The 72,089-nt window shown below is 37.0% G+C and overlaps 1 protein-coding gene and 2 pseudogenes across 3 annotated transcripts; 1 reads left to right on the top strand and 2 right to left on the bottom strand.

Moving 5' to 3' along the window:
• Nucleotides 1-21,702: 21,702 nt before the first annotated feature.
• LOC145105414 (cytochrome b561, DM13 and DOMON domain-containing protein At5g54830 pseudogene) lies at nucleotides 21,703-30,104 on the top strand (annotated as a pseudogene). Its single transcript, XR_013707305.1, has 3 exons — nucleotides 21,703-24,743; nucleotides 24,825-24,874; nucleotides 30,039-30,104. The product of XR_013707305.1 is annotated as a cytochrome b561, DM13 and DOMON domain-containing protein At5g54830 pseudogene (transcript).
• Nucleotides 30,105-30,219: 115 nt separating this feature from the next.
• Nucleotides 30,220-31,692, bottom strand: LOC145149058 (putative CCR4-associated factor 1 homolog 10 pseudogene; annotated as a pseudogene). Its single transcript, XR_013729925.1, has 2 exons — nucleotides 31,403-31,692; nucleotides 30,220-31,233 (listed from the first exon to the last, which is right to left on the bottom strand). The product of XR_013729925.1 is annotated as a putative CCR4-associated factor 1 homolog 10 pseudogene (transcript).
• A 9,900-nt stretch (nucleotides 31,693-41,592) lies between these two features.
• Nucleotides 41,593-57,775, bottom strand: LOC145149042 (uncharacterized). Its single transcript, XM_079075189.1, has 10 exons — nucleotides 56,781-57,775; nucleotides 56,635-56,676; nucleotides 46,580-47,587; nucleotides 45,147-46,046; nucleotides 44,714-44,863; nucleotides 43,908-44,017; nucleotides 42,967-43,327; nucleotides 42,639-42,782; nucleotides 42,430-42,548; nucleotides 41,593-42,173 (listed from the first exon to the last, which is right to left on the bottom strand). The coding sequence occupies exons 1-10, from the start codon at nucleotides 57,711-57,713 to the stop codon at nucleotides 41,765-41,767; spliced, it is 4,176 nt and encodes a 1,391-aa protein (XP_078931315.1). The 5' UTR covers nucleotides 57,714-57,775; the 3' UTR covers nucleotides 41,593-41,764.
• Between the last annotated feature and the right edge of the window lie 14,314 nt (nucleotides 57,776-72,089).

The raw sequence follows: 72,089 nt of genomic DNA, 5'->3' as shown, positions 1-72,089 counted from the left end.
AAAGTTTGAAATTACACCCTTTAGGTTTTATAGTTTAAATTTGAAATTAAAAGTGTTAGTTTTTTGAAATTTAAATAGTTAAACCCTAATGTTTTGAAAGGTTTCAAAATTTGTCCTCAAGTTTTGGAATTTAAAATTTGATTAAAAGTATTTATTTTGAAATATTAAATTCTAAAACCCTAGTGCTTTGAAAAGTTCAAATTATACCCTTATGAATTTTATTAAATTAATTAAGTGTTTAATTATAAGAGAGAATTAATAAATCCATAATTATATGGTTTAAGTTTAATTAAATTAAAAGTCTAATTTATTAAAAGTTTGAACCACCTAGTATTTTAAAAAGTGTAAAATACACCCTTATACTATATAAAATTAAAAGTCTAATATATTATATATGTATAAGTAATGAGTCAGTCTTACCGTTAGTAGGCCTCATTCACGAAGCTGGTCTATAAGGGGTGTTTAAGGAAGCGGCATATAAAATGACCGCCATTGGGTATCCACTCTTACCCACCGCACCCTTGACTAGTGGAGGGTCGTTAGCTGAAGGGGTAGGATAGGACACAACCTTCCATTATAAGTATAATGAAATACAAAGTAACTAAACATTTTTTTTATAAATTCCCAAATCTTAGTTACTTTAGGAAAAATGTGAATTTGGTGCTAATCCATGAAATTGCACATTGCACCTTGTTGGTCGTTAATGGAGCGTGTGTGGTTAACCGGCACACTAATATGGGACCAATGAAGGATGACAATGGGTAGCTCGTAGATTATCATAGATCGATGGAGCGTGTGTGGTTAACCGACACATTGATTAGGTGATAAACGTCTTCGAGAGTACCAAGCTAATTTACATGGTTATTCACACCTTGTTTGTGATCCTCGGTATCTCAGTCACAAACTTGAAGGGCATAATCGAGATTAAACATGCCATTGAAAAGTTCAATGAATCTCAAAAGATCTAGGAATATTTCAATTCATTTAAAACCTAATTTTCTTTTTCGTTTTTCATGGTGGAAATTGGTAAATCGTCATTTACCTACCTTCAAATATTCTGCAACTGGATTACGGCATCCCTCTTCCGAGTTGTAGAATATTATGTTGGGTCCTAGCCTTGATATTTCATTTGGGTGTTATATCAAGGACTCTTATCAACTAACTTGAATTTTCTCCCTTTTGTAGATGTCAAATTCTGACAACTATGGTCTTCCTGAATCCTTTGGAAAAAGCTTTCCACAAGAAGATGATGCTCCACGATTGGATCGTGGAAATGGAAAGCATGGTTCCCTTCCTCCACCTCCTCCAGTAATTCTCCCTGACCCACATGTTCGTCGACTTGAAAATTTCAAGGTCACTCAAGCCCTGTTGGCAAGTAAACATGAAGATGGAAAGTTTGTGTGTATGCACATCTTGGAGATGAAGTCACACATTGACAGACTGGGAATGTTAGGTGTCGATGTCTCAAGGAAGCTGGCTGTTGACTTGGTTCTTCAATCACTTCCTAAGTCATATAGTTGTTGGATTAGTGTCTAAGGCTGTAACTATATTTGGTAAGTACTTGACCCGGTTATGCATGATCCTTTTGGGTTGCCTTCACCATAGCAACTTGACAGGATGATTTGTTAAGAGAGAAGAGATATTATTCATATATTATGAGAATAATATATATTTAAGGAATAATAATATTATTTGATTAATATAAGTCATATATTAATTGAGAATTAATTTGGTGACTTAAAAAGGTTAATTGAATAAAGGGCATAAACTGTCAAATGTGTGATAGTTGTATTTTGGGCTATGTATCCTTATGGATATTGGGGTGGACGAAATTTAGGGTTTGGGAACCTTAAATTCGTCCAAGCCTTGTATCTAGAAGGATCTTGGATTGCTTAGGGCCTAAGTCATTCAATTAGGGTTAAAAGGAGAAACCCTAATAGCTCATAGTATAAATAGAACCCTTGGGGTGGAGAAATCGGCACTCTTGCAAGCCAAGGAACCCTAGGGCCGATTTCTATCCTTCCTCTCTCTCTCTCAAGATCATCTTCTTGCTAGTTGGTGTTTGTAAGCCATTAGAGGAGTGACAATTGTGACTCTAAGCTCCAAGAAGAAGAAGTATCAAGCAAGTAATTCAAGGTATTCTTTCAGATCTGATTTCATATGATTAGATTCAATATATTACATTAGATCTAGTATTGCAAGTCTTGGATTCAATGCATGTTCAATTAGAGAAACCTAGATCCAAGCAATTAGGGTTTGCATGTGCACATAGGAAAGTTCTTATGGCTCAAACCCATCAGTGGTATCAGAGCTTTAATTGATTTCTATTGAATTGATGCATTGGTTGATTGCTTGTTGCTTGAAAAATTCGATTTTGTGATTCTGACTGCTGTACTCGGCGAGTTCCACTGTGGACTCGGCGAGTAGCTCCAACTCGGCGAGTCCATAGAGGTACTCGGCGAGTTCGAGCGTCAGAAGGAGGAAGTTTCGGGATTTCTTGCTGTTTTACTTGAGGATACTTGCCTTAACTGTTTTGGGTCATTAAAATCTGATTTTAATCATATATATGAGTATATTCTTGACCTAACAAAAGATAATTACCAATTAGTTGAATAATAATTTCCTTATATGATAATTGTTGATTATTTGAATTGAATTGGTAAATTGTTTTGCAAGTAACATTAAATAAGATCAAATTGAGATAATCTAATTAGATGATTTATATTATTTGCTATTTGATCCTTATGCTTTGAAAAAGTTCAAAGACTTGTCCTCAAGCCTTGAAATTTTAAATTTTGTGATTAAAAGTTTAACTTGGATAATTTTAAATTTCAATCCCTAGAATTTTACAAGTTTAAAATTCAACCCTATACTATTATATTATTACAAGCTTAATATATATATATGTATGATTTACAATGCTAGTCTTACCGTTAGTAGGCCTCATTCACGAAGCCGGTCTATAAGGTGGGTATAAGGTTGCTGCCTATAAAATGGCGCTTAATGGGTGTACATTCACACCCACCGCTTGCTTGACTGGTGGAGGGTCGTTAGCCGAACGGGTAGGATATGGCAAAACCTCCTCTCATTAATAAGTATAATGAATCTATATAAAGTAACTAAACATGTTTTATAAAATTCCCAATCTTAGTTACTTTAGGAAAAGTGAATTGATGCAATCTCATGAAATTACACTTTGCACCCTTGCTAAGACATTAATGGAGCGCGTGTGGTTAACCGGCACATTAATTGGGCTCAAGGCAAAGGTGGCAAAGGGTGACTCATTGTTTGTTATAGTTCAATGGAGCGTGTGTGGTTAACTAGCACATTGAATAGGTAACTGTAACAGTGGGGGCGCCTTGTACATTTGCATGGTTATTCACACCCACTTTGTGATCCTCGGCATCCCAGTCACAAACGAGAGGGGCATATCGAGATTTAAACATGTCATTGAAAGGTTCAATGAATCTCAATGAAATCTAGGAATTCTCAATACATTTAAAACTTAAAGCTTATGTTTTTCATGGTGAAGAATTAGTGAATCGCCATTCACTTACCTCCAAATTATTTGCATATTGGATTACGGCATCCCTTTTCTAATGTGTAAATAACGTTGTTGGGTCTTAGCCCTAATTTTTCATTTTGGGTGTTAATTAGGGACTTAATCTAATCAAACTTTGTTCTTTCTATTTGTAGATGTCTAACGCAAACAACGCAGCTGCTAGCTCATTTCCTCTAATGAGCCTTTGTCAAAAAGTGACATTCGATGGAACGAACTTTAGCGAATGGATAAGATACATTCGCACAATCGCGCGTTACGAGGACAAAGAGTATGTTCTCGATGAGAAGCTCGAAAAGATCAATCCAGAAACTGCTACTCCTGAAGAAATGGCTGTCTTTGAGAACCATGAGCGTGATGCAACGAAGGTCCATTGCATCATGATAGCCACAATGAACTCAGAATTCCAAAAGTCCTATGAGGACATGTATCCTTATGAGATGCATCTAGACTTGATGGAGAGGTATCACCAAAGCGCGAGGCAAGAGCGCTATGAAATCATAACGAATATGATTACTGCTAAAATGGGAAGTGGAGAGTCTCTTACTGTGCACTTGCAAAAGATGCAAAGGTATGTTGATCGTCTTCGCAAGTTGAATGTCAACTTTGGGGAAGATTTGGCCATCGACATTGTTCTTCACTCCTTGCCCTCATGCTACAACCAATTTAGGATGACCTACCACATGAACAAGGAAGAGGTCACCCTAAGCAAACTCCAAGGGCTCCTGAGGACTGCTGAGAGCAACCTCAAGGACAAGTCTGTTGCACCAACTCCCAATCCACCCGTTGCTCCTGTTTTGGCTATTGGACAGGGAAGGGGCAAGAAGAGGAAGGCTTTTTCAAAGAACCACCACAAAGGAAAGTCCCAAAATGGTTCCTCTTCTAGTGGGACCAAGGTTGATCCTGCTAAGCCCAACCCAAACCCAAAGGAGGCAGAGTGCCACCATTGCCACAAAATAGGGCATTGGAAGAGAAGCTGCCCGGAATATCTGCAAGCCATCAAGGATGGGAAGATCAAGCCATCTTTCGCAGGTATTTACACAATTAAATCTAATGATTCATCTCATGCTATTTCTTGGGTTCTTGATACAGGGTGTGGTTACCACATTTGTTCTGATTTGCAGGGACTAGGAAGAAATAGGGATGTGGAGCTTGGAAGAATAAATCTGATCATGGGAAACAGAAGAACGTCGCCTGTTACCAAGATTGGAGTGTATTCTTTAGAGCTTAGGAATGGTTTGAATTTAGAATTAAATAATTGTTGCTACTCGCCAGATATGGCAAGAAACATCATTTCTTTTCATGGTTTATTTAGACAAGGATTTAGATATTCGTTTAATAATGAGAATGGTTCGATTTATGCTTATCTAAATGGTGTTTTATATTTTGAAGCAATGCCTTGTAATGGAATTTATGAAACTGTTATGGTTGTAGATAACCTAGGAAATGATGTGTTGTGTATGGATTCTTCCAATGGTATGGATAAAGCATCCTTGTGGCATTGTCGTCTTGGACATGTCAACAAGAAGCGCATAGCCCAACTCCAAAAGGATGGAGTGTTGGAGTCGTTCGACCTTAGGGAAGATGACACGTGCGAATCTTGTTTACATGGAAAGATGACCAAGTCACCCTTCACTGGCACTTGTGCGAGGGGTGAGGGTTTATTGGATCTCATACATACAGATGTATGTGGACCCTTTAGATCCACCACAAGGGATGCAAATCGCTTCTATGTGACTTTCACAGATGATTATAGCATATATGGGTATATCTACTTAATCAAGCACAAGTCAGAAACCTTTGAAAAGTTCAAAGAGTTTAAACAAGAAGTGGAGAATCAATTGGGCAGGAAAATCAAGATGCTTCGATCTGATCGAGGTGGAGAGTACCTAAGTCTTGAATTCCACGACTACCTCAAGGAATGTGGAATAGTTTCACAATTGACGCCACCTAGGACACCACAATTGAATGGTGTAGCTGAGAGGCGTAATCGAACCTTGCTAGACATGGTTCGTTCCATGATGAGTCGTGCTTCACTACCTATCTCATTCTGGGGGTATGCCATAGAGACTGCCGCCCATATCCTTAATTTAGTACCCACAAAGAAGGTTGCCAAAACACCTCACGAGATGTGGACAGGGAAAGCTCCCTCTTTGGCACATATCAAGGTTTGGGGCTGTGAAGTTTTCGTAAGACGAGAAACTCACGACAAGCTCGAACCTCGTAGTGAGCGATGTATATTCATCGGCTACCCACAGAAATCCTTTGGATATCTCTTCTATAGACCGAGTGACAATGTTGTCTTCGTTGCGAGGAAAGGGGTTTTCCGAGAGCGAGAACTCATAAGCCAAGGAGACAGTGGGAGGCAAGTCGATCTTGAAGAGATTCAAGAATCTAGCGATGAAGGAACCTCTAACACTGGCGCTCAACCCGAGGAGGAAACTCCAGTTGAACCAATTGACGAGTCCTTACCTCTTAGACTTTCCGAAAGAGTTAGAGTTCAACCCCAGTTTTATGGTTTTCATATCACTACCGAAGGGGACACGTATATTAGTGATGGTACACTAATAAATCTAGATTTACCTAATAGCTATAAGGAATCCATGGCAGGCCTAGAGTCTGTAAAATGGAAAGAGGCGATGGACAGCGAGATTCAGTCCATGTATGACAACCAAGTTTGGAATTTGGTTGACAATGTACCAGGTCATAAGACGGTCGGGTGCAAGTGGATCTTCAAGAAGAAGACCGACGTGGATGGGAACGTGCACACTTATAAGGCGCGATTGGTTGCGAAGGGTTTCACTCAGACTCCTGGAGTTGACTACGACGAAACCTTCTCACCAGTTGCGAAGATAAAGTCTATTAGGGTGATGCTAGCCATTGCTGCATTTCATGACTATGAAATATGGCAAATGGATGTCAAAACCGCTTTCCTTAATGGGAAGTTGGCTGAGGATGTTTACATGGCTCAGCCAGAGGGTTTTGTCAATGCAAAGCATCCCAATAGAGTGTGTAAGCTTGAGAAGTCCATTTATGGGCTTAAGCAAGCGTCTCGCAGATGGAATCTTTGCTTCGATGAGAAAGTCAAAGAGTTTGGATTTGTACGAAGTGAAGATGAATCATGTGTATATGTCAAGGCCAGTGGGAGTATAGTTAGCTTTCTCGTTTTGTATGTCGATGACATACTGCTCATAGGAAACAACGTCCCGACTCTACAGGAGGTTAAGTCCTGGCTCGGGAAGTGTTTCGCTATGAAGGACCTCGGAGAGGCTTCCTATATTTTAGGAATAAGGATGGTGAGAGAACGAAGTAAGAGACTAATAGGACTTAGTCAGAATACTTACTTGGATAAAGTACCAAAACGTTTTAGTATGGAAAACTCGAAAAAGGGAGAACTACCGATACAGAGTAATGCCAAATTGAGTAAGACTCAAAGCCCGAGTACAGAAGCCGAGATAGCTGAGATGAGCCGAATACCCTATGCTTCCGTAGTTGGCTCAATCATGTACGCTATGACTTGTACTCGCCCTGATGTGGCCTTTGCTTTGAGCATGGTCAGTAGATATCAGGGGAACCCAGGTAGAGCTCATTGGATTGCAGTCAAGAATATACTTAAGTACCTTCGGAGGACCAAGGAATGGTTTTTAGTCCTCGGAGGGAGTGATGACTTAAAGGTACGAGGGTATAGTGTCGCCAGCTTTCAGACCGACAGGGACAACTACCGTTCGCAGTCGGGCTGGGTCTTTACCCTTAATGGGGGAGCGGTGACTTGGAAAAGTTCCAAGCAAGAAACAGTAGCTGATTCAACGTGCGAATCAGAGTACATTGCAGCGAGCGAAGCGTCAAAGGAGGCTATGTGGTTGAAGAACTTCATTGGTGATCTTGGAGTTGTGCCTACCATAAAGGAGCCTATGGAAATTTTCCAGTGATAATGAAGGAGCGGTTGCCTTGACCAAAGAACCAAGGGATCATGGTAGATCTCGGCATATCGACAGAAAATATCATTTTATTAGACATCGAGTAGAAGAAGGACACCTCATGGTAAAAAGGGTATCGTCAGAGGATAACCCAGCAGATCCGCTTACGAAGGGACTCAACAGGGTTAAGCATTTGCAGCACGCTAGGAGCATTGGGCTGAAGGACGATATTAGTTTAGATTCGATAGTTTGGAAACGTGTAATAGATAAATGTAATTGACATTTGATGATTAAATAAAGGAGTATTATTTATAAGTAAACCTACTGTCTTATGTTAATTGTTTAACTATTGTTTCATTTTGCATGTTTTGACTTCCTGAGTAATTAATTATTTGATAATAATCGAATTATTCGAATAGTCCACAGTCGTTCATATGTTGGAAGTATGTATGAATGAAGACTGTCATGAATTGGTGTGTAGATTGTCTAAAGTGTATTAGACATTGCAAAGGCTTGCTGCAACGTTCATGAGTGCTTATGAACTTGATTTGAGCATTGGAATAAACCCGCACTTGTTGGAATCACTTCATGGAATTTATCACGAGTGATCACAAGATGGTAATATCATATAGTCTTAAAACCTAGATATATGGTTTATTGTTTGTTAATTGGTTGTGCATTGATAATACGCAAACGCATCAGTAACTTGATGTTATAAAACGTATTGTTGTGTGTAATTTGATTAGTGGATAATAAATGCATATAAGTCGAAGTTTATCTGTTCCTTTTATCCTAAGAGGGTAAAAGCGATATCAGGGCCCCTCGATGATTTGATTTGACTTATGTGCCGGGCCCGGTCAGAACTAAATTGATGTGTTCGATTAAGTTCTATGTCAAATGAATCTGAGATCGAGAAACAAATTGCAGGACAATAAGTATGACCATGTTCCATGTAATTATCCGCACGATATCTAGAACAGAGGATTATACGATCCCTTATCTAAAGGACAGGATACTGATAAGATCAGAGTTGACAGCGTCTTTGAGAGCTACGATTGCTAATCGGATTATGTTTGCATATATAGTTACTAGACTTATCCAAGTGGGAGACTGTTGGATTAGTGTCTAAGGCTGTAACTATATTTGGTAAGTACTTGACCCGGTTATGCATGGTCCTTTTGGGTTGCCTTCACCATAGCAACTTGACAGGATGATTTGTTAAGAGAGAAGAGATATTATTCATATATTATGAGAATAATATATATTTAAGGAATAATAATATTATTTGATTAATATAAGTCATATATTAATTTGGTGACTTAAAAAGGTTAATTGAATAAAGGGCATAAACTGTCAAATGTGTGATAGTTGTATTTTGGGCTATGTATCCTTATGGATATTGGGGTGGACGAAATTTAGGGTTTGGGAACCTTAAATTCGTCCAAGCCTTGTATCTAGAAGGATCTTGGATTGCTTAGGGCCTAAGTCATTCAATTAGGGTTAAAAGGAGAAACCCTAATAGCTCATAGTATAAATAGAACCCTTGGGGTGGAGAAATCGGCACTCTTGCAAGCCAAGGAACCCTAGGGCCGATTTCTATCCTTCCTCTCTCTCTCTCTCAAGATCATCTTCTTGCTAGTTGGTGTTTGTAAGCCATTAGAGGAGTGACAATTGTGACTCTAAGCTCCAAGAAGAAGAAGTATCAAGCAAGTAATTCAAGGTATTCTTTCAGATCTGATTTCATATGATTAGATTCAATATATTACATTAGATCTAGTATTGCAAGTCTTGGATTCAATGCATGTTCAATTAGAGAAACCTAGATCCAAGCAATTAGGGTTTGCATGTGCACATAGGAAAGTTCTTATGGCTCAAACCCATCAATAGTGAGTTCATAAAAGATTACTATATGATGGACCACGACATGACCCTCATTGATCTTACCTATTTGCTTATTGTTGCTGAATCAATAATGATTTGGCGCACTGATAAAGCAAATTTGACTGGTAAATCAACCTCCTGAACTTCCATGGACATTGACAATGGAAACACTGGAAGTCCAGAAAAGTCTTCTCTTCCCAATGGAAAGGGATTGATCATGGTCAAACCGTTTGACCGGATGGTAAAGAGAAAGGTTGAATTTGATATTGTCCCATGTGCTATTCCAAAAGAGTCTACTTGTTTCTATTGTCAAGAGAAGGGGCATTGGTTACGAAGCTGCCCTATTTACCTGATAGATCGCAAGTATGGGAGAGTCAAGATGTATGACTCTGGTTCAGGTAAAATCCACTATCTAACTCTATTAAGTTCATATTTGTAGATTCTTAATACATGATGTGATAATATTGCATTTTGATGTTTTGTAGGATCGAAGAAAATAAAGGAAGCTTAAAAAATAAGAGTGAGTTGAGTCTGATCGCGAAGAAATGGATTTCGATCGCATGGTTCGATGATTGGATTTTTTGAGCTGCTGCTTAGGAGTTATGATAGATTGCTTAGACATATTTGGTAACATAGTTTTCATATGTAATTGCGTTGTAAGGACAAGTTTTTCTGCATTTTATAAATAAAAGAAAAAAAAATTGTCTTATTTATATTTCCTTGCAATGGCATTTGTGAAAATTGATGTTTGTGTATTTCTATTGTTAGCAATATTGAAATGGATGTGATTCTTTATTATGTTATTTGTGATAGTGTCGGAAATTTACCAAATAAGGAAAGATTCTCATCACCCAAGTTTCAATTGGACAGAAACTTGGTATCATGCAGTTTGTATTGTATGATGAATGAGAACCTTCATCTTTGGGAAATTAAGACTAATTCCTTGACAAAGAGTTAAGTGAAGGACTAATCGATCTGGTACACATTGTTGTGCACTGGTCAGATCCACCACAAAGAACAATAATACTATTCGTTATGATTTACTAAAAGTTTAGTAAATATGGTTATGCTTACAAGATTAAGTGTAATTCTGAATCATTGAAAAAGGTTTCAATGAATAGCAGAACGAATAAGAAGAATCAATTAGGCAGAAAGATAAGAGTTTCTCCAATCTGAAAAGATGGGAGAGTACTTAAGTATCATGTTTTATGATCGTCTTAATGATTATGAAACCATATCATAATTGATCCTCTAAAGACACCTTAGTGCACTTGTATGGCTAAGTAGAGGAATCGGGAATTGTTGAAATGGTTAAATCAAAAGGAGAATCATACTTCGTTCCAAAATCGAGTCTTGGAGTTAAACTCCAAGATTGTGACTTGAGTGACACATCTTAAGAAGGTTTATAACACACTCATAAAATTTGGAGTAGAAAATGTCTTCTTATTCCTGCACATTTGAAATTGGTAAGTTGTGATGTCTTGGATAAGACAAATACCAACTAGGACAAATTGTGTGAAGTGTTTATCTTGATAAGAACCCGCACTAACTCTTGAATATTTGGTTGTCAGGAAATGTTTCTTGAAAGAGAATCTTATATGTCAAGAGGTCAGTGGGGTCTTAAAGATCTTGAAAAGTTTCAAGAACTAATCAAGAGTAAACCTATTATTGATCACTAGCACACGACTTGAGGTTTGTAACCTATCGTGTTGGCATATTCTTGTTTATGTGTCATTCTAATTGAGTTGACTATGCATGTGAGTTCTATGAGTTCTCATTTTAATGCATAAGGCATATCACCTTGATCAATGAAAGTACATTGATCTGTATGGGTGAGCTACTGAACAACTTGGAAGACATGGTAGGCCCCTGTGCTGCCAGGTGGCAAGAAATTAAGATTGGACAAGTTCGGTCCATATGAGTTTGGATTTGTCACAAACCTTGTCTTGTGATTATGGTTATGACAAATTCACATGGACAAGAACACATACATCATAAAATCTAAGTGGCAAAGGTTTCTCTCCATTTCATGAAAATGATTGTGAGGAAACGCTTTCACTAAGATGATTTTAAGGGGATAGCGTTGTGATATTTGCAATCTCGAATTCGATTATGATTACGACATCCCTCTTCATAGTTCGAATTGTGAGAAGTGGCAAATAGTTTAAGCAATCAGGACTTATTGTTGTAAGTTCTAAAATTGTTTAGACACACATATGAGGTTTCTAATAAAATGTGTATGAGCTTAGATAAAAACTTATCGAAGCGTCTCGTATAGAAAATATGAACTTTGGTTAAGGAAGTCAATAGGTATTGATTTCTAGAAGTCCAGATGATTTCTGAATACATGTTAAAGCTAGTGGGAGCATAAGTGTTATGCTGGTAAGGATATAATTATCATATTAGTGGGAGCATGATTATTATGTTAAGTGTTGCGAGTTAGCAATATTAATTATAGAAAACAAAAGTTTCAATTCGCAAAGTTGCAGAGGTTGAAAAGTTGTTTTGCTATAATTAAGGGAGAGAAATTTATACTTCATTTCAAATCTAAAAGCTTAGATCGAGAAATTTTAATCAAATTTAGTCAAAGGACATATATAAATGTTATGTTGAAAAGATTCAACATAAGGGAATTCTATATATGGCAATATTATGGCAAGAGACTGGTAAAGTATCACGTTTCCATTGCGTATCGTATCCCATACGCTTCGGGTATAGGATCGATTGCATATGCTGTAATATTCAATCGTTCTGATTTTCCAAATTCCTAGGGCATTAAGAGGGAAAAAGGACCAGAACCGGATATGACTAAAATAATTAAACAACTGTCAAGGATGATCTAAAGTTCGATACAGATTAGTTGCTTGTGGGCAATTGGAAGTATAGTAATGAATGGACCATATCGACATTATTATGAATAGATAGGATTCTATTAAGAATGAGTTGTCATATGGGAAATATGGAAATGTTTCCATAATGAGAGTTGGATATTAAGAATCTTTGTAGATTAGAAACTCTTATGCATGAAGGATGTTCAAATGAATGTAGTTTGAATGTGAGACTTCATATCTATGGAGTTGTATTGAAACAATCTCCAATAGAGCACTTTATAATTTCATTGGTAAAGTTTTGGTGACTTTGGTGCTATGACATTACAAAAGGATCATTGCATAAAATGTTAGAATCTGACATATTCTAATAGTGGCAAGAATTCGGTATTCTTACACTTGTGATAAGGATTAGGAATTGTGAACTGAGCATCATTGGAAATGTTTTCAATTGATCTATTTCACAAAGTAAGGACCATAGGTAAACATAGTGTGCATGCTTGGAGCATGGGACAACTATTGTTATAATTCAAGTATTAAGTTGATTATTCGAAACATTATACGATGAATAATGTGTAATCGATATGGTGATTAAATAATAAGTGTTTTATTTATACTCAAAGTTTGAGACCATATTGGATTCGATTATTCTTGTGTTTCACTTTGCATGTTTTGACTTCCAGAATAACTAGGTTATTCAAACATCCACAGTCGATCATACATTGGAAGTAGGTATTGAGGCAAGACTGTCATGAATTGGCTTGTAGATTGTCTAAAGCGTTTAGACATAGCAAAAGTTTGTTGCAATGTTCATGAGTGCTCGTGAAATAAGATTTGAGTATTAGATTAAACCCACGCTCACGTGAATCACTTCATGGATTTTATCACAAGTGATTGTGAGATGATAATATCCTATATTCTTGAAACGGAGAGATATGAGTTGTTGTTTACGAGTCGGTTGCACATTGATAATGCGTAAACACATCAGTAACTTGATGTTATAAAACGTATTGTTGTGTGTGACTTGATGAGTAAATAGTGCAAGCATATGAGTCGGAGTTTATCCTTTCTTTTTACTCAAAATAGGATAGAAGCGATATATGTGGGCCCCTCGATGATTTAGTGATGACACCCTAAGCGCTTGGCCAAGCCTGGACTGATTTGATCTGTTCAATTTGTCAATCGTCTTAAATCGGAAATCGGGAAACAACACATAAACAGAGAGAATGATTATAATCCATGTCTCAGTTCATACTATATATTGAGAATGGAGGAATATATGATCCCTTATCTAAAGGACGCGTTACTGATAAGATCAGAGTTCGACAGCGGCTTTTGAAAGCTACGATTGCTAATCAGGTTCTGAAGTCGTACTTGCAATAATAGTTATTAGACTTATCCAAGTAGGAAACTGTTGGATTAGGTGTCTAAGCCCATAACTATTATTGGTATGTACTTGACCCGATTATGAGCATGGTCCTTTTGGGTTGCCTTCACTCATGCAACTTGATAGGATGACAAGAGGAGAGAGAGTAGAATTTATTATATGAATAATAAATTAGTACTCAAAATGGTTTTATTAATATATTACAAGATTAATATATTATATGGGTATCATATTATTTAATTAGTATTTATCAGAAATTAATTCGGAATTAATTTGGTGATCAAAAGAGACTGATTAAATAAAGGGGACTGATATTGCAACTATCTGATAGTTGCTAGTTGGGCTATGGATTCCTAATAGAAGGGATTAGACGAAATCTATGGGAAGCCCATAAAGATTTCGTCCAAAGGGGCTTTCTAGAAGGGTTGCATGGATTGCTTAAGGCCTAAGCAAGGAAATTAGGGTTTCCACCTTAAACCCCTAATAGCCTCAACTATAAATAAATCCCTTAGCATGTGGAAATCGGCCCTATGTCTTCTTTGAGTTGCCCTAGCCGATTTCACCTCTCTCCTAAGTCATCTTCTTGCATTGGGTGTTTGTGACTCCATTAGAGGTGCAACACTTGGGGCACTAGGCTTTCAGAAGTCAAGATCAAGAAGGATTAACTTGTTATTGCTACATAACAAGAGACGTAAAGTTTCTAACCCTAATCATATGTTAATTTCGAAATATGTATGCTAGTAATAGGGTTATTGCTTTAGTGTTCATAGTTGTATGTTCAAATTAGAAAAACCTAGATCCAAAGCAATTAGGGTTGCATGTACACCATAGGATGTTGTTATGCTCAAAACCCAATAGTATAACGGTAGGTTGTGTACTTGTTGTCTGTGTGATACTTGTATATGTTTGTTTATGTATGTGAGTGTGGGTGGGGCCCGTATCTAATTATTATTCGAGTGTGGGTGGGGCCTTTATCTCATGATTAGTTGAGTGTGGGCGAGGCCCGTATCTCATAGTCAACGGAGTGTGGGCGGGGCCCGTATCTCCTAGTCAGCGGAGTGCGGGTGGGGCCCGTATCTCCTAGTCAGCGGAGTGTGGGCGGGGCTCGTATCTCCTAGTTAGCGGAGTGTGAGCAGGGCCCGTATCTCCTAGAATGTGGGTGGGGCCCGTATCTCTCAGTAGCACGATTATGCGTATGGTATGTGGTAGTTTGGGGAGACTCACTAAGCTTCGTGCTTAAGGTTTTCAGTTTTGGTTTCAGGTACTTCCGGTAGCAAGGGGAAGAGCTCGGGATGATTTCTGTGCACACACCATTTGTTCGGTCTGGGATGTTTAGACTATGATATTTTGATATACATTGATATGACATTTGAGTTATTATGACATGTGTTTTGGATAACTATGGTTTTATTAATAATTGAAAAACGAAATTTTCAGACTGTATTTTTGGGATGTTACAAGTTGGTATCAGAGCCTTGGTTTGAGGGATTCGGGCACACTCTCAGGTGTGTCTGAACTCAAACTGAGGACTTGGTATGAAAATTTTCGAAAGAAAATCATTTTTATAAAAAGAATTTAGAAAAGATAAAAGAATTTGAAAAGACAAACGAACTTTGAAAAGAGAAAAGGGTGTGGTGCATGCAATCAGCCGAGCTTAAGTAAGTACTCCCAAATTACCCATACAAGTTTATGATAAGATATGTGTATCAACTTTATAAGAACTGCATGCTAGATTAGGACTAAGGATCTAGGAAGGATGCCTTATGTGCCCATTATATGTGTACCAGCTTTATGAGAATTGCATGCTAGTTTAAGACTAAGGATCTAGGGAGGATGCCTTATGTGCCTATTATATGTATCTCAACTTTATGAATCGCATGCTAGTACAGATTAGTCAGTGATGGCCTGATTATGATATGCTTGATTATGTTTACTCAATGCTCGAATGTTGCTTGCTTTGTGATTTTAGGAGTCCTAGTTATCTTTTACTAGCTAGTAAATGAATATGTTAAGTTACATATTACAAGGACTAGATAATTTCAGAAGGTTAGGGTTAGCCTTATTTCACAGCTCTCGTCTGAGTCTAACCGTTGTAAGGAGGAACCTCTCATTCGAAGAATTATCTAGTCTGAGTGATATGTAATGGTATTCGTGAGCTAGTTAGGGGGAGATAACAGGGACTTCTTATGTAGCTGATGGCGGAGAGTGGATTGGTGATTAACCTAGGGCAATCCTAGGATGAGAGTAGCAGAGAGCAGTAGCAGTAGAAGGGACTTGGTGGAGTCAAGGCAGTACTTGAGGAAAGTACGGATAGACGTGGAAGGTAGTATGGGCCCGTACTACTGAAAGCGGAGGATCCGTACTCGAATCAAGGAAGGCTGAGATGAAACCAGGGAACTTGTAGTGTGTGAGATCCCTCGAGTATGATGAGTATTATGATGATCATGATGGTATATTTCCGATGTATAGTGACACTTCATGGTAGACCAGATGGCAGTTCTGGTGCCGGCGAGGGATCAGGCTCGGACTCTGGAGCTGGGCAGCTTGATGATCAGATGAGGGAGTTCATTCCATCTGAGATTATGCGCAATATCATTGACTAGACTCCTGTGATTTTCAGTACGATCAAGGAGGGCATTTTAGAGATTTGTGATGAGAGGCTGAGTGCATTCTGCACTGAGATAGCAGCCATGATAGGGACGCGTACGTTGATGATTTGGGAGTTCAGAGCTTGTGAAGCTCCAGATTATCATGGGGCTAGGGACCCCATTGCTAGTAGCAGGTGATTGGCAGATGTCGCCAATATTTTCATACCAGTCGTAGTCTCTAAAGGGTATAAGGACCGACTTGCATCATGCCTCCTGAACGACAGGGCACGTGATTGATGGGAAGAGGTTGGTAGTGAGTTGAGTGATGATGCGGTCGATGCTATGTCATGGGATGACTTTTCGACCAGGCTCCAGGCAGATTTTTCCCGGGTAATTGAGGCGTAGCAGTTGGCGCGAGAGTTATTAGATCTCCGCCAAACTATTGAGACTATGGCAGAGATCACTGCCAAGTCTCGGGAGAAAGCTTAATTGGTGCCGTAGTATGAAGCAGATGAGGAAATGAAGAATAAGGTATCATGACATACTGCAGAAGGATAACCAGGAGATGCGTCGAAGACCGAAGAAGGTGATGTTTTCGTCATATGAGGATCGAGAACCACCGGAAACGCACAATTAGTTCGTTTGTAACTCATATTTTCTCCCACACTCGTTCTTTTCAGTGGCTGTGACATCGGAAATCATCACAGCTGTCGTCGGTGACCATGGGGCCTCCGTTTACGTCTTTTCTGGCGCCGTCTGCCGCCATGGGTTAAGTCCTTAATGGGTTAAGTGAGAACACTTAACCCTAATCGTCATTTCATGTGAAAACCCTAATTGTGTTGGGTTTTGAGTTAGGCCTTTTCTGTTGGGCCTAGATGTTTGGACTATTGATGGGCTATCCAAGAACAAGTATGGACTAGAATATTGAATTGGGCTTTAGGATAAGGCCCATTGGAAAGGTTTGGGCCTAATTTGGAAAATTGGGCCATAGATGGGCCTTGATGATTATGAGATACTGGACCATTGGATTGCCAAGTGTTTGGACCAGAATAAATGGTTGGGCCTTAGGGTAAGACCGTGTAGAGGATTGGGCCTAATTTGGAAAATCGGGCCATAGTTGGGCCCTGGTTGATTATTTGACTTTTGGGCCTTCAGAGTATGAGTTTGGGCCTTAATCTTGGACCAATCTAGGTTAGGGGTAAAATGGTCATTTTACCCCAAGTGGGAATTTTAGAGTTATCCATAGGAAGCCCAAATGGTTAATTGGGTTTTGTTTTGATGTTGACAACTTGGGGATCTGTCAACCAGCAGCCCGAGATTTATTCGCGGGACTTCAGCAGTGCGAGGTGAGTTTCCTCCTGGATTGAACGGGTCTAAGGCACCAATGCCGGCCCGTGTAGTTTATATGTTCTTGATAGTAACACGAAGTGTGGGAGGGGCCCGTATCTCATTATTATCAAAGTATAGATATCAATCAGATTGTTGGATTGCTATACTTGTTGTCTGTGTGATACTTGTATGTGTTTGTTTATGTATGTAAGTGTGGGCGGGGCCCGTATCTCATTATTATTCGAGTGGGGGCGGGGCCCGTATCTCATCATTAGCTGAGTGTGGGGGGGGGGAGGGGGGGGGAGGGGGGGCGTATCTCAATATTACTTGAGTATGATCATTGGTATAATGGTAGGTTGTGTACTTATTGTCTGTGTGATACTTGTATATGTTTGTTTATGTATGTGAGTGTGGGCGGGGCCCGTATCTCATTATTATTCGAGTCTGGGCGGGGCCCGTATCTCATGATTAGTTGAGTGTGGGCGGGGCCCGTATCTCCTAATCAGCGGAGTGTGGGCGGGGCCCGTATCTCCTAGTCAGTGGAGTGTGGATGGGGCTCGTATCTCCTAGTTAGCGGAGTGTGGGCGGGGCCCGTATCTCTTAGAGTATGGGTGGGGCCCATATCTCTCAGTAGCACGATTATGTGTATGGTATGTGGTAGTTTGGGGAGACTCACTAAGCTTCGTGCTTACAGTTTTCAGTTTTAGTTTCAGGTACTTCCGGTAGCAAGGGGAAGAGCTCGGGATGATTGTGGTGCACACACCATTTGTTGGGCCGCTGATATTTAGACTCTGATATTTTGATATACATTGGTATGACATTTGAGTTATTATGACATGTGTTTTGGATAACTATGGTTTTATTAATAATTGAAAAAACGAAATTTTCAGACCGTATTTTTGGGATGTTACAGCTTTGGAGTAAAACTCAATTTCATTCCCTATTTTCCTTGTACGTCTCCAACTTCTCCCTTCATCCCATCCAATTTTCCGAGATTTATCTTCGTCTTCCCTTCTTCATTTCGGTAATTTCTATCTTCCTCTTCAGTATTTTGTGATATTGTTTCGATTTATCTAGGCTATATATGTGATTCCTTTCCTCTTCTATTCAACTTCAACCTCATCATTGTTTGATTCATGAGGTAATATGTACGATTCCTTTCCTTTTTCCATTGAACTTCGATTTCACTATTGTTAGAACCATAAGATTAAATCTGATTATAACTTCGGCTTTTCATTGCTTGTGCAGATTATGTGAACCATATTTGCATTATATGATATATTGTACTAGGTAAATCATAAATATGTGTTGCATAATTTTTGTATCTTGGAGTGCATCATACATGTTTGATAAAATTTCTCAATGAAATGGATTGTCGTATAATCATATTCGTTTGATGAAATTCTTGTTCTTTGACTTATCTTAATATATGATTTCAATAGCTAAATTGAAAAACATAACTATCAATGTGAATGAAGCCCTTAACTATGTAAAGAAGACCCTTTATTTTGTATTTACCTTTTTGTCAAAACATGATATTTGAACTTTGAATTTCTTTTATCGAAAGTCATGTCTAAGATTTTAGCTTCTCCAATTTTAATGCTTTAATATTTTTTTTCTTGCTTATTGTTACTGCAAGGGGCTTATGAATTACAAGTGCTAGATACTACCATGTCATCCGCAAGTAAGGCTTTTACAGAGAGATGACAAGTTGAGGCGATACAAAAAATTATTGAATTGCTAATATAAGAGATAACAAAAAAGTTCGGAGTGTATTTAAAGAATTACGATCAAAACGAGAAGGAACTGAAGAATCGCAATGAATTGATTTCAAGAAAACTCCCCGATTTGTATGGATGCAACATGCTAGGCAAAAGAAAATTATGTGATTTTCTTGAAATTTCAATTAATCAATTTATATTTTTAGGCCAAGTGTGTATATAATGTGATTTTCCTTGTACAAATAGTTCATGTTTTATTCCCATTTACTTAAGTTTGTATAATTAAGTATATTCAATTGAGTTTCAACATCGAGATTGAGTTTGCAATATGCAAAACAATTCTTATGCAATTTTGTTAAGAATCCATCTGAACACTTTACTTGATCTGTATTCTTGTTTGATATTGTTCAACCATGAACACCAAATGATCATGACAGTAGTCTGGGAGGACTCTCAAGGGTTGTTTGGTTATTCACTAGCACATTCTAACTAAGTAATTTTGTTTACGTATCAGACAATTCGTAAAGGCTGAGTTAATTATAAGAACATTTTCTTTTTCAATAAACGCTATCAACTTTTAAATATATTGATTCTATATACGAGGAGGGTATATGGGAGCAACATAAGGAAGAATACTAAAAGTCTTTATGATAAAGAAAGAATACAAGAAGCAATAGACAAGATTCCTGCCAACGTGACTGTAATGTCCCAAAAATTCGAAGTAAAAATTTTCATTTTAATAACACTAATTCATATAACATTCCATTCCCAAAATCATTCGATGTGAAAAATAGCATTTAAACATCAGATTAAAAATCACGATTAATCAAATGCGAAATAAACTCTGGTGGATGATGTGCATTCATGTCAGACCATTCCCTTTCGAACCGGAAGTACCTGAAACCATAAATATGAAACTGCAAGCATAAAGCTTTGTGAGTTCCCCAAAATACCACATACCATACATATATGTCAGCTTAAGGATGTATCAGGTCTATTTCACCCCCGAGTCTATTTCAACTCAATCGGTATTTTTTAACCGTACGGGTCTATTTCACCCCACATACATATAGCAAACAGGCATACATACATACAACAAGAGTCACAAAGACAACAAGCACATACGACCCTAGTATCCTATAATATAGTGAGCAAAATAACCTTATTCTAGAGATAACCGAACCACACGTGCTACTGCTACTGGGCGCCGAACACATCCAAATTATCCTTAATCAATATTTAACAAAATTTTCCATAATCCAAGGTCCGATTCATAATCTATCATACCAATGGGTAAAAGATTATTTTACCCTTCCTATACTTGGCCCAACAAAGCAAGGCCACGTACGCCCCACGTACACCTTAGTACGCCCAACGTACGTGGTACAAGCCCGCGTCCAGAACACCCCAGTACGCAAAGCGTACGCATATGTATGCCCAGCGTACGCATATGTATGCCCATCGTACAGAGGGACCCCCTTTGCAAAAATAATCTTATCCCAAGGGCTAAAAGGTAACATACCTAAATTCCGAGTGTTACAAGACATCATGCAGATGCTTCAAGAATCTTTAACCTTGAGGGATGTGTATGGCCACCTGCCATGCAGCTAGGAGTACGTTCTCAAGACGCAACAACACCTTCTCAATTCCACCACCACATTCTCCGGCTACTGGAGCGCATTCAACAGCTAGGCAACTCCTTTACAAGACTAAGGGAGCATTTAGCAACAAGGCAACATCTTTACAAGTGCCCACCACATTCTTTAAGTGGCAACACTTTTTCCTTACTTGCATTGCTTTTTCCTTCCTCACGGCACTTTCTCCTTCACTACAACGTTTTCTCCTTCCGAGCAAAGCCTTTATGATTCGTGGCAACACATTAGTCAAATGCTCTAGCGCAATCAAGACTTAGCATCATTTTTTATGGGAGTATTCTCCCACCAAGGGAGCATTCTTCCACCAATAGAGCATTCTCATGATAAAGGGAGAATTCTCTTTCCGGCTTAATGATCAAGTCTTCATACCCTAACATAGACAAGTGTTCTCACCCACTATATTATTAGAGCATGTCTTATACTAATCTTTTCATCTTTCACTACCATGTTAGTGTCATATCATTCTCTCCCTCATCTTTCATTCCAACTTATGGTGTGTTATATAACCAAACCAAAAATGTAAGGGCTTTTCTACCTTTTCTAACATTAAACGGCTAAAAACGGTCAATTTTTTGTTAACTGGTTTTGGTGAAAAATTTACGAATCTCAAATGACTGTTTTATCCAAACCATAAGGTCTTTTATAGCATTGCCCCTATAAAACGCATACGTTTAGCATATGAAGTTCCCTAAGATTGAGCGGGCATATAGTACAGATCATTATCTTAAGGGAACATTTTGGCTAAACTACATAAATAAGGGATGAAAAGCAAACAATGTACCGGAAACAAACAAAACTTAACGGCGAACTCTAATTTCAATTTGCCATTCTCTCTCGACGACCAACGTCCCAGTCACCGATAGCCGGCGATCATTACCGGTAATCTGCCAATGCCACAACAGTTTTTCTATCCCCCTTATTCGTTTGTCTGCAATCTTTAATATCCATTGCATATCTCATAATATTGATCGATTTAATGGGAAATGTACGATCTTTATTAATAATTTCATTGGGGTTTCTCATATACCTGTTCGAATTCTCCGTATCTGATCCGGATTCCAGCCACAATTGTCCCAAAACCAACACGTCTTTACTTCATTTCACAAGCCAGTTCGTTATGTCTCAGCATCAGCTAAGAGGGTATTTTAGTATAATTGATGATTGTTCTTTTAAGGTTAGCAAATTCGATATGCTCTCTGGGGGGTCTGATGTTTATTGGTGGGGTGCTGTTGGTGATAATTATGAGAATTTAACATCTGGGTTTGTTATCTCTGATGAAAAACTCAACACAAGCACTTATAAAAATGATAGCTTTAATGTTACTTTGATGAGTAATGTTACTTGGGATGATATCAGGGTCGTATCTGTTTGGAAGAAATCAATGGCTTCTGATTTCGGGCATTTGGTGTTGAAGGAAATGACTGAATCCCCCTCCCCCTCCCCCTCCCCCTCCCCTGCTCCTGCCCCTGCCCCATCAACCATTAATTTTACTGGGAGTTCTGTTGTTGAGTTTGATGGAGAGCCTACTATGTTTGATAATTGTAAAGTTTTATCAGACACTTATAGGTTAAGGTGGACATTGAGAGAAGATGATAATGTGATTGATATCGGGCTTGAGGGGGCAATTGATATTGGAAACTATATGGCTTTTGGATGGGCAGATCCGTCCAACAAAAAAGATTATATGCTTGGTGCTGACGTGGCAGTGACTGGTTTTACTGAAGAGGGAATGCCTTTTGTGGATGATTATCATATCACTAAGTATAGTGCATGTATGAAAAACAAGAATGGTAGAGCTGAAGGTGTTTGTCCAGACATCATGTATCATAATGATAATAAGGTCAACAACACAATATTGGTTTATGGACATAGGAAAGATGGTGTCTCATTTATTCGATATCAAAGACCAATAAAATCTATTGACAAAAACTACGATTGGGATGTAGATCTAAAAAAGAACATGACATGTATATGGGCTTTAGGTTCAATCAGGCCACCTGATTCCATCCAACCTCTTTACCTTCCTGAAAACCATGGCAAGACTTATGGTCATGTTGATGTCAATATTTCAGAGAGTGTCAACGAATGCTCGGGCCCACTTGATGCCAACAACAAACAAGATCAAGATCTTTTAATCGCCGAAAAAAACGAGCCACTAGTTGTAACTTTAGGTCCAGCTTTACATTACCCAAATCCACCAAACCCTTCTAAGGTTCTTTACATTAACAAGAAAGAATCACCTCTTTTGAGAATCGAAAGGGGTGTTCCTGTAAAGTTCTCAATACAAGCTGGTCATAATGTGGCATTTTACATCACTTCTGATCCAATTGGTGGAAATGCAATGAGTAGAAATGTATCAGAAACGGTTTATGCAGGTGGACAAATGGCACATGGAGTACAATCAAAGCCGGAAGAGTTAGAATGGTCACCCGATCGAAATATTCCTAATGAAATCTACTATCAATCTCTTTACACCCCAAAAATGGGGTGGAAAATAGAAGTTGTAGATGGAGGGCTTAGTGATATGTATAACAATAGTGTTTTATTAGATGATCAACAAGTTACATTCTATTGGACACTTTCAAAGAAGTCGATATCTATTGCAGCTAGAAGTGAGAAGAAAACGGGGTATCTTGCTATTGGGTTTGGAGAAAAAATGAAGAATAGTTTCGCGTATGTGGGATGGGTTGATGGAAATGGAACTGGACGTGTGAATACGTATTGGATTGATGGAAATAACGTGCAAAGTATACATCCCACCAATGAAAACTTGACATATGTAAGATGCAAAAGTGAACAAGGAATCATAACTCTAGAATTCTCCCGACCTTTGAAGCCAGAATGTGATGGAGATAAAAAGGTGGAATGTAAAAACATTGTGGAGCCCACGTCTCTTCTTAAAGTGATATGGGCAATGGGGGCAAAATGGTCTGCAGATAATTTGACTGATAGTAATATGCATTCAAGCACAAGTAGTAAAGCTGTTAGGGTTTCACTTTTACGTGGTTCGGCTGAAGCTGATGAGGATTTAAAACCTGTTTTAGCTGTGCATGGTTTCATGATGTTTCTTGCATGGGGTATGTTTCTGCCAGGTGGCGTATTGGCTGCTCGATATATGAAAAATTTTAATGGAGATTTCTGGTTCAAGATTCATGTTTATTCACAGTGTTCAGGGTTGACAATTACTTTCCTTGGGATTCTTTTTGCTGCAGCTGAAGTTCGGGGTTTACATCTTCACTCATTACATGTCAAATTTGGAATCTTGACCTTAATATTGGGTTTTATACAACCGATTAACGCGTACTTTAGACCTAAAGAAGCTCCTGATGGTGAACAACCGTTGCGCCAAAGGGTAGTTTGGGAATATATGCATGGTTATGCTGGAAAATTGGCTGTTTGTATTGGGGTTATTTCTATTTTTACTGGGTTGAAGCATTTAGGGGATAGGTATAATGCTGAAAATGTTAAGGGGTTGACTTGTGCTTTGGTGATTTGGGTTTTGGTGGGTGTTGTTAGTGTTTTATACTTGGAATATGTTCGGGGAAGGAGTGTAAGAGAGAGAAGTGGAGGGAGAGGTAATTTTGTTTTGGGTGATGGTGAAGATGAGGAAACTGATCTTTTAAGTCCAAGCACGATAGATGAAGGAAATATGGAAAGAATTATGGGTTCTTCAGTAAGAAAGGAAATTCAGCTGGAACCTTTGGGCAGATAGGATTTTTATATAAAAAAAATAGGCGTTTTTAGCAGATTTTTTTTTTCTAATTCATTGATGCAAACTGCCATTGTTTGTTCTTGGAAGGCTTCTAGGGTCAACTTAGAACGATGTTTGATTCTCTGGAGGCAAAATGATACGTAGTGTGGTTTTGGATGCTACTCAGGTACTGTTTTTACCTTAGTTAAGGTCTTACTAATACTGCAAAACTTTGACTTTTTCCATTTGGTTTTTGATATTCTTGCAGATTAGTATGCATTTGTGCTGTTGCAGGTCAATTTTCTTCTAAATCTCCAGGTAACTATTTTGGTCCTTGATAACTCTTTACTTGTAAATATGCTTTTTATGCTGGTTGTATTTCTATGGAATATGTGTTGGAGTTGATTTAAAGAATTAAGAGTATCAAAAGAAAACTTTCGATAATCTCAACGATCTTGTAGGACTCACTTTCCTCGATAAACAATTCGAAGATATACGCCTTCGTTGCACAAACCTTTTTTGGATGGTTTTCTGCATAAAAACTTGAAGAATCACTAAAATTCTATGTGTGTTTTCTTTCTCAAGTATGAAAACTGATTTTCGAGAATATAAATATTATTTTTCATGCCAATTGGATAAACATAGAAATTGGCGGTTAGAAGTATTTAGATGGTAGTTTTGGTGCAATTGACAAATTGACATAAGAGTCGAGCGGTTATATCCGCCAACAAGGTTAGACGAATTCATTGGATCTATTAATACCATTGTTGCCCTATGCTTGATCCCATTGTCAATTTGCTAGAAATCCATGCCATCTTAGGATAAATCCAATTATACGAGGGTATACTCACACCTCCAAACTCGCATTATACTAGATACTAAATCTGTCAGGCCTCAAGTTAATCCCGATCACACCAAATGTTATGACACTAATTCTAATTATGTGAGCGTTTACTCCACTCTTGAAGATAATATATATAGAAGTTTCTACACTACTCCAATGTCGATATCTGACACTATTACAAGCAGTGTGTGGTATTCATTTATGAGGAATCCAAAGCCAAGCCCGAGCTTTTTAAAGCGGCAAAACTTGAGATTATAGGTAATCCTTTTATTCATGCATCTAAACATGTATTTCTTTTTTCAAAAGAACTACTAAGAAAAAAAAATCAATCTCTTATCCACTTGCACTTGATGGTCCGACCCTTCAAACACATATCTTGGGATGATGTAAACACTTGTGTTCCAGTCGCTACATGTAAGGCTTCCACATTGAATTCAACGCCTGATATTTTATTAGAGGAAAATTGAGATTCCCACCCTAAGAGATTTCAAATGGGCTTTAGCCACATCTATATTACCGATTTGTGTATCAAATCCCCTATTTCTAGATAACCGCTTCGTTAAGGGTCTTTCATATTCTTTTGAGTTAGAACAAATCCCATGAAAATCAGGTCGTGTGTCATCAACTTGCACACCAGGCTATTTCTAACGCCTAGTGTCGAGACATGCTATTATACACTTGGTTATAATCCTTATCCAAACTAGGATCACTACCATAATATATAGAAATAAGTGAAATCGGTTTCGAGCGTAGTAAAATATCATGGATTAGGTTTCTTAGCACTCTGTCTCTTTACTACTGACAACAAAGGTTGTAAACTTCGACTTTATTGTCGAATTAGCAATACACATTTTCCTTTTAGAAACCAGTGAAATGGTACCTCTCTGAAGAAAGAACACCCAACCACTCGTAAGAGAAAAAATCTTCTACATTGATAATCCAACTTGCATTTGTAGTCAAAGGAAATCGGACATATGACAAACCACAATCCATAGTTTTATTGAGTTATTTAAGCACCCATCGTATAACTAGCCAATGATGACTACTAGGGTTACTAGTGAACCTACTAAGCACCCATCGTATAACTAATTATTTAAGCACCCATCATACATTAAGCAGCCACTCGCTTTTGAATATACTTGCTTTTGAATATACGAGTTTTGATACCACTTTCTCGTATTTAGTCATAAGCTTCTCACTCTTATCCATACGAGTTCTAACCAAAGAAAAATTTCGACAACTGAATTTCTTTAAGCCCTTTCTCAATATAATGAGATTGTGTAATTGAAATTCCTTTGCTATAACGTATGATCTTAATTCCAAGGATCATATCCGCTTCCTCCTTTCATGGAGAATCTTGATGACAAAAATTCATTAGTTAAATCAACTTTTCTTTGGTTTGTTCTGAAGAACAATTGTCATCAACATATAAACAAATGATTAATTTATTAGTAGACTAAGTAAATTTGCTTTATACACACTTATCCGATCTGTGTGGAACAACACCACTCGACAAGATAACCTCGCCAAACTTTTGATGTCATTTTTAAGTTCATATAGAGATTTAACCAACTTACACTCGTTATGTTCATTATTACCTATGGTGAAACCGGTTACTATACACCTCCTTTTTTATGTCACCATTCATGAATGTTGTTTTGACGTTCATTCAGTGAATCACTCGATTATGAATAGCCTCCAAGTCTAGTTGAAATCTAATAGTGGAGATACGTGCTATCAGAGCTTATATACATAGAAATTGCCAATTCAAAGTTTTTGTCTAAAGATACTCAAGCCTTGTACTTATATAGTTCTCTCTACTTTCATCTTCCTTTAGGGATTTACTTATAATCTAATGGTTTGCAACTGCATGGAAGATCTGATAATACCCAAGTATTATGTCCCGTGATGGCTTTCGTCATTGATTGCATCTTTGCAGAAAGCAACATCTTCAGAGTCTACTGCCTCATTGGATCTTTTTGGAACCTCGTCTATACAAACACAATACGATTATATGGAAGTAACCTCATCTATAGGACCCCTTATAGTTGAACATCAGGAACAAATGATGTTGCTTTCCTTTCATTTGGCTCATATGGTTGTAGATGGACTCATTAGGAGTAAATTTCCAGTCATCTTCCTTGTTAGTTCCACTTTTACTTGAAACCAAGTCTTTTGATCTATGTATAAATGAGAATCCAGTCTCATAAAAAATTGCATCTCCTGATTCTATTACGGTATTAACCGAAATAGATTCATGGACTCTATAACATAACCATTATAAGTCGTGGAATGCTTGACTTATAAAATTAAATACAATATATACCTCTTTCACTAATTTTTTTTGTTTGATTGGTGTTACGACCATCTCAAATCCATAACCTCAAACATAACTCAATTTTTGTTTTTCTGTGAACTACAGAATTAATACAGAGATACACTGTTTCTTTTGTTTGGAACTGTATCTAAAAAAATAGCAAGTCATTAACATGGCTTTGCCCTAAAACCCCTCCTCACTCAAACCCGAATAAGACAATATGGAATTAACCGTTTCAGTGAGAACTCTATTTGTCATCTTTGGCACACCTTTTTTTTTATTGTGTATAAGGAATTAAGGATTCGAAGTATCATGTATTAAGCCTACGATTGAACATACATTGGATCGTAATACTCTCCATTGCTTTCGGTGTGAAGTCTCTTAATTAAGTTACTTTGTTGCAACTCAACTTCATTTTATACAATCTTAAATTTATTTATGGCATTGTCTTTAGCATGTAGTAATATACATAGCAAAACCGGTGTATGGTCTTCAATAAATGCGACAACATAGTTCTTGTTTCCTAAAGACTAGTCGGTATGTAAACCACATAGGTCTCTCGCTCTAACAAAACCTAAGCTTGCCTAGTTATTGTAGATAACATTCATTTTTTGTACTTGCCAATTAGTGTCAAAAGCTAGAATAAAATTACTTTTAGGCATTTCAAACAACTGCTTATAATAAACATGTTATAAACGAGTATGCCAAAGAAAACCACACTTAGATGATATACATATGTATCAGATTAAATCCCTTATTTATAACCACATTTGTTCAACAAACTTCCAAAAGCTAAATCTTTCCTAATCGTTGAAACATGAACGTAGGAAAGATCAAGATCTTTTTTTCAGGGCTAAACTCTAATACCACTAATCCTTCACCAAGAATGAGAGAGATAGAGTATTTCACTTGTTATGACATATATTCATATGCCTTGAACCGTTTTTTTATTTTAGCATACATGACTTGTTCCAGTTTTGTTAATCCACAAAGCCAAATCAACATTATCAATATGATATGTAAGAAATTTGTTGGTAAAGTTGTTTTTCCGAAACCATTCTTGCCTTGGCTAATTGACAATCATAATTGAAGTCAAAGGATTTGCCACATATCCAACACATTGTGTTACTTAGGTTTATCTAAAACCACCTTTCCCTTAATCCCTTCTTCCACTATATTCACCGTAAAGCGACTCTGAAACATCTTTTTTCTTAGGTTTGTCATTTCTTGTGTCGGGAGGGATTCTAATGAATCACGATTTGTACCAAAGGCATCTCTTCCTTTTTGTGTATGAACACATGCTTTCTAATAACATGGCAACTTGACAATCACACTAGATACTAAGATGACTCATTGATCTTCATGTTGACTCATTGTACTCATCATCCTCTCACTAGCTCCCTAGTCATGTTGCCTCAAGAGATTCACCTTCCATGATCTCCAACATGGGGATACTCCAACACATACACAACTTCATTGCAGTAAGGAAGAAGTACATTTTCTTTTGCCATATCTAGAAGCCATTTCCTTCAAGCTCAACCAACTTGTTGAATTCCGCCATGATAGTCACTAAATTTAGATTGTTGGAGTTGATTGAAAGGGTTAATAGTGTCAAAAGAAAACTCGAATAATCTCAATAATCACATAGGAATCATTTTCTTGAAGAAATAATTCAACCCTATACAATTTGGGTTACACAAACTCTTTGTGATAATGAAATAGAGCACTCAAACGCCTAGCACAAAAAAATAACAAAATCACTGAAGTGCATGTGTGTTTTCTTGTTCAAGTGAGACCATAAACATTTATCTGTTAGCATTATAAATTAGTTTGGGCTTATTTTATAATATTGTGCTTTTTGTTTAGCCCTTTAGCTTGGTTAACCATAGATAATTTTCCTATTTATAAACTTATTTCACATTCTGTCTTTTTATAGTTTTCTTTCAATATTGAAACTCTAGCCGTTTTCTCTTTAGATTGTTATTAGTTTACACATTATCGACAAAAGTAGTGTTTTTGCAGTTTGGCATAATTGATGGAACGACGTGGCCGAAAGGAGAAATATGTGTTTCGATCTTTTCTATAGCATGATTATATGTTGTTCTTGCTAATCTTGATAGATATCTTGAACCTGCAATGTGTTGATGTTAGAGTGTTATAGAAATTATCCCCCAAAATTGCATTCTAATCAACAGTTACACCAAGTTGGGTTCTTGTGGTTTTTATATAGATTTAATCCATTGTTAGATTGTTTCTATCTCTCTACACCATTTGATGACTCTAACATCATGATGCTCATTGTGTGGTATATTTTCATGTAGAACATTTCCATTACAAAGGGATGATTCTTGGAGCAGAGATTAAACATCAATGGAGGCTGTTTTGCATCTTGTACACAAAACTTGATTCGTATATGTTATTGTTAACATTATCAATTTTCAGCTTTTTATTGTGTTTTATAGCTGATTATGAATTGAAATTATTTCAAAAAAAAATGCAATATTTTACTTCATATGCCTAATATATTATAACCTGTATATCTTTCTACATCATGATTCAAAACTGTTCATACAAACAATTAAAACAAGAATATACAGTACTCAAACATGATCAAACACATCTAAAGATGCAACATTTTTTAACCGAAAACAAAACATAAATTTAATAATTTTGAACCTCCGTTTCCACACCTAAACCATATAAAACACCAGCATACTTCTCAGTGGATCCATTAAAGTAACTTTCTTTCAATTTCTTGAAAGCATGAGAAGTAAGCAAACTATCGGATCCTGCTTGATGACAAACACCGATTCTTTTAACTTCCAAGATCTCTGCAAGTTTATTCAAACCACCATGAAGATGATTGCAAAACCTCATTAAATGTTTGATATCATAAATGATTGGGAAGTAAATCCTGATCAAATTAAAGAACCCCATTTGAGATTCAGGCAATTCCTTTCGTGTCAATAACTTAAGCAAATACCCGAAATCATACCCACTATGAAAAGTCACCCAACAAACATTACCATTCAAAACAATCCCAGATGACATTAAAAGCTCCCCAAATCGATTTGCATCAATACCCTCTTGTGTATTCTTTTTGAAATCAATCCCACACAGTTTCAACATCTCAATGGAATCATTTGCAAAGATGTCTTCATTAACGTTAAATTCCCTGAAATTGAATTGCCAAATGCAGTGTTTTTCAGTCCCACAAGTGGGAAGATTTCCATCCTCATCGGAAAATGTTAAACCCAATTGAATCAATTTCAACATATCAACATTATCCTTCAACGTATGATAATTATAGTCATTTATATTCTTGAATTGTGCCAAAGGGCGAAGGACAACACCAGGGAATTCAGTATCCATTGCAATATAAGGGTAATCATCAACAATCTCTCGAATCAAAGCAAACTCTTCTTCAAGATTATAATCCCATACCTCCCTGATTTCAACGGAATCGCTTTTGGGCAGTAAAATAGACATATTAAATCGACAATTTTCCAGCTGGATCTGCAATACCCAGAAAAAGAAAAAAAAAAAAAAAACCCTAATTTCAAGCTCAAACCCAGAAATATAAACAGGGAAAAATCTAAAAACTTCGATAATAATAGATCTTGAAGATTGAGAACAGGATTGAAGGGTATACGTATATAATTTCAAGATTGCAAAAAGATGTTACCTTTTGGGGTTTGAGAAGAGATCTTGTAGTTGTGAACACTTAAATCGTTTCTGGCTTTCTAGATTCGAAGTGTTTAATCGACGATTCTTTCTTGATTTAAAGGGTTGAAAGAGATGGAGCCTTCCTAGTTCCTCCAGCTGAGCTAGAGAGACGGGGCGAAGTTTGGGGGTGGGTTGGAAAGCTCCTGCAATCGACTTGGATAGGCTAAGTGGGGAAACGATATAAGGTAAAGTACAGTGTCAAAACTAAAAAAACATCAACGGCGTCCTTTACCTTCAACCAGGAGGAAAGCCCACGCTTTCCCAGTAACATTTTTGTGTGTTGTTTATGTCAAATATAAAAATTTAGACGGAATGACCAAAAGTATTAAAATGTTAAAATGTTTTTTTAATTTAACTACCACCTAACATCCATATATTATCTAATGGCAACCATCGAATTACACACTTCTATGAATTACACACATCTATCGAGATTGAAAAGTAAACTTTGAATGACAATTTAAATAGATAATCATCATTCATTTGTTTCCATATAAATTGTCATTCACGGTTCACTTTTTCACATTCGATGGATGTGTGTTAGCCGATGGTTATTACCATGTGATGTATGAATGTTGTGGTAGTTAGGTTTAACAACATAATAGGAACATCAACATTAAAGGAACACTCAATGAGTACATCTCACCATCATTCCCACAACGATGCTTAGGAGGAACGTAGAAAGTTTAAAGTGACCAACAAGCAATAAAGAAGTGCTTAGTCCACCACTTTATTCCTAGAAATTAGCAACAAATATATTTCCTTTGTTTATAATAAAAATATTTGTTATGTTAATGAATTATTTGTTAATAATAATATCCATTAACTTCATGGTAATTTTTAGAAAAGTTCAAATATTTTGGTTATTGGATAATTTTCAGAAAAGTACCAAAATTTTGATCAAACTAATTAAAAGGGACAGAATACTAACTAAATCTGTGAAACCAGCTGAAAAGGGTTTTTTCGAAGTTTTAGCAGGTATTCTGTGATTTTCTGTAAAACAAAAATTAGTTTGGGACTTTTTCATAAATTTGACTAAAATATTATGACTTTTCTGGAGATTTACCTTGTAATTAAAACAAAAATAAAAATAAAATGGACACCAACATCTCCTCCACCACCCACCTCTCCCTCTATTATTCTTTTTCCACAACTTTACTCTTTCATCATCGGTGATTAAATGTAGGTCTTAGTACGAGTTTAACAAACAAGAAATATTGGCAACATTTAAAGTTGACAACTACTTGAAATCTAACATAAGACGTCATGTCACTACATACTACATACTCTCTTCGGTCACCATTGAGCCAAAAATAGGTTATTTGAAACCACGTTTTAAAACTCTTCTTCCTTTAAGGGGTATTGCCACAAAACTCCTTAAGTTTGATAAATAATAACAGTTTGTGTTTTACCCTAACTCTAAATTTATGTTTATTAATCCCTAATATTAATATCTAACAGACTCCTGTCAAATTTGTCTTTTTTATCAGGTCAAATGGTCAATCAAATATTTGTCGGTTACCTTGCCATCTTGAAAGCTTGTGTGGCAGATGACGTGTAATGTTGACAATGATAGAGGGAAATTACCCTTCCGTTGAACTCTATTGCAATTTTGTATAAGATCTGTAAACTAATTTATATAATATAAAGTGCCTCTAATTACTTAAAAAATCAAGCAGGTTTAGGTAAGAAAAAGGTATAGGTGTGTGGCCGGGATTCAAACCCCATACCTCACAAACACAAAATAATCCCCTAGGACATTCGTCATTCCCACAACCCCATATTGCTTCTTTAATTTCATCGGTAGTGAATGCGCCTCCACACCGTAATGATCACTGTAAGAAAGAACCCAAAATTTATTGCTCCTGAGATGTTGTCTATGATGATGCAACTCTTTAAACTTAAGCTTAAAGAAAGTGTAAATCTCACGTTTGATTTTGACTGGATTGGCGACCCAAACTCGACTAATGTTTAACCCATGGTTGCGGGAACGTTTGAGATTCATATTAACAAGCCCTTGAAAAAAACTTGTATTCTCGTCCCCTTCAAGCCCCCACATGCACCTTGCTTTCTGTCTAATGTCAAGTATCTTAGATTTTTTAAGGTCTTGAATTTTTAATATAGTATCATTTCTTTCCTTGATAAAATCGGCATCTGGCTTTCAGCCAAGACATCCAAAGCGACCACTTTGGTTTTGAGAGTAACAATTTTGTCTATATTGAAGTTTTTGATATAAATATGCCAACTTTTAATGTCATTTTTAAGCACTCTAAGCTTTCGAGAGATTTTTTCAACTCTAGAAAAAACTGTCAAATTGGGACGCGTATTGACCCAAGAATCCCTGACCACGACAGCTAACTCGTCGTATTGGAGCTAAGAGGGAAAAAAAGGAATGACAGAGGACCGAAATTCGGGCTATTCAAGTCAAGTAAAACCGGACAGGGGTCGGAGTATAGTCGCATCAAGGCTAGGGTAGACGAGTTGGGCCAAAAATGATAGAACTTATCTGAGACTAAGAACCTATCCAATTTACTAAATTTTGCAAGTATCTGTAGTCGTCCGAGTATATTTCCTTCATCCAAGATTTAGCTCCACAAGACCCGAAGACGAGATGAATGAGTTGAAAATGTGAGCACCTCGTGCTGAGAAGTATGACCATTTCCGTTCGTCAATGTTTCGAACTTTATTGAAGTGGCCACATAAGATCTAATTTTTTTGGGCAATCGAAATCATAGCAGATAACTGATCCCAAAGTAAAGATTTCCTGCATACCTAATGGGCATAAATATTCACTAAAGCATACGGACATTTGATGGATTTCCAAGTTCTTGTAACCACTAGGAACCATCTATATTTGTGAATTGAATCCATTTCGAGGAAGGAGGGATCCCAGACTACCCCCCCCCCCCCCCCCCGGTGTTACCAAAAGAACCAACAAAAGAAGATTGAAAATGTATATTTCCCCAAAAAGAATGGATACATGAATCATTTATGATTTCCGCTTTGGTTTCATGGATGCACAAATAGTTGATCTCGTAAATACCGATTAAGTCTTAGATCTAGTTCCTTTTTACATCCTTCCCTACCCCATTAATGTTAATTGAGAGACATTTAGAGGGTGTTTGATATTTAGCTTTTAAATGGCAAAAGTCAATAAGTAAATAAGTTAAAAAGTGTTTGGCTTAAAATTGTCTTCTATTTTGTTTTACTTTATATATATATATATATATATATATATATATATATATATATATATATATATATATATATATATATATATATATATATATATCATAATAAGTTATAAGTCAGTTCAAAAAGTCACAATTTGCCACTTTTTGAAAACTCTTTTTCAAATGCTAAACAAAAGGAGTTGTAAAAGTTCTTATTAGGTATCTAAACACTTTTTTTATTTATTGATTTTTCAAGAAATCAATAAGTTAATAAAGAGTTTTTAGATGAACACCCAAACACTATTCATGGATTACTTGTGGCACCTTTCTTAATCAAAACATCTTTGACCATGTCTTCAAAATTCCTTAAATCGATCCCGAAGTTGGCTCCAACTTCAGTGATGAAGATAATTTCTTTGGATATGGTTATATTGTGGTTCCTGTTATTATCAGCAGCGAGATCTGTCTTAGTAGCATGAAGCCCATTTTTTATTTTTCGATTAGCACTACTGATTTTGTTTAGAGTTTGAGAGGGCAGTATCGTCCCTATCCGTGAGGAACGTATTATCTTTAACCCCACCTGATAGGTGCATGTGTCTACATCTAAATCTGTTCTAAATTCGAGACTGGTCCCAAAAAAGATTTGACCGAAAGAGATCGATCTGAAAAAAGACCGGACCAAAAAAGACCGCTCCGAGACCGACCACAAAAAGACTAGACCGTTTCGATACAAACCCAATACCGGCACGGGACCGCAATGTGCAGGTCTACTTGGTGGATTTAAGCTGATTGGGCTATTACCGAAGAATAAGCAAGCAGGCCAATAGAGACTGAACTATGGTAATATGATCTTTTAGGCGAGGTGGGCTTATTTGAGGAATAATTGGGCTTGGAGGGTCCATGATCGTTAAACCCCATGCGTTGAGCTTTTTCTATGGCAGGCGAAAGTCGTCAACATCTCCTTCAGTGTACAATGCTCTATTTTTGTTTCCCACTGAGTTGTTGTCGCTGACCAGGTCGTTGTTCAGCGGATTAGATGACAATGTCGCCGGAGTTTCTACCGGAAAATTCTCTTCCTCCCAATATCCGTCATCGTAATTTTCTCCAAAGAATTCACTTTGGGCAAAAATAGGCGCCCATTCAAAGGAGTCTACCGCTTTCTCCACTACTCTGATCACAAATTTCTCCCCATCCACTAAGACATTGATGGTTTCTTGAATCCAGTTACTGAAAGAAGTTGCGATGCCTAGATTTCCAACCGCTTTGTTGTTGGCTCTTCACAAGCCTGTAGCAATGAAACAGTAACAAAGCAAAAAACAGAGCACAATGCTTAAAGCTGGAAGCTTTTTATTTACTGAATTGTAAAATGGAGGTGATAACCTCAACGTACATACTGCTAAGCTATTTAAACTCAAAAAATGCTAAAAAGACTGCAACTACCCCTAATGGCATATGACCTGGACTCTACAGCCAACATGGCTTTGATTTATTCAAAAGAAACTCAAACACGTGACATAAACTAAAATAATAACAATTTCTGAATTACACTAACATTTTCCTCCTTAATTCAGAAATCATACCTTCACTACTCCAAGGAGACTTCACATTTCCTCAAACTTCAATCTTCCCAGTGACTTGGTCAGAACATCAGCTTTCTGTTCCTTGCTACAGACATGAGTGACTGAAATGTCCCCATTCTCAACACATTCTCCGATGAAGTGGAAGTGAATGTCTATATGCTTGCTTCTGCCATGGAAGACTGGGTTCTTCATCAAATCGAGTGCTGATTTGTTATCAACTTTCAGCTCAACAGGTGGTATCTTTTTCCCGGTTACTTCACTTAGTAGTCTCCTTAGCCAAATCCCTTGACAGGCTGCCATTGTGGAAGCCATGAATTCAGCTTCACAAGTGGAGAGAGCCACACATCTTTGCTTCTGTGATGCCCACGTGATCAGATTTTCATTCACATAGAATGCCATGCCACCAGTGCTCTTCCGATTATTGACGTCATTTGTTAAGTCACTGTCTGTATACCTTTTTAGTGTGACTGGTCCCTCTCCTTTTAAGTACTTCAAGCCAAAATCCAGAGTGCCCTTTATATACCTTAAAATACCATTTACTGCTTGTAAGTGATTCACAGTTGGCTTCTCCATGAATCGACTTACAATTCCCACAACAAAGGTTATATCTGGCCTGGTATGAGTTAAATACCTCAGCCCACCAACTATACTTCGATACTCTGTGGGGTTCACCAATTCAGATTCATCTTCTTTTCGGAGCTTGAGCTTGTGTTCCATAGGGGTCTTTGTGGGATTACAATCTTGCATACCTGTTTTGATAAGCAAGTTTTTGGCATATGACTCCTGTTTCAGGGTAATCCCATCTCCTTTTTGGTTCACTTCAATTCCCAAGTAATGAGTCAAGAGACCCAAATCACTTATTTCAAACTTGGTATTCATGTCCTTTTTGAACATTTGGACACTTTTAGGGCAACTTCTTGTCACAAGCAGGTCACCTACATACACTCCTACAATTAAGGTATTCCCCTCATACCTCTTGGTGTAGACTGAGTACTCATGGGCACACCTTGTGAAGCCAATATTCTTTAGATGTCGATCCAGGAAAGCATTCCAAGCCCTAGGAGCTTGTTTGAGCCCGTAAAGGGCTTTGGATAGCATATACACCTTGTGAGCTTGGCCTTTCTTCTGATAGCCATCAGGTTGACTAACGTAAACCTCATCTTTCAGGCTTCCATTTAAGAATGCTGATTTGACATCCAGATGGTGAACCTTCCACCCATTTGAACCTGATAGGGCTAGGATGAGGCGAATTGTGTCGATTCTGGCCACTGGGGCAAATACCTCATCATAATCGATCCCGTGCCTTTGGACGTACCCCTTCGCTACAATCTTGGCTTTGTGCTTGACAATTTTTCCACTTGGATCCTTTTTCAATTTGAAGACCCACTTCAAGCCAATAGCCTTACGATTCTTTGGAAGATCGACCAGGCTCCACGTGTTGTTTCTTTCGATCGATGCTAATTCTGCATCCATTGCATCTCGCCATTCCTTTTTCCTACTAGCCTCCTGGTACGATGTGGGTTCTTCATCGTTTCGAATCAACATTAGTTCTTCAGGGGGTAAATGAATTTCATCGGTGCTTTCGTACAGGTCTGTTAGTAACCTGAATCGCTTTGGAGCACCACCACCCGTCGAGCTAGAAACGGTGCTCAGAGTCGCTGATTGAGTCGATGGGGCGATCGTAATGGGAGAATTATGTGCGACTGGGGTATTTGAGAGTATCGGACTACCCGGTGGGCTTGATTGTGATTAACCCGATACATTGGACTGCAGACTGTCGGCCCAATTAGATGATGATGACCCAATTTGCTGATCTGGAGTATCAGGGACCCATTCTCCTTCACCGTCCCACTCGCCTTCATCTTCATAGAAGCCATCATCGAGGTCGAAGCCTTCAACTGTAAAGGATACTGCTGGTGTCGCTTTGATCTTTTGACTTTTCTCCCACAGCCAATTTCGATTTTCTTCGAATACGACATCTCGACTCACGTAAACTTTCCCTGAATCTGGGTCCAGAAGCCTGTATGCTTTCGAGCCTTTTTCAGTTCCAAGATGGACCAGGGGCATACTTCTATCTTCTAGTTTCTTCAAATTCCCTTTGACAATTTTCATGTGAGCTACACAACCGAACACCCTGAGATGCGCTATATGTGGCTTTCTCCCAGACCATGCTTCATAGGGAGTCATATCCTTCAAGGCTTTCGTGTGAGCTCTGTTCAAGACATAAACATAGTATGATACAGCTTCTCCCCACAATGCATTGGGCACGGACATTGTCTTTAAGTTGCACCTCACCATCTCCAATACAATCCGATTACGTCTCTCTACTACTCCATTTTGCTGTGGAGAGTAGGGAGACGTGTACTGTCTCTCCAGCCCAGTTTCTTCACAGTACCTCGTGAATTCCTTTGATAAGAACTCTCCTCCACGATCGGTTCTGAACACTTTCACTTTCTCCCCTGCTTCAGTCTCTACGTTGCTTCTAAAGTTCTTAAACACTTGTAGAGCTTCATCTTTAGACTTCAACAAGTACACCCACATCACTCTACTAAAATCATCAACCATCAACATGAAATATCTATTACCAGAGGGTGTTGGAGGAGTAACTGGCCCACATAAATCACCATAGATCAACTCAAGCTTCTTGTTTGCCCTGAATTTCGTCTGAACTGGAAATGGATCTCTTGCTTGTTTTCCCACCAAACAACCTTCACACGGTTGTGAGGGAATCTTTATTTGTGGCACACCTTCGATCATCTTCTTATCAATCATCAGCTTCATTGAATTGAAATTTACATGCCCCATTCGCTTGTGCCAGAGCCAAGTTGGATCATCACACTCTGCAGCAAAGCACACTGCAGTAGCTTCTTTTAGCTCTATTTTGTAAAGTCTATTTGCTGATCTTCTCACATTCATAAGCAGCTTTCCAATTGAGTCATGAACCCATAAGAATGGGTCTTTGATCTTGATCTCATATCCCCCTTCTGCTAATTGACCCAGACTGATGATGTTGCTACATAAATAAGGTATGTAGTATACATCATTCAATTTTCGACGCCCACCATCTTTGCATTTAAAGACTATAGAGCCCTTTCCTTCAATCCTCACTTTCGATTCATTCCCAAACTTCACAAAGCCATGAATTGATTCATTCACACTTCTGAATTTGGTTTTGTCTCCAGTCATATGGTTACTAGCACCTGTATCCAGGTACCATGTGTAAGACGACTTCTTCAAATTTCCATGGGTTCTCAATTGAGGACTGAGATTTTCTTCATTCAGAAATACCAAGCTTTCATCTTTACATGTTGACAGCAACAGGGCAGGCTCATTGTCGTGATGTTCTTGGACCAGGTTATTCTCGTGGGTTCGTTCTTTTCGTGGGTTCTTACATTCAGATGCATAATGCCCATACTCTTGGAAATTATAGCACTGGATGTCACTTTTGTTATGGCTACTCGATGCACCGGAATTGCTCTCCTCTTGGTGATGTGATCCGCCTCTGCCACCACGACCACCACGGCCCCCTCCGTTTCTTCCTCTACCTCTGCCACGACCGCCACGTGAACCACCAAGTCCACCTCGATTTGATCTCTGCTTTGAATCACCCTCTGACTTCTTTTTGTTTCTATCGGACCATTCTTTGTGAGTTAGGAGGAGTTTTCGATCATCACTATCACCGGTACTCTTCATGCGTTTTTCATATGCCTTGAGTCTTCCGATCACCTCTTCAACGGACATTGATTCCAAATCTCCAAATTGCTCGAGTGTCGAGGCAATCTGAAGAAATTTGGACGACATCGCCCTGAGTAACTTCTTCACCACCTGAGATTCTTCTACCTTGTCTCCCAAGGTTCGTAATGTGCTGACTGTGTTGATGACTTTTCCGGTGAAGTCATCAACACTTTCCGTCTCTTTCATGCTCATGGCTTCGAGTTCAGCCTTGAGTGTTTGAATTCTGGCAACCTTCACTCTATCTGCCCCTACAAACATAACTTTGAGGGCTTCCCAGGCTTCTTTGGCAGTCTTCTTCTCTGCCAATGTCATAAGCAGATCCTCAGGTATTCCCTGATAAATGGCAGCCAATGCCATGTTATCCTTCTTTGCTTCAACAAGGGTGTTGGGTGTTCTGGGTTCTATAGCATCCCACACACCTTGGGCCAACATAAACACCCGCATCTTTATTGCCCATGCCCCATAGTTGCTTCTTGTTAACATCGGATAGTGGAGTGTGATTTGCCCGTCTTTGTCACCATTCCCATTGCTGCTGCTGCCTGTCATTTCTTCTTTTCGGGGTTGATACTTGAGCATGTACCAGGTTGGCTCTGATACCAAATGTTGGCTCTTCACAAGCCTGTAGCAATGAAATAGTAACAAAGCAAAAAACAGAGCACAATGCTTAAAGCTGGAAGCTTTTTATTTACTGAATTGTAAAATGGAGGTGATAACCTCAACGTACATACTACTAAGCTATTTAAACTCAAAAAATGCTAAAAAGACTGCAAGTACCCCTAGTGGCATAAGACCCAGACTCTACAGCCTACATGGCTTTGATTTATTCAAAAGAAACTCAAACACGTGACATAAACTAAAATAATAACAATTTCTGAATTACACTAACATTTGTTACTTTTCTCCGGTTGACAATCTTCTTTTTCAAGCACGTCCCCCATATCCTTCCCATTTCTCAGAAAGCGTAAGAAGTCCAAGCTGATTGTGAATTGTTAGGGTGCTGTTTGGTACGCTGTGAGGAATGGAAAGCATTAATCCGTCCCGATCAGAAAATGCTGTCTGTTTCTGTTAAATCGAAAGGAAGGAGTCATTAAGAATTCCATTCTTTCAAAACGTGTATTTTTATTTCCCGAAGTACCTTCTTCTTCTTCTTCTTTTTTTAATTGCTTTCTCCTAAGAATCAATTTACCCATTTTATCAAATGTGTATTACATAAACCCGTTTAAATCTGTTCAAATTGCAGCCAATCATCTATTTAAAATAGATTGATAATCATGTTGAAGAGTATAGGTGGATAGATTTCAATTGTAGAAGCAGTGTCGTTAAGATGTGCATAACAAATCTGAACAGGATACCAACCAACAGGTATGTATTGCTTTCTTTCATCATAGTTGTTGTCCATTGGTTTCCAACAGACCAAAACTCCATTTGAGTTTATTTCTTATTTTTTTCTTGAACAGATTTATTTTTACATGCATATTAAGTGTTTGATGAAACGACCGAATGAAATATATTGAATGATATGCCATATTTATTTGTATGGTGTACTTTGATTCTACTTTTACTTGTAGCGTGGTAATTGTGCAAAGCATCCTCAACTTTACGTTGATCCTACTGTTATTGGATGTATATAGAACATGTAATATACAAATTATACAAAGGAATAATAATAAAAAACAATTAAACAAAGGAATAAATAAGATGGTTTCTGATGAAGTATGAGATGTCATACTCCTAACACAAGTATAAAATCATTGTAAGGCTAAAACAATTGTATAATGTTCACTATGTTTTCCATATCAGCTCACAAGTCACATCATTATCTCATATATCTGCTTACAACGGCCGAAACTCAAGGCTGCTTATAATAAGGCCAGACATAGTACCTTTATAACTTATGAGCTTCAAATTGATAGAAGCACAATCATCTCGAATCTCATTACTTGAGTTGAATTTCCACACATTGATTTCCATCCATCCATCTTCCCTCTCTTTTGGAACCCGATCAGTATCATTGACATTACATGGGCTTGGGGATCTAAAATATAGAATTCCCTTCTCTTTGTTTTTGCGTTGTTGGAGTAAATCACGTACTATCACCGGACAATGCAAGCCATGGCATTTTTCTGAGAGCTTGAACACAAGGTAACATGTGTATTCTGTATCTGGTGACAACCTTTGACTTTCAATCTTGCACTTGATACGAAATACTTGTTGTCTTAGAAGCTCAATTGCATTTTGGAATCTGGATGTATGACATGTGGTTAAAAACTTCTTGGTGATGAAATAAATATATTCCTAGGACCTTTAAAACTATATCGATATCAAGCAATAGTACAATATACAAGAATATGATTTAAAATCATGAAATCTGGTTTATAAAAATGAGCAAACTAAACTTCTTTCACAATTGGGTTAGATATATAGTATAAACAATGAAAATTTCAATGGTTCGAACGAGACAAAGGTAACCAAATTTAGTTAAAAAGAAAATGGTAAACCTGGAATGGGTTGAGGGTAGCACATTGAAAAGCTTCACATCAGTAGATTTGTAAACAGTCTCCTTTGCTGAGATTACATAATGTTTCTTTTTTAAGATCACTTTGTTTAGCGAGAACAACTGTCATAAAGGTTGATATAATTTATTACCAAAATCCCATGACAATATTTATAAATCTACTATACACAAATTATTATAGAAATGACCAACCTTTTCACCCTCATCATAATCTTCAAATCTGTCAATTTCTTTCTCAAAATTAGTTGAAAATTGTTGCACGTGTTCCATGTTCAAGTCTGATTTGATCGAGAGTTGTTGGACTTCCTTCAATTTCTTGATTTCTTCATGTTTGACCTGTATAAATTAAATTGTAAGACACTGTGCTGTAAAAGTGTAACATAGAACATGAAGATGTGGTATGCATAGTCAAATATATATATATATATATATATATATATATATATATATATATATATATATATATATAAAACAAAAAAAAAATCTAGAATGGGAACCAAATAATTATTCTCAAACTTGCATTATCAATGGCCCGAAACTCGATGCCTTGAATATAGATGTCATGGCTTTCACAGTAGCATCGCGAAAAGCTCTCTAGTAGAAACTCAAAGTCATCATCTTTCTCATGATTTAAGAATCGATGCAATTCAATCATCATCCACCCATCTTCTCTCCGTGTTGCAAAATATGTATGTAAGGTTTCCCTCCCCATTTTGTACTTTAGGTTCACGTACATCCTATTTGTTACAGATTTTCTTGATTCGCAAAATTTAAAAACTAGATAAACACCATAGTTGACGCCCGGAGATAAAAATTGAGGTTTTATCTTTACTTGGATATTTAGATTCGATAAATCTAACATTTTTGCTACTTTATCAAACCTGCACACATGTTATAAGATATCAAAGTTTGAATTAGTCACAACATCCTTGCCCCACATACACATTTAATGTATCAATAAACATTTAGATTACTAATAATATTGGTTCTTCTTTTTTTTTTTTTTCTCTTTTTTCTTTTCCTAAATTTTGTTAAATAGTCTCATTGTATTATGTGCCTAGTAGACACTGTAATTATTAACAAAGTTGTCAAATAGCCACATTTAATTATACTTCATCTTTAAGCAGAGTAACTTGCACACTTTTGCTCATAGTGCATGTAATATGCATAATAAATTAATAATTGATCGTATATGTACATTATTCTCTGGTTTGATAACTTGGTATGTGAGTACCGACTAATTGGCAAAGAAATGACACCATAATCTTGATGGGAGCTCAAAATAGGCTATCAACTAATTTGTTAGTTTAATAAACACTTGTCATATATACAGAATAGGAAAAGCAATTTATCTTTCAAAATATAGCAATAGATACATATAGCAATAGATACATATATCAAGGGTGCATGTTCACACATGCACGAATAGATATGCACATATCCATAAAAAGAGAGTGGAACCTTGATTCTGGAACAGATCGCCACTTATGTGAACCTGACCGACGTTTGTATAGAAACTTTCTTGCTGATATCATTCCATTTTGTTCTCCATTATCGCCCAGTGAAAACAACTGTTGTATAAAACAAAACAAATCAAACCAATTTCTATTATGTGTAAATACATGTATAATTTTGTACTATCCTTCTCAATAATAATTATTATATATCTCAAGATACTTTGGTAAGAAAAATATCCATTTAGACGAAAAGAATGATAAATAGCATAATTTGATGAAAACTAATTTTGGTAAGTCATAAGTGCATAGATTATTAGCGAGTCATGGAAAGCAGTGGTGATGGATCACGAACAAGGGTACTTAAGTTCTAAAGTTGGAGGTAATTCAAGATATATATGTTTAATCCCTATTCTAATAAATAAATAATTTTAATCTCCATTTGCCAAGTGTCACTCTAATACAACTACTCATTTCAAAATTTAAATTTACATTTTCTAATTATATGTTAAATTTGAATTTATAATAACTTTAAAAGTTTGATATATCTCCTAATTAATAATTTTTTTAAAATTATTTATTTAAAATAATTGATTAATAATTATAAATTTTTATTATGAAAGTTGAATTAATTTTATAACCGCGGTTCCCACGTGTTATACACTAGTATATTATAGAAAAAGAGTGCAAATTACAAATTAAAACTAACAAAGCGCAAGAAGTCAATTGGCTTTCAAAGTACTGAAGAGAAAAAGATGCAAGGAATTAAGAGAAGTTAGAATATAAAACGACTTGGATATGCCAGCTAATTACCATTTTGCCTTCTTGAAGGAGTATTCCTTTGCAGAGCATGTCGTAGAGGTCCTTTTTCTTTTCAATGGAGTGGATCTCAGGAAAGTTTGACATTTTAAATGTTTGTTCATAACCATTAGGCAATTTGGGCGCCCATAATTCGTAATCCTCCTGTATATTAGTCAAACAATGTAAAAGATTAATCCTCCTGTATATTAGCTAAACAATGTTAAAAGATTGCACCACACTTATCCAAAATGGTTCTCAAAAAATCATACGCCTTATTTATTTAATAAGTAATTTTGTATCGTTATTATTCAAGAAAAACTATTGTGTAATACTTGTTAAAGATCGTATAAAATTTGTGTTTAGTTATGTCTTGATGCCTTTTTAATTGCATATTTGAATAATATTAGTTGAAATGACGAAATTTTTTAAGACTCTGAAAACTTACTTGGAACTCCAATGCTCTTTTGAGTTGTAGTAGGACCTCACTTGTTGTTGGTCGATTTTTACTTTCATCATGTAAGCATTGGTAGGCAATCGCTTGAAATGTGGTCAACGATTTGGGCACAGCTTGTTTCTTTATACCTTCAAAAACCATCTCATCGAGGTTTCCTTCTTCGTAGTGGCGTTTAAACAAATTGGTTAGAATTTGAAGTTTGCCATTGATGATTTCACACACGAGTCTACCACACAAGATCTCAAATAACACCACACCCAACGAGTATATATCAGACCCTCTCGTTAAGAAACCGAATTTCAAGTATAATGGGTCAATATAGCCGATTGTGCCACAAGGATTAGTAATCACATAGTCCATATCCTTATTTATTGAACTTATTAAAGAAAGCCCAAAATCAGCAATTTTTGCTTTCCAATCATGATTTAGTAGAATGTTATAACTTTTGATGTCTCTATGTATCACTACCTCTTGTGTTACCGCACCTCCATGAAGGAAATCCAAGCCGCTTGCAATATCAATGCATATCTCAAGCCGTTTCCTCCATGTAAGACCATTGTTGCACAAGTGTTTGTCAAGACTTCCTCTAGATGCGTACTCATAAACAATGATATTTTCATCCATTTCGTTGCAATAACCTACAAGACCAATGATATTCTGGTGTTTATACTCGAAAAGAATTTCAAGCTCCATCAGAAATTCATGTTCTCCTTGATCTAAACTCTTATCCAACCGCTTTGCGGCAATGGTATTGTGTCCATCAGCATATGCAACTTCTCCTTTGTATACCTTACCAAATCCTCCTTTACCAATCTCGTTCTTACTGCTGAAATTTTCCGTGATTGATATTAAACCTTCTAGTGAAAGTTTGAGGTTGTCCTTGATGTTTTCCTGTGAACCATTAAACACTCAATCAGCTCAATTATTCACAAATAAATTACTGAAATTTTTATTGAAACTTCTGCTATACAGTCAGTCCCGTGTGTCCCGAACAAGTTCATGTCAACCACTTTCTGTATATACTCTAAAATGGTTGTTGTACCGAAGTACATGTTGCAATAATGAGATATTTTGCAATTAAAAAAGCACCAATTATTATATATACTAATTATTTTGTCTAGTTATTTACACAACAGACATTATTTAGGATGTCCCCACATATATACAAGAAAAAATTTGAACTTTTTTCAGAAGCTTTTTACATTTATATTTTTTTTCAACATATGTAAAAGGTTATTATATATACTTTATAAAATATTGAAAAATATTGTAAATCTTTTATTAATGATAGAATATACTGGACAATGTGTGTGCTATCGCCTACTACCAGGCATTGGATTAAAGTTAGTTATGCATGATTTATGAACATACTTACATTGTGCAAGATGAAGGTAAACCCTAATTAAAAAGAGGTTTATACTTACTTGAAAAGATAATGCTTCCTCAAGTTTCTTGATGATGACTTCCGCTGTGGGGCGCCTAGCTTGAGTTTCTGCAACACACTGATATGCAATTTTTGAAAATGCGTCAAGGGAATCCTGATCAGGTCCTTTATTTAGGGTGAAAACACTTTCATGCGTTTCTTCAAGTAATCGAGGATCAACAATTTCCTTTATTGTGCCCTCATTGAAGCGTCTTCGTGCGACAGGTGCAATCCCGTTGCTATCTTCCTTGGTGTAAATTGGATCATTTGCAAACCTTCCAGACAGGACCTCAAATAAAACAACTCCGAATGAGTAAATATCTGTTTCGTTTTTCAACTTACCTGTGTTATCATATTCTGGATCCAAATACACTTTTGTGCCTGCAATATGTTCTGTATAGAGAGTGTTCCTTTGTTGATTCTTTGGGTGGAATTTGGAGAGCCCAAAATCAGCAATCTTTGCCACCCAATTCTCACCTAATAAAATGTTACCACTTTTTATGTCACGGTGTATTATCCTTCGTTCATCCTCTATCTTTGTATGAAGGTAATGCAACCCGCGTGCAATATCAATGCAAATCTTTATACGTTGCATCCAACTAAGATTAGCCAATTTACCACTACCTTCCAAATAATCATCAAGGCTTCCGTTAGCAGCATGCTCATAAACAAGTATCATATGACGACCTTCCTCACAAAAGCCAAAAAGAGAGACTATGTTGGGATGCTTACAACTTGAAAGCATTTCAATTTCAGCAAGGAACCCTTGTTCTCCTTGCTTGTCTTCTCTAACCAATATCCGTTTTATAGCTACAATGCTACGCTTTTTGGGAAGTTCGCTTTTTTGCTTATCTTGTAATGGAAGGAAATATTTGTCATCAAAATGGTCAAGCTCTGCTTTGTATACCTCACCATACGCGCCTGACCCAATTAAGTATGTTTTAGAAAAATTCTTGGTGGCTGACACTATATCACTTAGTGGGATGCGTAAGTGTTCCACATTTTTCCCCTACAAAACTTCATTAAATTAGTCAAAAAGGATGAGACATAGGTTGAAAAATCTATATCGTTGGTACTTTCTTATTGCCTTTAAGAGCATCTACAATGGTGAGTTTAATGGGAGAGTTGAATGAGGTGGCAAGTCCATGTGTCATTCAATTGATGAAACTCAATCATTGTGAGATGCTACCTTGGCATTCAATGGATTTGAAGTTTAATGTCCATTGAACTCTTCAATGGGAAAAAGAAAAGTTTTAATCTTAAATATTTACTATAAATTACATTTTGTAATATTCTATTGAACTTTGTAGAGTTCAATGCATTGTAGAGAAAAATATAATAGAGTTGTATGGATTGTAGAATGATGATGTGGCAATTCATTGAACTCTATGAAGTTCAATGCATTGTGGATGCCCTAAGGCTTGAGGGAGTGGCCTCGGGCCTCGGCAAGGTCCTCAACAAGATGAGGTGGTAACTGCACTCACCACCCCATGGCCTCAACATGTTAGCTCAATAAGATCTCTCAACGAATCCTTGTAGAAGATAGAGAAAGTCAAAATTCAGTATTTTTTCCCATTTTTCTTACCAATAATTCAAAAAAATGAAAATGTCTATGGCAACCCATCTCCTAAATGGCAAAAATATAGCGTGACACCACACTCTCGCCTAATACATAAAGTAAATTTATTCAACATAGAACAAAAAATACCAAGACATTTGAACAAATAAATAAATTATTTTTCTCAAGGTCCCATACCGCACCACTCTCTAGAGTCTAGGTCGCCACCTAAGGTTGCACTTCTTAACCACTTAGTTAGACATATGGCTCTTTGCTGTTTTATAGAAATTAGAATTTGAAAGATTTAAAATCTCAATGAAGTAAAGTTGTCATGTGTTTTGGTTAACCAGAAAGAAATGACATTAAAAAAAACATATGAAATACTCACGTAGTTTATAACGGAGATGCATCTTATTTACACATGTCTACTTGTAGAGATTATCAAAAATGTTTTTGAAGGATGTTGAATGGTCACCTTTGAGAAGCATGTCTATTTAGTTTTTAGTTTTTTTGTTTTTTTGGGAAGTATTAAGTACAAATAATTTTCTCCTTTTCATTTGTAACGCACCATGCATTCAAGTACAAGTTCCTTTAAGATATTAAAGGCAATTTAAGCATTCAACTACATAAAACTCTTTCATATGTTTAGTGCTTGTGATCCATGATTGATCGACTTTCGTGTGACTAAATTTCACATGAAGATCTTGAAGGATCAAGTTTGTGACAAGTGGTAGCAAAGCATATCAAAGTGAAGGAATAAAGCAAGTAGGAAAAAGCTAATGGTGGTATTGGTGTTGTAGTGGATGAGGAGAACCAATGATGAGAAGAGACGCACTAAAAGCAAACAAGAATTAGGGAAAATCTAATGGGTTTGCAGGGAACATTAGACAAAATGGTTCACCAAAGTGGAGACTTTGATGGGCGTTTCGAGTAAAAAATATTCAAGGATCTACATTGGATATTAGCGACAAAATGGTTCACCAAAGTGGAGACTTTGATGGGCGTTTTGCGGAAAAAAAATTCAAGGATCTACATCGAATATTGAGAGGGATAGGGACAAAATCCACAAATGTCTAAGTATACAAGAAGTGTTCTTTCAACAAGCTTGGTAGGATTTTACTTTTGTGAGTTTGGACAAGTAAGTTTGGACTAATGATAAGAAAACATATCCAAAGGTGATGTTCACCTCGAGAATAATCCATCGTATCACAACATAAGAAAACATATCTAGATGCAATACCACTTTATCAGAGGATTGATAAGTGATGGTACCCCGAACTTGAAGAGAAATGATAAGGATGCTACTATCAACTTGAAGAAGATATTTGGTAGAAAGAATCTAGTAGACATGTTTACCAAGGTACTAAGGTACTATCTGGCCTTTTAGATACTTAAAGCAAATACATTGGAGAGAGAGAGAGAGAGAGAGAGAGAGAGAGAGAGAGAGAGAGAGAGAGAGAGGTGGAAGAAAATCGTCGAAGAATAAAGCGTGAAAAATAAAATTGGTTTTCTTAGACTTAGAAGGTTACGGGATTTTGAAGACTTTTTTCATTTCTTCTACAAGAATAGGACATACATACCTTTTTATATCTTGATCTTTTGAAAAACAATCTTTAGCAAAATGGTCTGACAACATGTAAACAATATAGCTCAATAAGTGCTTCTAAAAAACACCACCTAAGCATAAGAACCGCCCTCCTACATGAACCATGGATAGCTCCATAGGAATAAAACTTTCGAGGGTAGTTGGTATATCATTTCGATGTCATGATCCAAAAGTTGTGGTATAGGCTACATTGCACGACCAATTGGTTACGTAATAGGTTTATGGATCAATTCCACAAGCAATTTTATGGCACACAAGCTATTTTTGGTCACAAGTTGTTATTATTAGTCACCTATGTACAAATGTAAGCCTATATAAAAATTGTGTTTGACGGTTATTAATAAAATCTCTCTAGTTCATCGTGGATTAGCCGATCACTCTTGTGTTTGTATTTGACATCACTTTTGTGTTTTTTATTTTCCCCATATTTTTAATTATGTGTTTGTGTGATTTATCGATCATTAATCCTAACATTACTTTGAGAGATACATGGTATGCAAGAGATGTTCCAGGAAACATGAGAAAGTTGTGTGATCAAGTGGATGTCGAGCTCCTTGTCTTGATTCAGTAGCTAAATAATATATAATCAGATTGATAATATGCAAAATGGAGGTGGCTGGTGCACGTGAGGCATCACCAATGCTCAAATCTAAAGTTAAAATCTTAGGCGGCGTTTGGTTTGCAGAATGTTATTGAAGGAATTAGAATCTGTTAAGGAATTGGAATCTGCTAGGAATTGCAATCAAATTCTGTATTCTGTTTGGTTGGCATGAATGAAATTTGAATCCAATTCCATATTATGTTTGGTTGACAGAAAATAGAACTGAAATAATATGAAATGACAAAATTGCCTTTTTTGTTTTTTTGCTTATTTTTACTTTTTTTTATAACTTATATGTAAAAGTATATTATATAAATTATAAAATTAGTAAATGATGGTGATGGTGGCAGTAAAGTTGACGGTGGCAATAGTGGTGATGATGGCGATAGAGGTGATGGTGGGTAGTGGCGGAGGTGATGACGATGGTGGCGGTAGTAATTGTGATGGTGATGGTGGCGGTCATGAGTAGTGGTGGAGGTGGCAATGGTGGTAGTAACGGTGGTGGTGATGAAGGTGGTGGCGATGGTGTTGGTGGTGGTGGCGGTGGTGGTGGCAGTAATTGTATGGTCGTGGTGGCGAGTGGTGGTGGAGGTAGAAGGTAGTGTGGTGGTATAGGTGGTGGTGGTGGGTGGTGGGTGGTGGTAGAGGTGGTGTGTATCGGGTGGTGACGGCAGTGATATGTGGTGGTGGAGGTGGCGGTGGTTGTGACGGAGGTGGTGATAGCGGTGGTAGTGATCGATGATGGTGGAGGTGACGGTGCTAGTGGGTGGAGGGTGGTGGTAGCGGAGTTACCAGTGCTGGTGATGGTGGGTGGCGGTGGAGGTGATGGTGGGTGGCGGTGGTGGTGGTGTGTAGCGGTGGTGATGGGTGGTAGTGGTGGCGACATAAAGGTTTCATATGTAGTGTTAAAAGTAAAATGGGTAATATGGTAACATTCAATATTCTCGCTTGAAAGGAATTTTAATTCCTTAAGTTTTTGGATGTAATTTATTTTCCCTCATTGGAAGGAAAATCTGACTCATTTAGGAATCCAATTCCTTTTGAAAGCTTGAACCAAACAAAGGAAAGTGATGGAATTAGATTCCAATTCCTTCTAATTCCAATGGATTCTAGCGAACCAAACGACACCTTGGAGTCATCAACTTCACGGGCATGCAAGAAGATAGATTAGTTGGTAGATTTTGACATGGTGAAGTGTGTAGTCTTAGGGGGTGTTCAGCACATATGTGGTGTTGCAAGAGAAAACCTACAAAAGCAATATGCATATAACTTTTATGGAAGTACTATTAGCGGGTGTTCGACACATAAGGATATATGAAATCGACGAAGAACTCTGCTAAGTTTTTGGGAAATATCAACCAAAAGAATCTTATGACATAAGGATATATGAAATCGACAAAGAACTCTGCTAAGATTTTTGATAGCTTATTTTATTTCCTTATTTTTATTAGTTTATTTTAGATTTTTAGCTCTTTTTATTAGTATTGCATTGTATATTCTTTATTTTCTTTATCATGGATCGTATCGGGGACTTTTTATTTTGCATGAGGAATTTTGCAGGGTTTTGGAGCTCATTGCGGTTGTGGTTTGACTGGAGTTGGGCTTAATGGGGTTTCCGATGCATTATTGGGCTTGGCGGATCCACCAAAGAAGATTTGGGCTTAAAAAGATAAAGGCTTGGATGAAGTGGGCTTGTGAAAAATGGATCATGGATTGTTAATTTGGGCTTGGAGCATCCATTTTTGAAGCTAAATGATGATTGGTTGGTTTAAATCATATGGATATGGAGGGGACTAAAGGAATCTTTGGTAGTGGAAGGGTGGAGTGGAGGAATGAAGGACCAATAGCATTACAACAACATTTGCGCGGGTGGAATTTTCGTCGCGCGGGTACCCGCGCAACTGCCCAGTTTGGGCATTTTGGTCATTTGGCACACCATAACCTTGGGGGATCAGATCTAGCAGCCATAACTTCGATTTGACACCATTGGAGAGCTGAAGAAGGCGATTTTGAAGCTCAAGACTCATTTCTTTTCATCTTTCCAAGTTATTGGTAGTTTATTTATGCAATTAGACTTTTGTGATTGTTGTTCTATTGCCATGAGTGGCTAAACTCTCTATTTTGGTAGACCTTGGCTAAAACCTCTGAATGTTTGTGGGTTTTTGAAGGATTTATGCTTATTTATCATTTATCTTATGTATATGATTCTAGTTCATATTTCCTATGCTTTTTTAGTGCTTTGATCATGAGCTTGATACTTTAATAAGCAATTGTTGGTTTATTTCTTTGGTTTGACATTGAATCATTGAATTTACTTAGAACAAGGGCTTTATGATGGTAGAAATCATCTCTAGCTTATGAATCATAACTCCTTTATGGATGTGTAAGCATTGACATCCTCTAGGAATTGGGGATTTCTTCATTCTTAAGGCTAATCAACTTCTTGGGTTCAATTGCTTCAATTGGATCTTTGATTTTGATTAAGAAGGTGTGTTGTGGGCTTCCCCAACCTCCATACTACCTATGAGAAATCTTGGCATATCATGTTTCATGATTGTTATAACCAATTTGGATAAGCTTCATGTTAAATCCTAATGATAAACACACAAATGTTCATTGTGTTGAATTGCCTTGGTTTACCAATTCTCTCCAATATCTGAGCATCTCACTTTCTTGCTTAATTGCAAGTTTTTAGTTATTCAAGTCTTTTAGTTTTCAAGCAATCATAACACCCCCCCCCCCTTTTAGTTTAATTGTAGTTAGTTAGTTTATTTTCACTAGTTCTATTGGATTGCATTGGTGACTGAATACAACCATTTCCCCGAGGATCGATACCCCTTTTACCATTATATTACGTTTTATTTGCAAACAAATGGTGTAATTTGCTTGGTGGACTTGACATCCCACCAATTTTGGGAAATATCAACCAAAAGAATCTTATGAAATGTATAAGAAAAATCGATTATATGGAAGGGTAAAACAAGAATATGTAAGATAGTAATAAGAAACGTTGACAATAAGAAGTGGAGTGGGGCAACGTTAATAATAAGAAAAGTTGATAGTAATAGAGGAGTGAGGCAAGGCAATCCGCTTTCATCTTTCTTATTCATTATCACAATGAAAGGACTTCATGTTGTTCTGGAGACAACTGATCTTCAATTTTATGGTGTCTCTCTTCCTAATGATGGCCCGACTTTATTTCACTTGATTTATATCGATGACGTCTTATTCATGGGGGAGTGATCCAAGCTAAATTTTATAAATCTAAAAGGGCTTCTTAGGTGTTTCTTTCTTCTGGATTGAAGGTAGATATTCATAAAAGTGAAGTTTATAGAGTTTGTATGGTAGATTAAGAGTTTGCTCGTCTTGCTAGGAACTTCTTTTTTGGGGGAAGACTTACTCTTGTGAATTCGGTCTTTTAGCCTTCCTTTATATTACTTTTTCTTATTTAGACCCTGTAAAAAGTTATTATTTTTCTTGATAGTATTAGAAGGCATTTTCTTTGGGGTTGAAATAATGAAAAAAAAATTGTGTGTCATGGAGTTTGGTCACTTGCCTTGAAAAGAGATGCAATAGTGGTGTGGGTTGTTTGAACTCTCTTAATTTATCACTGCTTGTGAAGTGGCGGTGGAAGTTAAAAACTAGTAACACCGATATTTGGTGTAAATATGTTAAAGTTATCCACAACCTTCTTATAGTAGATGGAAATCCTATTACTAAAAACACATTTGTGGACTTTGGTTAAACAATCTTAAAAATAAATGAGAAAGTCCAAAATCTTGGAGTTTCTCTTTACAATCTTTCGAGAGGGTAGTGGGTCGTGGTAACGCTACCATATTTTGGAAATATCACGGGTGTGGTGACTTGCCTTTTAAGACAAATTACAAAAATGGTCCTTGTAGTTTACCAAATGTCGCGAATTTAGTCTCTGTTATACCTGAAAAGACCAAATTACCCTCACATTCTAGGCCTTAACGGCGGAAAATAGACGACGTGAGTAAAAAGGACCTTCCATGCAAGTTTTGCAAACCATGCAAATTTTGCAAACCGCAAGGACCATTTATACTTAGTAGAGACCGAATTTATGACTTTTGGTAAACTATATAGACCATTTATCTAACTTTGTCTAATATTCAATAATATCAATAATATTTAATAATATAAATAATAAACATTAATTATTATCTTTTTTTAAAAGCCAACTGCAACCATGGAGCACTAAAACACTAAAATAGTGGCTTTTTAACACAAAAATAAAGTTTTCACTCCAAAGACTAACTATAATTTTACATTAAAAAATTATTTTAATAATATTATATTAAAAAAACAATTTCATTATATGTGATAATCTTAAAGCAATTCTAGTGAATTTAATATTACCACATAATGAAAAAGCAATTTAATTTGGTGTTGGACAATGATCATCGCCAAATATAGCGGCCAAATTTTATGCACAATAATAGCGGCGAGCAAAAATGGGAAAATGATTCGTGAGGTAATTATCTTATCGTTCATGTTTAGACAATTTTTTTTATATATTTGACCATTTAACTTGTTAAATGTGTTAACATATTATCATTGTCACCTGATATCTCAGATGTCAATGGTAATATGTGAACACATTTAACAAGTTAAATAGTCAAATTTGTACAAAAAAAAAGTTGTCTAAATGTAAACAATTTATTTTATAAATTTCTTAAGATTTTTTATTATTTCTTACAACATTTTTATGATATTTTTTTTTCTTATCGGTTTTCTAATACAATGTTTTAAATTTTTCTGATAATTTTACTTTTTTAAATTTTTTTATACTTTCATATAATTTTCATATAAGTTCTTTTAAACCAAATATTTTCCAAAATGATTATAAATTTTCTTACAATTATATATAATTTTTTATAACTTTCATACAATTATTTCTAAACTTTCTTTAAATACTAGATTAGAATGTTGTATTAAAAAATTAAAAAAATTATAAACTTCTAATTCAAAAGTATAAATAAGTTTTAATAATTTTAAAACATTTACATTATATAGATTTTTTATTTTCTTATTTGCTACGCAATATTTTCTTTTTATTTTTTTTTAAAAGACCCACCATATTTTTTAAAAACAAAAGAAAAAAAATAAGAGGCTATATAAAATATTTCACAAAAAAAACATATTTATTAGTTAAAAAGTAAAATTCAGAATTTATCAATATTTAATCAATATTTATGATAATAAGTTTTGCTAAAAATAAATTAGTGGAAAATTGATTTATCAAATCAAAAGACTATAAATGGGAAAAATAATAAGTCATTATAGATACTTTAAAAATAACGTTTGGAAAAATAATACAAACAAATATGAAAATAACTTATCAGGGTAAATAACTTTTTGTTTTGTTCATATTTAGCCAATTTCTGTTTTTTTGTACACATTTAATCATTTAACTTTTAAATTTCTTCACATGTTATCATTGTTACCTGTGATAACCAGTGACAATAATAATATGTGAACACATTTAACAAATTAAATGGTCAAATATGTACAAAAATAAAAAAGTTGCATAAATATAAACAAAACAATAAAGATGATTACCCTCCTAAATCATTTTTCTAGCAAAGACTTTATTAATCTGTTTTAGTGGCCGGTCGGATTTGGTCTAAAAATTGAATAATATCAAATAATTACTACAATATGAACCAAATAAAAGAGCATTAAGCCGTTTAAAAATAATAATAATAATAATAATAATAATAATAATAATAAAAGACCATTAGATAAACGTGCTCCCTTGTATTATTGAGCACTATAAAAGGTCAGTGGTACCTCTCGAGGTGTTTGTCAATTTTTCGCTTTTTATTTTTATATTAAAAAAATATATTAAAATAGTATCCAATTGAAATAATAAATACAGCAAGTAAGCCCTTTCAATTGTCAAGTTGTCCAATTGCCATATTTTCAAATGTCAACATAAAAGTATTTTAAACTGGCAGAATATATATATATATATATATATATATATATATATATATATATATATATATATATATATATATATATATTAATGATTTATGTTAAATATGTTATTTTTAATGGATTGCACGGTCGTTCAAAGCTGTATACTGAATTGAATTGAAACATAGGATATTCAAAGTAAATCACTCTTGAAAAATTGCACCATTAGATCATTAAAGAGTTCGTAAAAAAATTTCTTTTTTTTTAGAACCGATCCATATAAATTAGTTGTAGTTTATCTAACCTGGATCACCACACCTCAAACCAAAAGAAATCATGAATATTTACCTTCAAGGTTTTGGAGGCTATGCCTTCAACCGTCGAGTAAGCCTTTAATGCCAATTGCAACAATGGAAAATAAATTAATAAATACATTGGCTATATATTATGATAGAAAATTGAATGGAAAATGGAAATCAATGGATTGGTCTTACAGGATTTTCATGTTTCTGTTGAGACTCCAATGCTTTCTCAAGTTTCATAACAATCTGATCTATGTTTGGACGCTGTGATCGTTGTTTCTTCAAGCAGTAATATGCTATTTCTGAAAAGATCTTGAATGATTGTGGATCCATCTGTTTCCATAGAACCGGATCGATCATATCATCTAATCTTCCACCTTCATAATGAGATATCGCCAACGGGGCTAGCAACCTATTAACCTCGTTAACCATCACTGCCTTCTTTCCGAACAATACTTCAAATAACAATACACCAAAGTAATACATATCCGACTTGTGGGTCACACTTCCACTCTTGACATACGTTGGGTCACAATACCCACGCATGCCACGAACATCAATAAGGCAAAGTCGGTTTCTCCGAGCTGCTTTCTGACTGATGGAAAGTTCAAAACCAGATAACTTCGCTTCCCAGTGGTCATCTAGTAAGATCTTTGAGCTCCTGATATCACGATGTATGACGCTAAAATCGCGTCGCTTATCATAATGAATGTAACTCAAAGCGTGCGCAACACCAACACATATCTGCAATCTCCGCATCCATGTGAAGGTCGGGTCTCTAAGAAGTTTGTCGAGACTTCCGTTGACCTTATCCTTGTATATGATGATCTTCTCATCTTTCTCTTCACAGAACCCAATAATAGAGACCAGGTTTTCATGCTTGAGACTAGAAAGCATCGAAATCTCCTTCCAGAACTCGACGTCTCCGTATCCATGCTTACGATCTAACCTTTCTGCAACAATATCAATCTGTTGTTCCGACCGAAAGAGGTGTCCTTTGTAAGCCTTTCCAAATGCACTTTCTCTAATGAGATTTGCATCAGAAAAATTGGTGGTGCCGGAGACTATCTCTTCAAGTGGGATTCGTAAGTGAGCAAACTGTTTGTAGGAAGATGAAGACGACATAATGTTTGTGATGATCGAGTAAAGACGAGAGCTAAAAGGAAAGGCCACAAATTAATGTTAAATAAGAGATCGGTCAATATAATGTTGGAGTTGGTAAGGACCGATGATGAGACATCATGATTAAAATATAAAATAGGACCCATACTATTATTGATCTTATAAATTTTAAATTCAGCTCCTTATAATATATAAAAAGTTATAAATAACATCCTTCCAATACTATAAAGTATCACTTTCTCTCTATAATAAACTAAAACTAAATTAAATAGGCCTAGGATGATAAGTATTGATATCATCTTCACGATATATTTACGAGACTTCATCCATAATATAGTTTCTTAGTTATAATACACTTTTTATATACTTCTAATAAATAAAGTTAATACTAACAAATAACAATTATCTAAAAATAAAAGTTCTAAAACCAAAGGTATAAAATTGAACTTCTATACAAATGAAAGGGTTATAAAATATCGTACTAATTATTTGATATAACGTTTTTTTATGATGGCTTTTTATAAATGATGATACCTATCTATCTTTTATCTTTTTAATATGGGCGCTGATATATTCATCCACTTAATATGTTTTATGTTTGTAATTTTTCTTTTATAACCTTTTATATCACCTTCGCAAAAAACGGAGTGATTCCTTAACATGGTTTCTCTCCCTATTTTAATTTTGTAACCTATTTGATTTGTATTTAATTTTGTAACCTATTTTTTATTTGATTTGTATACTTGAAACCCACGTCCTTATTTTTTATCCAACCTTTAATTTTTACCTTATTTTTATTTTTTGTATTATTTTAATTTTGATTATATATATATATATATATATATATATAATCTAAATAAATAACAAAATTATTTAAAATTTTAAATAAAAAATTATATAAAAAAAAACATCTAGACATGAACAAAAATAAATGACCATTACCATCCAAATGAAGAACCATACACAAATAGAAGTCCCTTTTGTTTAAGGTTCTAGTTAGGGATGAGCATATGAATCGGGGAACCGGCCGGAACCGAAACTCGATGGAACCGGCGGGTCGGGACCGGGACGATATTCTTGTGGATTTATGGAATTGGGAACCGGTAGAAACGGTAAAAACCGAAACCTTATGTTGCTATTTCTCGAGGATCGGTTCTAACATTGAAGACACAACAAGAACCGGTAGGAACCAGAATCGGCAGAACTGGTGGTCCGATTCAGTTTCTAGTTTCCACTAACTTCGGTTCCCGTGTCAGTTCCGGTTCGGACCGGTTCCTTTGCTCATCCCTAGTTCTACTGTATCTAAACAAGCATCATGGTCATAAATAAAATAATAGGCATAGATTAGAAAAATGCTATTTAAAATTACAGTTCGTGACTGTTATTTTATGATCGTCTTACCAACTTAAATTACATATATGATTTTTAACCGATTTTGATACGCGTTGGTTTTTCGATGTGGTGTTGGTATCATGTCTACATATTTTTTTCATTTAACTTTTGCCTTCAATGTTTAAATAATTTTGTTATTTATATACTTTATACATACGTACATATATAATGGTCAATTTGGAAAAAGGGACGTCGGTTTCCAAGTATACAAATCAAAATAAAAATAGGCTACAAAATTAAAATAAGAGGAGACACGGATCATAATGGTTTTGGCGACGGTGGCTACAAAAAGGCATAAATGGTAAACTTGGGAGACAGGGATCATAATGGTTTTGAGTTTACATCCATTCGTTTACATTCGTTTATTTATGTTCGTTTAACATCTGAATAAATGAACATGACAAAGCAATTTTTTAAACAAACAGAAATTAACAAGGAAATTATTTTGATATCATGTCTATATGTTTTCTTGTTCATTTTTTTAAAAATTTTAAAAAACTTTATTATTTTTTTAGACCAAACACCACTCATGCATCTTTAAGGTAGACATCCCCGAAGATCATCCAACTAACAGCCATCCATTTGGCACAAGGCCATGCCAGCAACTGAAAGCCAAAACAAAACCCAGAATGCACCAAACGATGCGGGAAAAAGGGACAAGCGATGATGCTAACCTAAGCGCATATATATATATATATATATATATATATATATATATAATTAAAATAACACAAAAAAACAAAAATACGGTAAAAATTAAATATTAAAGGTTGGGTAAAAAAATAGGGACGTGGATTCCAAGTATACAAATCAAATAAAAAATTGGTTACAAAATTAAAATAAGGAGAGAAACCAGGAATTACTCGGTTGTTTTGTGACAGTGGTTTAAAAGGGTATAAAACAAAAATCACAAACATATTAAGTGGAGAGATAAAAAGTGGAAGTGGATTTATCAACGCCCTTTTAATAAACGTTTATCAGATATACAATTATGATTAACAAAACTGGTTGGTTTTTATTTATGTAAAATATTTAGAAAAAAATAGTTGATAGCTTTTTAAAATTTAAAATTATATAAATACTAAAATTTAAAATGAAAATAACTTGTGAGGTAATTACCTTTTCAATAATATAAATTACATCCTTCCAATAATATAAAGTATCACTTTCTCTCTATAATAAACTAAAACTAAATTAAATAGGCCTAGGATGATAAGTATTGATATCATCTTCACGATATATTTACGAGACTTCATCCATAATATAATTTCTTAGTTATAATACACTTTTTATATACTTCTAACAAACAAAATTAATACTAACAAATAACAATTATCTAAAAATAAAAATTTTAAAACCAAAGGTATAAAATTGAACTTCTATATAAATGAAAGGGTTATATATACAAAAATAATCGTACTGATTATTTGATATATCGTTTTTTTATGATGCCTTCTTATAAACTAGCCGAAGCCCCTGCGCCAACGGTGGAGGTTTGAAACAGGGCCATTTGTATAATCACAGTATTATACGGTAATGTCTTTTTTTTTTTTTTTTTTTTTTTTTTTTTTTTAGTTTTTGTCAATTTCAATGGAATCAACATTCAACATTTTCCAAAATACCAAGCACAAACCGTGACCGTTTCAATTTTAGTAGGTCGTATGCTTGTGTCATAATACAATTTTACCCCATCTTCTCATATTTGGCTGACTTATCATATGTGTTCATATAAAAAGAAACAAAATACAAAAAATAAAAAACATTATTGTTAGAATATTTAAATTAAATGAATGAAGGGTGGGACAAAACCCGACCAATTTGATGATTTTGACCCCGGTAAAAAGAGATTAAAAATATTGTATGTTAACTGGTATATGTATAGTAGTTCTCTATTATTCTTTCAAACATACCTAACAAAACACTTAAGAAATGACAATATGTAGTTGAGTGTTAATCTCATACGTATATATGTTTCATTCATATTGTCTCCCCATATTCATATACTACTTGAATGTTGAATCCTACATATATATGAGGTGATCTACATTAAGTAAATAAATATTAAATTAAAGAAACACATGTTCACATTACAGAAAAGGGAGTATGAAAAGAGTCATCAGGCTTCACAAAGTTGTGAATAACCCTTGAATCTTTTAACTGTTGTTTTTAGCATAAATCTATAAATCTATTAACAGGATATTATCAAACATACTTATTGAAGCGTTAATAAATTCTCTATGTTTAGATGATGCGAAAAAAATAGATAAAAATGTGATTGTTTTTACCTAAACAATTTCATTCACACTATTTCACAGCCTTTGCACTTCATACAGACGTGGAATCCTTCATCTTTCATTTTTTTTAAACCGGGTCAGTTTCGTTTTTGGATCAGTTGAAATCAGGCCAAATTCTTGTGCTCTCAAGGTGACCCGAAGATTTTAATGATTTCTTTGCCTGTAAAAAAATCTAACCATCTAAAACATTCAGAAAGTCTATATTAAATATAACCATTGGCAAAATTGTGATTTTCAAATATACCCTCACCTTTTCCGTCATAAAGACTAATGGATATCGGTCGCGATGAATCAAAACAGTCATGCTGATTTAAAAACGGCTATTGTAACATACAAAATGAAGAATGTTTTTATTTTACCATCAAATGGTTTCTTACCCAATACCCACTACATGCATGTGGCAGAGTATCTCTTTAAAGTTTCATCCTCCCACCTTTCCGAAAAGAATCAACCATAGAAATCTGTTGGTATAAAATTAAGTCATTATTTAATATCTCAAAAACAGTAATGCATTGTATGTTAGGAGTTACCTTTTCAGAGTAATGAAGTTGCATATGAGCTTTAAGTGAAAACATAACATACACAAATAAGAGGGGCCACAAGAAGGCCCATCGTCCGAGTTTGACTGCAGCAGGACCGGTGGCAGCACCTGCTCCTACAACTTTACGGATCACTAATGGCTGTCAGGGCAAGGCGGATGCGCCTATGGTGAGGAGCAGGGTTTTTCACCTGACAGCCGAGGAGGCCTGTGCAGTTCCTGACGTGGTAACGGGTATGTATCTTCTCCTTATCCATTTATTTATATTGAATTTCCTGCTTACATTTGTGTGTTTTATTTTAGGATCGTTCCTCATGAACGGTATTTTTGCATTGGTTTTGTTTGATTCGGGGGCTACCAGATCCTTTGTATCGCTCACGCTTAGCAACCGACTTGCTGGAGCTCCAAGGGAGTTAGATTGTTCTTTAGACGTCCAGATTACAGATGATCGATCTGTCTGGGTAACGAGGGTTCATCGGGGTTGTATTCTTCAGATGTTTAGCGACCAGTATCCGATTGATTTAGTCCCCATTCCTTTACGCGGGAATAAGGTTATCATGAGCATGGATTGGTTGAGCCCTAATGGGGCGGTGATCGACTGCGAGCATTAGTTGGTGCGTATCCGAACCCCAAGTGGGGGAGACTTGGTGATTACGGGAGAAGGAGCTCAGCGTGGGTCAATTTTATGTTCAGCTTCCAGGGCCAGACGTTATATTCAACAGGGTTGCTCCGGATTTGTCGCCTATGTAACGTATACCCGGGATAAGGGTAAGGAGACTGTGGATGATGTGCCAATTGAGAGGGAGTATCCGGATGTGTTTCCGGAGGATTTTCCTAGGGTGCATCCTGAGAGGCAAGTTGAGTTCAGGATTGATATGGTTCCAGGTGCGGCTCCGATAGCCAAAGCACCGTATCGGTTGGCTCCTCCATAGATGTAAGAGTTGTATACACAGCTGCATGAGCTGTTAGATAGGGGGTTTATTCTACCGAGCAGTTCATCATGGGGAGCAACGATCTTGTTTGTGAAAAAGAAGGATGGGTCTCATCGGATGTGCATAGACTACCGGGAGCTGAACAAGTTAACGGTGAATAACCATTATCTACTCCCGAGGAATGATGATCTTTTTTACCATCTACAGGGTGCATCTTGGTTTTCCAAGATTGATTTGCGTTCGGGTTATCATCGGATGAGGGTTAAAGAGGAGGATGTGCAGAAAACGGCTTTCCGGAATCGTTATGGTCATTACGAGTTCGTGGTGATGCCGTTTGGGCTCACCAATGCTCCAGCCGCGTTCATGGACCTCATGAACCGCGTATGCAGGCTGATGCTGGATCGGTCGGTGATTGTGTTCATTGATAATATCCTGGTCTACTCTAAAACCCAAGAACAGCATGAGGAGCATCTGAGGGAGGGACTTGAGACTTTGAAGAGGGAGACTTTATGCAAAGTTCTACAAGTGTGAGTTTTGGTTATGCGAGGTGCAATTTATGGGGCACCTTATCAACCAGAACGGTATTCTGGTCGATCCGGCCAAGGTCGAGGCCATGATGAGTTGGGAGGTTCTGAGATCTCCATATGAGATTCGAAGTTTCCTTGGATTAGCAGGTTACTATTGGAGATTCATCCAGGATTTCTCCAAGATAGTGATCCCTTTGAATCGGTTAACGAAGAAGACTATTACTTTTCGCTGGGGGCCTGAGCAGCAGGTAGCTTTTGAGACCTTGAGACAAAGACTATGCGAGGCGCCGATTTTGACCCTGCAGGAGAGTGTTGAGGATTTTGTGGTTTATTGTGATGCATCGATCACGGGTTTGGGTGCAGATCTGATGCAGAGGGGTCACATGATCACTTACGCTTCGAGGCAGCTGAAGCCTCATGAAGCGAACTATCCGACACACGATTTGGAGCTGGGGGCTGTGGTTTTTGCCCTCAAGATTTGGCGACATTACCTCTATGGGGTCCGTTGTACTATCTATACGGATCATAAGAGCCTGAGGTATTTGATGGATCGACTGAATCTGAATATGAGGCAACGTCGGTGGTTGGATGTGGTGAAGGATTATGATTATGAGATCCTTTACCATCCGGATAAGGATAATGTGGTAGACGATGCTCTGAGCCGCAAGGCGGTCGCAACTCCGATTAGGGATATTTGCTTGAGGATGACTGTAATTACTCCACTTTTGGAGTGGATTCGGGAGGTGCAGATTGAGGCTATGAAGGAAGAGCACTGGAAGAGTGAGCATATAGTGGGTCAGGTGGCTTACTTCGATTATGATAGTCGTGGGTTGTTGACTCTTCATCGGAGGGTTTGGGTTCTGTATTGGGGCGGTGTGTGTCAGGTTCGGATGGAGGAGGCGCATAAATCGAGGTTCTCCATTCATCCCAGGGCGACGAATATGTATCGAGATCTTTGTTTTGATTACTAGTGGCCCTACATGAAGCGGGATGTAGCATGGTACGTGGAGCGGTGCATGAGTTGTTGGAAAGTCAAGGTCAAGCATCAGCGACCTCACGACAAGATGCAGTCGTTGGACATTCCTATTTGGAAATAGGAGGAGATTACAATGGACTTCATTACGAAGTTGCCTCGGATTGTGTGCGGAGTGGATTCTATTTGGTTCTTCGTGGATCGATTGATCAAGAGCGCGCATTTTATCCTGATCCGGGAGAGTATCTCTGCAGAGAAGTTGGCGGAGGTATACATCAGGGAGGTTATGGCACGACATGGGGTGTCGGCTTCTATGGTTTCAGACAGGGATGTTAGATTTACTTCCAGATTTTGCAGGCAGTTCTATGATGAGTTGGGTGCTCATCTCCATTTCAGCACGACGTTTCATCCGCAGACTGATGGTTAGAGCGATCGAACCATTTAGACTTTAGAAAATATGTTGCGGGCGTGTGTTTTGGACTTTGGTGGGAGTTGGGATACGTATCTTCCGTTAGCGGAATTTTCGTCTAACAATGCTTTAAGGAAGGAAATACAGGACCCCGATATGTTGCATTGAGGTCGGTTAATGAGTCATGGGGAGTACCGAGGTGGTACTCAAGACTACCGAGTTGATCCAACAGGTTCGGAGTAGACTGCAGATAGCTCAGAGCCGGCAGATGAGGCCGTTCAGACCTAGAGTTCCAGTTGAGGGATATGGTTCTCCTGAAGGTTTCACCTTGGAAAGGTGTCATCCAGTTCAAAAGGTGGGGCAAGTTGGGCCCCAGATACATCGGACCTTTCAGGGTTTTGGCTCGGGTGGGTCGGGTTGCATATCGCTTGGATCTTCCCAAGGAGCTCAGTCAGATGATCCATAGAACGTTTCATGTCTCTCAACTATGGAAGTGTTTAGTTGATGATTCTGTAGTGGTTCCATTGAAGGATATTCAGGTGGACAACCGCCTGAATTATATTCAGAGACCAGTGACGATTCTTAACCGGAAGACAAAAACCTTGAGGAACAAGGTTGTTGAGTTGGTGAAAGTCCAGTAGCAGCATCATAAGGGTTCAAAATTGTGACATCCCCATTTTCACGGCCAGAAAAGACCGATTTTGTTTATGCTTGTTTGAAAATCAGAATACCTTTTAAATAAAATAGTTGCGGAATTTGTCCCAAGACAAAAATATGATAAAGATTTATCAAAAGCATTTCCATAGAAATGTATTTCATTAAAAGACTCGGGATGTCATATTCGATACAGAACATAAGCATAAACAATACAACATAAGCCTTACTACATTATTTTGTATTTACAGGCCTATAATCCCTTATCTCTCATCCAAACATCTATGCTCATACGCCACTACCTGTAATACAAGAAACTGAGTGGGTCAGGCTTAGGAGCCTGGTGAGCACATAGGGTTTTCAACCCACAATAAATAATTTTATTATTTTCATCAACCAAACAAACCCGATTACCCTATCCTGTTATCCTCACATTACGTCCCTAAACACTCATCATAAGGGACCTAGACTAAGGATCAACATTAGGATGGACACTACTGCCAAGGGGGTTCCTTAGCAATAAATGTCCTATAGGCAACCATGTGGGGGATGGAGTACATCTGGTGAGCACACAGTTCAAATAAACACACAGTTCAAAAAAAACACCTACAGGTTGCGAGCCTGCTAGCGTTCCACTAGACTGTCTAGAATAGTCCGTGGTCGTCATCTATACTCCGCTAGATGACTGGATCATCAATAACATCTATAACGAGGCCTCTCATCATTTTATTTTGTCACACAACAACTAATACATCTACCCATGTTTTACCCAACACATTTTGTAGATATAAAATACATATATAGTTTAAATCATTTAAATCATGTATAAAAACCTTTCATCAAACATAGACAGCAAGTATTCAGGCAATATGCACACACAGCACATAAATTGTATAGTAAATACTTCATATCTATGTGTAAGATGAAAGGGACTATGCACTCACCTGATAAGGTGGTGACTCGGTACTCGGACAGCACTTCGTTTACTTTAAACAACTCCTTTGACAGAACCTAGTATCATTACCACTAGATTTTAGTCTAATATTCGTCGAGACTAATTAATAGTCTAACTATTATTACTATTATATAAGCGTTAACACAATTCTTTTCACCCACTATGTACAGACAGGGGCCAGACATGGAACACCGGAGGGCAGGATCATTTTGGCATATAGCACTTTTGAATCCAGCAACCCAAGCGGCCCTCCAAACCAGATTCCCCATACCGCGAGTGGTTAAAAATATATTATAACGATACTTATATAACTCATAATAATAGCCCAAATAATTATTATAAGTTCCTAATAACATTACTATATTTAAATAAAAGCTATATTAAATATAGTATAGGCGTAGCTCACTTACAGCGGATTTTTATTAAAAACCGGGCTTCGCTGGAGCAGCGTTTCCGAGCCGAAAGCTTTTCTTCTCGGAGCCGTCGGGCGCTTCGGGGCTTCCTTCTTGTGCTAGGGAGGTTCCCTAGACTTGGGAGGGGTTAGAGAGAAGTTAGAGAGAGAAAGAAAGGCTTATGGTGTGAAGAAATTATGAAGAGTTCATCTCTTATTTATAGGAATGTTATAGTAAAGTAGCCTCCAAGCTTCGTCCGTATCTTTCGCGTACGAGCTCCGTTTTCTACGTTCTTTAGACCCCGTCGGCTAATTCTCCTTCTATCTCAGATTTACAAAAACTGTATCGTATTTATCGCGCACGAAGAGTAGCGACTAAGCTTCGTCCATATCTTTCGCATACGAGCTCCGTTTCCAACGTTATTTATATCCACGCGTTGGTATTTACGAGTACTACAACTTTCATTTAGACCTCGTTGGCTAATTCTCATTCTATCTCGGATTTACAAAACTGTATCGAATTCGCCGCGCTCGAAAAGTAGAGACTAAGCTTCGTCCATAACTTTCGCATACGAGCTCCGTTTTTGACGTTATTTATATCCACGCGTAGGTAAAAATAAAATCTACAACTTTCCTTTTTACTTCGTCGGCTAATTCTTGGCCGATCTTAAATTTAACAGTAGGAGGTGATTACACTGTTAAATGTCCACGTAAAATTCATAACTTTTACATACAGACTCCGTTTTCGTCTGTCTTTTTGTCGTTGAGTTCCTATTAATGAGATCTTCAACTCTCATTTAGGTCGCGTAAGCCAAAAACCGCTCGAACAAAAATTCGAGTTTCGGGCCGTGCACTGCTATGCCAAATCTTAGAAAAATCAGAACTTCCTCATACGAAGTCAGATTTGGGCGTTCTTTATATCCCCGAAATCCTTGTTTCGACCACCACCACTTTATGTAAAGATATCGGGTTTATCTCACACTTTAATTTTGACGCTTATTTTTATTCTTTATTAATTATACCTTTATAATTAAGTATAAAGCACATAAATTCACATAATTCATCTTTATTACTTCATAAAGAGTTACAATAGTTGACCTACACTATTACATCATCTATTAATGCTTAGCCCCGAAACCCGGGCGTTGCAATTCTCTCCCCCTTAGGAGGATTTCGTCCCGGAATCATGCATCAGCAAACAGATGTGGATAGCGACTCTTCATGTCACTCTCTGTTTCCCAAGTGAGATTCGGCCCATTCGAATGTTTCCATCGGACTAGCACTAAGTTGACCATTTTGCGTCGTAATTTCTTAGTCTTACGGTCAACAATTGGCTCGGGCTCTTCGATCAGCCTCTTATTCTCATCCATTCTTAACTCTGAGATTGGAATTATGTCGGGAACTTCTCCCGTGAATTTCCTCAAATAACACACATGGAAGGTGTTATGAATACCATTGAGTTCTTCGGGCAATTCCAGCTTGTAAGCTTGGTTCCCAATCTTCTGAAGAACTATGAACGGTCCAATAAACCTTAGACTCAGCTTTCCCCGTTTCCCAAATCTTATAAGTCCCTTCCATGGTGAGACTTTAAGCAAAACCGAATCCCCAACTTCGAAGGTCATCGGTCGCATTTTCTTGTCAGCATAGCTCTTCTGACGATCCTGAGCTGCTAAGATCCTTTCCCTAATCACCTTCAACTTCTCAGCCGTCTCATGGACTATCTCGGGGCCCATAAACTGCTTCTCTCCGGCCTCAAGCCAAAAAGACGACGTACAACACTTCTAAACGTACAAAGCTTGATAGGGTACCATCTTGATGCTCGAGTGGAAACTGTTGTTGTAGGAAAATTCTACCAAAGGTAAGTGCTCATCCCAGTTACCTTGGAATTCTAGGGTACATGATCTTAGCATATCTTCGAGTGTTTGTATCGTTCTTTCGCTCTGACCATCAGTCTGCGGATGGTAAGCTGTACTTAAACACAACTTCGTACCCAACTCCTCTTGTAGACTCCTCCACAACCTCGACGTGAAACGACTATCACGATCGGATACAATCGTTAGAGGAACACCGTGAAGTCTTACAATTTCCTTCACGTAAGCATTTGCGAGCTTATCCATAGACCACCTTTCGTTGGAAACTATGAAGTGTGCACTCTTCGTGAAACGATCCACGACTACCCAAATCATGTCATGACCGCTCTTCGTCTTGGGCAGTTTAGTTACAAAATCCATGGTGATGTCTTCCCATTTACCCATGGGTACAGGCAAAGGTTCTAAACTCCCATACGGTTTCTGATGTTGTGCCTTAACTCTTGCACAAGTTACACACTCGACCATATACTTTGCAACATCTAGCTTCATCGTCGGCCACCAGTAGTAGGGTTTTAGGTCCCTATACATTTTAGTGCTACCGGGATGAATCGAGTACCTGGTCATGTGAGCTTCTTCCATCAGAAGATCTCGTATCCCTCCCGTCTTAGGTACCCAAATTCTATCTTGGAATACCTTCAGTCCTTGACTGTTTGTACCGAACACCAATGTTTTACCCAAATGTTCTTCTTTTCGGTCATTCTTCTCTGTAGCTTCTTCTTGATCTTTCTTTATACTTTCCACAATGGTCGAGACAACTTCTATTCTCAACGCTCTTGGCCTTTTTCTCTCAAGGTTGACTTTTCGACTGAGAGCATAAGCGACAACATTTGCTTTACCGGGGTTGTAAAGTATCTCACAGTCGTAGTCCTTGAGTAACTCTAGCCAGCGTCGTTGCCACATGTTCAACTCCTTCTGATTAAAGAGATACTGGAGACTCTTATGATCAGTGAAAAGTTTGCACTTCGTTCCATAGAGGTAATGCCTCCATATCTTTAAGGCAAAAACTACCGCTGCCAACTCCAAATCGTGAGTGGGGTAGTTCTTTTCGTGCTCCTTTAATTGTCGAGATGCGTATGCTATCACCTTTTCTCTTTGGGTCAGAACACAACCCAACCCGACTCCGGATGCGTCACTATAGATCGCGAAGTCTTCAACTCCATCGAGTAGAGAAAGAATCGGTGCTTCGCATAACTTCTTCTTTAGCTTCTCGAATGCTTCTTCATGTTTCTCGCTCCACGTATATGTAGCTCCTTTGTGGGTTAAAGCTGTCAATGGAGCAGCTATCAAAGAAAAGCCTTGGATAAATCGTCGGTAATATCCGGCTAATCCTAGAAAGCTTCGAATCTCCGTGGGACTCTTTGGACGTTCCCACTTCATCACAACTTCGATTTTTGCGAGGTCAACCATTATTCATTCCTGGTTAACCACATGACCCAAGAATTGGACTTCTTGGATCCAAAAATCACACTTCGAGAACTTTACATACAGATTGTCCTTCTTCAGCACTTCTAAGACGTCTCGCAGGTGCTTGCCATGCTCTTCCTGGCTTTTCGAGTAAATCAGAATGTCGTCGATGAACACTATCATGGATTTATGGAGGAATGGTTTACAAACCCTGTTCATCAAATCCATGAATTGTGACATCCCCAATTTCACGGCCAGAAAAGACCGATTTAATTTATGATTTTAAAATAATTTCAGAGTAATCATTTGATTAAAAGTGTTGCGGAATTTGTTCCTAGAAAAACATGATAATATGTTATCAAATCATTTCCGAAGAAATGTATTTTATTCACTTAAACCATTGGGATGTCATTGTCAATACAAAAACATAAGCATAAATAAAACTTACATTCATTTACACTAGTGATCTACTTCTCTTTTAATCTCTCAGTGTAAAGCAACTTCGTATCGATACATGTGATACAAATAAACTGAGTGGGTCAGGCTTGGGAGCCTGGTGAGCATATAGGGTTTTCAACCCACAATAAATAATGAACTTATTAAGTTCTCAGTCAATAATAAATTTATTAATTTCATCAACCAAAAATAACCCTAATTACCCATTCCCATTATCCTCACTTTACGTCCCTAAAACAACTATCACAAGGGACCTAGCCTAAGGATTATCACTAGGGGTGACAACATTGCTTTGGGGGTTCCTCAGCACGTTATGTCAAATAAAACAAACATCGGGGTGACAACATTGCTTTCCCTTAGCAAGTTATGTCAAACAAGACATCCTAACATAAAACAACCAACAAGGTGACAACATTGCTTTCCTTCAGCAATTTATGTCAAATAGGCACGAATTCGCATCGTCGCCATGTGCTAGTCCATAGCTCTTATTCATCGACGGTATTTCCCACGGGAGTTCCCCCCCCCCCCCCCCCCCGCAATACATGTCAATGGGTTTTCCATACAGCTGATGAACATACTTAAAGGGTTTTCCCCAGCCTTACTTGCCCTAAGGGCACTCATAAGGGGAATAGAGTACAGCGAATGAACACTTAAGTCCATTAACACCTACAGGTTACGAGCCTGCTAGTGTTCCACAGACCGTCAAAACAGTCCATGGTTGTCATCCATACTCTGCTGAATGACGGGGGTCTTAGAGTACAGCGAATGAACACTCAAGTCCATTAACACCTACAGGTTGCGAGCCTGCTAGTGCTCCGCAGACCGTCTAGAACAGTTCATGGTTGTCATCCCTACTCTGCTGAATGACGGGGGTCAACGTTGGGTAAGGGCTTTTTGTTGGGTTTTGAGCATTCTAACACTTCCTAAGTGTACATGTAACCCTATTAAACCTTGGATCTATGTTTGTCTAAGATACATGCAAAATATTATTTTCCAAGGTTTATAACCTATCTAGCATGGCATGGGGTACTTTTAACCATAAAAGAACTAGATGAATTACATACCTTTTGTTGATTGTTGATTCCTTGGAGTTTGAGAGCCAAGCACCAATAATGTGAATGCCTCAAATGGAAATCACAAATCACCACAAACTTGGAAAATGTATGAGAGAGTATTCTAACTCTTGATTTTGGCCACCACACTTACACACACACTTAGTGTCTTTTTCATGCAACATAAGCTTGTTTATATAGTGTACATAGTTAGGGTGAAACCCTAATAACCCATGTCTTTTCCTCTTCCAAGGATCCATGGGTAAAAGCTCCATGGATCATCCATGGACTTCCATATAAGCTTAGCCCATTAACAAATGAGCATTAGCCCACACTATATAAATATAATAGCCCATGATTTAATTAGTCTCCCTTTTAATCACTAAATTAATTCATAATTAATTCAAGATTAAAACTAATTAAGTAGCATGACTTTATATTAATATATTATAACTTATAATATATTAATAAATCGTAAGTATACAACTCTCATAAAATTATCCATAAATTGTTTGGGTGAAGTGCAACCCA

Source organism: Lactuca virosa, chromosome 1, assembly GCF_052849685.1.
Source record: "Lactuca virosa cultivar CGN04683 chromosome 1, Lactuca_virosa_CGN04683_v6, whole genome shotgun sequence".
NCBI lineage: Eukaryota > Viridiplantae > Streptophyta > Magnoliopsida > Asterales > Asteraceae > Lactuca > Lactuca virosa.
The sequence above is the reverse complement of the archived record's forward strand: the minus strand, read 5'-3'. Positions and strand labels throughout refer to the sequence as shown.

Coding starts and splice junctions, on each gene's coding strand:
- LOC145149042 (XM_079075189.1), bottom strand. CDS start 57,713: ATGTCGTCTTCATCTTCCTACAAACAGTTTGCTCACTTACGAATCCCA. Junction 47,588..56,634: donor TAGCCTCCAAAACCTTGAAG/GTAAATATTCAT, acceptor GAAGTTTTGTAG/GGGAAAAATGTGGAACACTT. Junction 43,328..43,907: donor CGATCTGTTCCAGAATCAAG/GTTCCACTCTCT, acceptor ACATGTGTGCAG/GTTTGATAAAGTAGCAAAAA.